The 72089-nt window shown below is 31.2% G+C and overlaps 1 protein-coding gene across 3 annotated transcripts; it reads left to right on the top strand.

Moving 5' to 3' along the window:
- The first annotated feature begins 2744 nt into the window (after positions 1 to 2744).
- Positions 2745 to 44351, top strand: LOC132714403 (serine/threonine-protein phosphatase 6 regulatory ankyrin repeat subunit B-like). Of its 3 annotated transcripts, none has more exons than XM_060697288.1 (30): positions 2745 to 3302; positions 15851 to 15952; positions 19628 to 19726; positions 20337 to 20450; positions 21525 to 21629; positions 23361 to 23459; positions 23945 to 24046; positions 24882 to 25082; positions 26133 to 26231; positions 26368 to 26469; positions 26973 to 27074; positions 27286 to 27384; positions 28048 to 28176; positions 28812 to 28940; positions 29260 to 29376; positions 29656 to 29754; positions 29928 to 30131; positions 30384 to 30482; positions 31242 to 31343; positions 35058 to 35162; positions 35723 to 35824; positions 36046 to 36144; positions 36428 to 36568; positions 37022 to 37075; positions 38673 to 38780; positions 39108 to 39305; positions 39805 to 40011; positions 40383 to 41751; positions 42181 to 42336; positions 43622 to 44351. In XM_060697288.1, exons 1-30 carry the CDS (start codon positions 3246 to 3248, stop codon positions 43813 to 43815), a joined length of 4893 nt encoding a protein of 1630 aa, XP_060553271.1. In that variant the 5' UTR covers positions 2745 to 3245; the 3' UTR covers positions 43816 to 44351. The 3 variants fall into 3 exon arrangements, with proteins under 3 accessions (XP_060553271.1, XP_060553270.1, XP_060553272.1); XM_060697287.1 differs by lacking the exon at positions 2745 to 3302 and adding an exon at positions 14972 to 15115; XM_060697289.1 differs by lacking the exons at positions 2745 to 3302; positions 37022 to 37075 and adding an exon at positions 14972 to 15115 and having other exon boundaries at positions 43622 to 44350.
- Positions 44352 to 72089: the final 27738 nt, after the last annotated feature.

A 72089-nucleotide genomic window follows, 5' to 3' on the forward strand; every position in this document is an offset into this window, starting at 1 on the left:
AAAAGGGCAATTTTGTTTGTTTTTTAAAGTTTTGGTTTTTTGTAATTTTGGGGTTTTAACCCCCCAAAGTGTTTGGTTTTTTTGGTGGGAGGTTTTTTTAACCTTTCCAAAATTGGGGGTTAAACCCATTAATTCCAAAAGAAGGGGCACAGTTCCCCACCGCCCCTTTCCCTTGGGCAGGGGTGTTTCCCAAAAGCAGTTTTCCCGTAAAAGTTGCCCCTTTCCCTTTTTCAAGGAACTGAAAAATTTGCAGAGCGAGACCCAAAAAGGGCAAATGGAACCCCCTAAGGAAATGTTTTTATATCAATCCAAACGGAAAAGTGAATGTCCGCCCCGGGGAATCCCAACCCCGAAAACGGCCGGCCCCGGAAATTCACCGGGGTCAACGGGCTGGGCCCACCCCATTTCATGGAAATTATTTTTTTATATTTTAACTTAAATGGGGAATTTTTTGGGGCCCTTTCCCCCTATTTAAAACCCCCAAGTTTCAAAATCGAAGAAAATGGGAAAATATGGGTACTGCCAAAATTATTAACATATTGGGAAAAAATGGAAATTTTTACATTAAATTAAAATTCATTTTTCCCAAATTTAAAAATTGAAATTTGAACCCCTTTCAGAAAAAATTAAAAATTTTTAAATTTCCCCCCTTTATTTACATGAAAAAGTTAAAAATTTAAAAGGTTAAAACCCCCTTTTACAAATAATTGGGTTTTTGGAACCCCATCTAATTTTTGGAAACATTTTTAAAATTTATTGATATCCCCAAAACCCCTTAAAAAATTTTGGGGGTTTTTAATAATTTTAGAAAGGTTGTTAGCCCCGTGGCCCTTTAAGGGGGTTTTATAATAATTTGGAATTTTTTAAAAACACAAAACCCCTTTTAAAGACGATTTTGCTGGATCAAAATTCCCCTTTTAAGGCCCCCCCAAAATTTTTTTAAATTTTTAAAAAATGGGGCCTTTTTTGGGTAGTTAAATTTTTCCTTCCCTAATACATAGTTATGCATTCTCCAGTGTTTATAAAGTTTTTACCCAAAATTTTTCCCGGAAATGGGGTTTCACGGAAAAGGCGATTTTTTCCCGGGTTTGGGTTAAAAAGCCCATGGTTTCGATGGTTTAAAAAAGCGATGGGCGATGGTGAAATCGGCCCGATGGTTTTCGATGGGTTGAAAATTTCGATTGCGTACGATGGTGAAATCGCCGATGGCACGATTTTTTGGGTATCATGATGGTGAAAAACCGCGCATGGATCTCATGTGCCGCATGTTCGATGGTGAAAAACGATTGGTTCGATGGTGAAAAATCACGATCGATTTTGGTGAAAAACGCGATGTAACATTGCGTTTCACCATCGTACTATCGCGCCCATTCGCGATTTCACCATCGTACCACGTGATTTCACCATCCGTACCTCGTGTTTTCCACCATTTCGTACCATCGCTGCCATCGCGTTTTTCACCATCGTACCATCGTGCATCGCGGGTACAGAATAAATAAAATGTCACGATTGTCCAAACGTGTCCAAACGGAACACCGTAGTATCACGACATAAATGTAATTTAATGTAAAGATAACATGTTTTATTATTTATAACTCATATTAAATATCAAGTATTCTAAACTTGTTTTTATTATCTACCGTAACAGAATCTGACATCTTTTTGTATGTGTACTCTATATATTACTGACCGAAAAGGCGATGGTACGATGGCGCGGATGGCACGATGGTGAAAACGCGATGGTACGATGGTGAAATCGCGATGGCACGATGGTGAAAACGCGATGGTACGATGGTGAAAACGCGATGGTACGATGGTGAAAGCACGATGGTACGATGGTGAAAGTGCGATGGTACGATGGTGAAAGCGCGATGTTACGATGGTGAAAGCGCGATGGTACGATGGTGAAAGCGCGATGGTACGATGGTGAAAACGCGATGGTACGATGGTGAAATCGCGATGGCACGATGGTGAAATCGCGATGGCACGATGGTGAAAGCCCGATGTTACGATGGTGAAAGCGCGATGTTACGATGGTGAAAGCGCGATGGTACGATGGTGAGATCACGATGGCGCGATGGTGAAAACGCGATGGCACGATGGTGAAATCACGATGGTACGATGGTGAAAACGCGATGTAACATCGCGTTTTCACCATCGTATTATCGCGCCATCGCGATTTCACCATCGTACCATCGCGTTTTCATCATCGTTCCATCGTGTTTTCACCATCGTACCATCGTGCCATCGCGTTTTCACCATCGTACCATCGTGCATCGCGGTAACAGACTAAATTAAAATTCACGACTGTCCAAACGGAACACCGTATATATCATATTGCAAAAATATTTATATAAAAAGTCAGCAAATACAAGAGATCTAAAACTATAACCTATTCCCTTGTGCCATAATTCGTATTGGGTTTTATTTTATTACGATCGCAAATACAATTACAAATGTACAATTATAATGCTTATCTATTGAAATTAATCTTCTTTGAAGCTGCACTCATTGTATGTTACGGGTATAAATTTTATGCCACCTAAATCATTTAATCAAAATATGGCACAGAACAATGGTCCTAAACATTGCTTTATAACAAAACCATTTGAAAACGTTCATTTGAGATAATAGATTAAAATTAAAATTTCATTTACAACTGACGTTGGCTTTACAAAGATGAACTAAAACTTTTATCAATAAAATCGTTGTTGAAAACATGGGGGATTATTGTCAGTAGTTGACAGCACTCGGAAGCAGAATACTTGTTCAAATATGTATGGAGTTGATTTTCAATGGGAGTTTTGTTGAGGAGTTTGGTCTGTTTAGCACACAGACACCATAAAATCTCGTTGTTGTCAATATCTGTGCAGATGCAGTTATAAACAATATCGTATACACATCTGACATGTTTTCAAAATGGATTTCAAGTGTTTAATATCCTGGGGTTTTCAATCCCCGTAATCTGGACTGATTTTTCTGTCTCGGCATTTGAAACAAATTCTAAAATGAATGGATCTACAGAAATCACATTGCTAACGAAGAGGAAATGTAAATAATCATTATGCATGCTCGATAGAAATCTGACAAATTATTATATAAGAACCTTTATTGACTCCGTTGAGTTACCATATATATGTATGACGTAAGCGATATAGAAGCGCAACATGGAAAGAACAATTTTGACTAGGGTGTATTAAAACAATATTTATGTACATGACTACAAACTAAAGAATCTGTCAATCATGTTTGAAGGCTACGTTTTTCTAGACGAGAATGAGGAGGAATATTATGACACCGAGGTTAGTTTAGAAACTTATATTCCAAACTGAAAATAAATATGTATTTTCTTGAGTGGGTTATTTATCATAGGTAATCCACTTTTCTTGAGTGTGTTATATATCATAGGTAATCCACTAAAGTATATTGACATACATGTAATGGGATCTGAATGTTTTTCCGAGATAATTTTTACCATTTGATGTAGGTCTATACGCTTGTTTCAATATTTTATATCATTCACGCGCTCCGTTTTTCCAGAATAATCACTTCCTTTGTGTAAAATGTCCTAAAATTGAAAAGCGTTTAAACCCCTTTAAACTTAGCTCAAAATCGCACTAAAATCTGTTTCAATTTAATAATCAGCATTTTCCTTTGTCATTCTTTTACAGACCGTCAGAGTGGAGTTTTGTATGAATTTAATGTATTGTGCCATTCGGGCCTCAGTGGATTCAAAACATTTATATGAACATTTGTATATTCTTTATCATCTGAGAATACGAACAGTGTATTTTTATCTCACAAGAGAATTATATACTCAATGCAAGCTAATGGCATACCAAAATCGTCAGTATGCTGACCGTTTCTTTCTATTTTAACACCATCTCAAAAACAACACATTCAATGAATAATTATCTATCATTGCAAATATTTTTAAAAAATGAAAAATAAGGCGATTGATTAACTTTCTGCAATAGGTTATTTAAAAACACTACTATTATTAAAGGTTCGTTTAAATAATTTTTGAGTGATTCTCTTTTTTAATTTCAATTTGTTAAAATATTTTTATGAAATCAAAGAACAATCTAAAATCTTCTGATTTTGTTCAAATTTGTTTTCATTTATAATTCCTAGGGTAAGATTTTCATTTTCGATAATGTTTGTTACACTGACATGTGACCATCAACCACTTGTGCATCCCATTAATTTCAATTTCAACGTTGCATATATTCATGTATGTACATACAAACTTAAGATTATTTATTTCATAAATGTAATTTAAAGTGTTATAATAATTTGTAAAAACAAGCATATCATTACTTTTAAGTTCCCGAACCCTATGACCAAAGAAACTCCAGTTAATGGTTAGATGAAGATTTCAACGAAGTGTCACACTGACCTTGACCTAATGACCTCAAAATCAAAAGGGGTCATCAACTTGCTACTGACTATATTTCTACCAAGTTTAACAAAATAAGGCTTTTTTTCAAATTATTGATCGGACTAGGAATTTCTGAAAGTGTCATTGTGACAGTGACATTTGACCTTATTACCTAAAATTCAGTTGATGTCATCTACCGCCCATGCGCAAATATCCCACCATGTAATATAAACTACAGGTTATTTCTACTTAAGTTCTTGAGGGGTCTTTTACTGATTACTGGCAATGTATCTACTAAGTTTAACACTTAGACTTATTACTTTGGATGTTATTGATCGGACAAGGAAATTACACATTGACCTTTGACATAATGACCTTAAAATCAATAGCGGTCATCTACTGGTCATGCGTAATGTGCCTTAAAAGTAAAATGAACCACGGTTTATTCATTTGCAAGATTTTATTGTACGAAATCTTTCAACAAACCAAATTGGATGTTTATGTGTTTATGTTTTTAGTTTCTAATATCAGCCTGAAATATTCTACAAATACTGGGAAATTATAATGATTTTTAATTGTATCTTAAGCTTGTAATAATGTTCTGCAACATTATACTAAAATAAAACTAAAAAAATAACTTATTCATCCCTCTTTGATACCGATCCCAGTGGAATTTATTTAACTGTTATTCAACAGTTTGATATTAATAATTGGGAATCCTGGGGATTCAACCCTTTAAAAAAATTTAAAGTTTAAACCCGAGTATATTTGTTTCCTTTTATTTTTGATTTTAATATTGATTTAAAAACTGTGATGGAGTTTCCCCGGGGGAAAAAAAAAAATTCAATTTTATCCAAATATTTAAAGAAATTGGGGTTTTAAACATTGGAAATCTAACCGGGTTCCCTAATGCATTTCGCTCTATTTTAAAAAAAAAATTTAATTTTAACAAAAAAAGTAAAACAAATTTTAATCAGGGCTGAAATGGTAAAAACTAGGTATTAATCTGCTTAAGTTTAAAATTTAAATAAAATGGACAATTATGAAATAAATTTTAGAACGATGTTAACAATATTTTCTTTCCATAAATTTAAAATTTAAAATACCCGGTTAAAATTTGATAGTTTTGGGAAATACAATGTATATTTTTCAAAATATTAATTGTAATTTTTCCCCAAATTCTTTTCTATAATTTGGGTCCAAAACGGGTTTTTCTCGTTTTTATTTTGGCAAAAGCTTATATGAGGGCCTTTAATTTTTATTTTTAACACCTGAAAATACCATTTGTAGTATCTAGCCACAAAGGAGATCTGTGCGCTAAATAAAATACTTAGCTACTTTCATGTAGATGCTGCTCAAAAAAAGAGTACCTATAAAAAATTATCAATAGAAGTTCAAAGTTTCAGATTACTTGAGCATTTTTGATATGCGAATGATTGAAGAATTATGCACCTGGTGTACTTGTGTAAATAAACTATTGACGTCACTAAAGTACAGACATTATTCCATGGCTGCTAAACGACAATAAAAATTTTGATCACATTAATTTTCCTGGACTGGAATATCAGAATAAAATAAGGGACTAGATAGGTGAATTATGGTCCTACAGATAAGAATTCCGAACCATCAATTTCATTTCCGAGCAAAATAAATTGAAGAAAATATAACAAGCATAAGCATTTCCAAAAAGAATAGAAGGAATCGGCGAATCGGTTATTCGAAAAATCTTTTCTTTGCGAAAAAGACTACTATTTACTGAACAATACATCTAATGTTCCTTCTTTTAAGAGAGATATTCCGAATATTGCTACAGCAGCTTACACACCGAGGCTTTCATAGATTAAAACGGTACTTCAATTTTATATTAAAAGGTACCCGCCTCACCTAAAAAAAGAAATAATAATAAAATAATAAAAATAAATAATTAAAAAAATAAATAGATAAAATAAATAATAAAAAGAATGAAGGATGACGTTCCCGTAGGCGGCCCTTTTTAGGTAGTTTGTCGTCCTTCATTTTCATGTGATGTTAAATTTTCTATTCTGATTGGCTAAGGACAGGCGGTGTACGGGTAGAAATTGTTATATCTTGTTATCTGTCACCGTCCAGAAACGTCGACAATAATCTACAATTGATGACATCACAAGCACTTGCTTCCAGAATTAAGATGATTTACGGATTTGCAAGGCGTGCTAAGTTTAAATTCAAGAATCCAGATCAATATTTGGATCAACATTAAAACATGCAAATCTTGTAAAGTATTTATGATCTTCCTTGTTAAATTTCTTTGACATTGGCCATTTCAACATCACTTAAAACGTTATATTGAATACTAGAATCAATAAGAATAAACAATGAAGAAATTGTTATATATATAAAAATTGATCTTTATCTTGTTCCCGATCATTAAATTCTTGCGAACAAGGAGAATATATTTAAAAGCATTTTAATATTATGGTTATTGTTAATTATTTCATATGACATGAATTATATCACGTATATTATATTTTCTTTACATATACTCTTTCTACATACAAGTTGGTTGACTTTCGAAGTTGATAGTCGTTATTTCTGTGCTCTGATTTAAACTGATTTATTGTGGATATTACAAGATTGTCGGACTTGAATGACTGTTCTAGACAAAATTTGGATTATTATCTGTGCTATAGTGTGTTTAGTTTGTTCTATAGTAGAGTAAATTTGAAGGATTTTGGATGTAAAAAATTGTGAGTGTATATTTTATTTGTGAAATTTCTTCGATAAACTGTCGCCATTGTTATACTTGATTGATTTTCGTTAATCCGCTAGTTCTCGGCTATTACAAGCCTGATTGACTATATATTAATACCTGTATTGAATAGCGGGGGTATAGATTGACTGCGCCAGTGATTTCGTCACGCTTGATTTGTGCGCTCATTATCGGTGTTATGGCTTGTCCTGGTATAACAAATACAGATATTGGGGAAGCGGCCGATTACGTTGACTCTATTATGTCGTCGCAAATCGTGACACGTGTATCAACACCAGTCACCAAGGGGCGTAAACGTAACGCTTCTGAACCTAGTATTGTCGATACTGACCATAAGAAAGCACGGGTTACGACCAAAGCGAAACGTTCTTTAATACCGTCAACAGTCATGACGTCATCAAATGCCAATTCCAGCTATTGTCCCGAGGAGGAACCATCTTTAATGCAGTTATTTGCACAATTGTCCGCGGATATAAACATGCAGTTTTGTGCAATGAATGAGCGAATGGACAAACTTGAATCAGGACTGGAGCAGCGTATCTCCAACAAAGTTGCTCAGCTTCTGGATAAACGTGTGAATTCTGAGATGACTAAAATTAGCAGAAAAGTGGAAGCTGACATTGTATCTTTGAGAGAAGATCTTAAGGCGGATCTTGCTGATGAATTGTCCGAAATGAACTGTAAGATTCAGAATATTTCCAGTGGCGGGCATTCAGTTTTAGTACAACCTGATTTGTCTTTGAATGTTGTGATCAAAGACCTTTCGGAATCCCCTAATGAAAACACAAAGTCCAAAGTTAACTCTCTGATACGTACAGGGCTTAAAATTGCTGATGTTTCTTGTGTGAAGGCTGAACGAAAGAAATCTTCTAATGTAAATAAACCAGGTTTAATTATTGCAACGTTCAGTTCACATGAGGACAAACGCAAGGTTATGGCAAATAAGACATCTTTATTATCATCTGGACAATTTAAAGACGTTTATATTAGTCATGATCAAACACACGCAGAACGTACGATGGCTAATAACTTCCGTGTCATTCTTGGGTCGCTGAAGCAACATGGTCTCGTTCTTAGAGGGTCTCGTATTGTTCGTAAGGATGACGTGAGATCACGTAACCAAAGGAATGAACGTGATTGTGATCGCCGCAGCCCACGAGGGAATGATCGACGTGACAACCGTGACGATGGAGTGCGTCTAGACAGCCGTCGAGATAACGACAACAACCGCCCTGTTAACCGTCGTGATAACAACATCGACCGTCGTGACAATCGTCGCGTCAACGGGAACGGAAGTGATGGCAGATACGGTGGGACACATGAACGAAATGACAGGCGCGTTAACGGTGGCGGTCGTCGTCATGGAGAGGGTTACAATCGTTGTTAGTATAAAGCCGGGTTTTGGAATGTTCGGGTCACAGTATAATTTTGAAAGTGATCATTTAATTTAACGCGAAACGTGTAATTTAAACAATGACTTTCACATTTTAGCCATTAGTTAGCTGAAACACATTTGACTGAGAACAAGTTTTTAAATATTACAGGGTATCAATGGTTCGGTCATAATCGTAAACATATCCATCGTAATGCGAGAACTGGGTCCGGTGGAGTTGGTTTTCTAATACGGAACTCTATCTGTGATAACTTTAATATAAATATACTAAGTGATACATGTGAAGGTATTTTATGGCTCAAAATGGTCCATAAATATGATGATTTTACCTTATTGCCATGTGTGTGTTATTTACCACCTGAAAATTCCTCAAGACAATTTGATGTTAACCGTTTTTATGAAAGTCTGTTAACTGATATTTACACTTTTCAAAATGAAGGTTTGGTATTTATCTGTGGAGATTTCAACAGCCGGTGTGGCGATTTAGAAGATTATATTGTAGGCGTTGATGATATACCTAGCCGAAATGTTATAGATTATAAGACTAATTTTTATGGTGAAATGTTTATTGACTTTTTGATTAATGCAAATTTTTGTATGCTTAACGGTAGAACTAACTCTTCAAATGAATTTACTTCTGTGTCCGTAAAAGGGTCCTCAGTGGTAGATTATTGTGTTGTTACACATGATAGTCTGTCAAAGTTTACTGATTTTTCTGTCAAATTAACATCTGATGTCATTAATAGTAGCTGTGATATCAATTCCTTAGCCCCAACCTGTTTACCAGACCATTCACTGTTGTCTTGGAATATTGTTTGTAACAGTGCAAATTTTATTGATGACATTTCTTGTGACAATGTTTCATACGATAAATTTAATTTGAATATGGTCCCTGGTGATTTTTTAACTGGTCAAGACATTATTGACCAGGTTAATAATGTAATTGAAAACCTTGAACAAGGACTTCAGTCGCAAAGTGACATCGATGGTCTTTATTCTGAATGGTGTAGTATTATTAAACACAATATGTATAAAGATGTGCCATACAAAACTGTATCGGGTGTTACTGTACATAAGAAATTTAAGCACGGTAAACCTTGGTGGTCACCTGATCTTACAAATCTATGGAATGTTATGTGTTTTGCCGAACGTAAATGGTTAAAATGTGTAGCAAGAAATGAAAAGTTGAAACTTAAATCTGAATTTGTACAAGCCCGGAGACATTTTGACCGTGAAGTGCAAAAAGCAAAACGTCTATACTGGTATACAATGCAAAATGAGCTCTTAGATGATTGTAATGTTGACCAGTCCAAATTTTGGCAATCTATAGGTAAAATTGGAATAGGCCATAGTAAAGGTACTAATATACCTATGCAAGTAGTTTTTGATAATGGTACTACCTCTTCGTCTGTTTCTGATATATTATCTAAATGGAAACATGATTTTAGTTCCGTATTTAACAATACCATTAACAATGTAAATAATGATCAGATTATTAATGATGATCAAATAAATGAGAGTGATGTTATACAAGAGTCATTTAATAACCAGATATCTATACTAGAGGTTAAAAAGGCGATAGACAAAGCTAAACTTAAAAAGGCGACTGGTTTTGATAAGATTCCTTCTGAGGTCTTAAAAAATGACACAACTGTTGTATTTTTACACGCTTTATTTAATGTCTGTTTCGATAAAGGTATAGTACCTTCTGTTTGGAACAAATGCCTAATCAATCCAATACCAAAGTCATCAACTGCAGATGGTAGGGATCCTTTATCATATAGGGGTATATCCTTGACATGTTCTATGTATAAGTTATATTGTAACATTTTAAATGATAGATTGAGTTCATGGTCTGAAGCCAATAACATTATTGTTGATGAACAGAACGGCTTCCGTAGGAAAAGAAGCACAACTGATCACATTTCATCTCTTGTTAACCTAATTGATACTAGGAAGAAAATGAAAAAAAGTACTTTTACAGCATTTATCGATTTTCGTAAAGCTTATGACCTAATCAATCGTTCTAAGTTGTGGAGTCGATTACAAGTTACTGGTGTTTGTGGCAAAATGTTACGAGCCATTAAGTCTTTATATTCATCTTTAGCATCATGTGTTAGAATTAACTCGTTCACTACTGACTGGTTTGACGTCCACTGTGGCTTACGTCAAGGCTGTGTTTTATCACCTTTACTTTTTAATCTTTATATCAATGATCTTGCGTTGTATTTAAAGTCTCTTAATATTGGTGTAACAATTGATGATGAAATTGTATGTATACTTTTGTATGCTGATGATATTGTGCTACTTGCAGAAACCGAGCGTGACTTACAATGTTTATTAAATGGTCTACACGATTGGTGTAGTATAAACGACATGTCAATAAATACAAGCAAGAGTAACATTGTTCATTTCCGCCCAGAATCCTGTACTAGATCAGATTTTGTCTTTAAATGTGGTCATGATACGTTAAGTTATGCTGATAAATACAAATATTTGGGAATCGTTTTGCATGAGCATGTCGATTTCAATGTTACAGCTAGGATGGTGGCACAAAGCGCTAGCCGTGCGTTAGGTTTACTGATAGCCAAGTGTAAGTTAGTTGGAGGGGTTCCTCATAGCGTTTTTACTAAATTGTATGACTCTGTTGTATGGCCTGTTATTGCGTATGGGGCTTCCTTAATTATGGGGTCATAAGTCATATTCTTGCATAAATGCTGTCCATAATCGAGCTATGAGATTCTTCCTTGGGGTGGGAAAATATACGCCCAATGCAGCAGTTTCAGGAGATATGGGTTGGGTCCCCCCTTTGGTCCGGCAATGGAAATCAGTGGCCATTTTTTGGGTGCGCCTTTCCCAAACAAATACTTGTAGACTAAATAAACGGATTGAACTTTGGTCGTTGACAAAAGGTGCTCCTCAATGTAAAAATTGGTTTTATCGTGTCCAAAAGCAATGGAATGAATTAAATCTTGGTATGTTTTGCGACTTGTCTTCACCCATTGCTAAAACTTCCTTTGTGCGCCAGGTTGAATCTTTGACTATGGAGGGATTTAAGGCTGAATGGATCCGTTCGGTTAATTGTACAGTGGGCCCGTCAGGTAGGGGTCTGAATAAGCTGAGAACCTATAGAACTTTTAAGCAGGAACATACGTCAGAAGAGTACTGTAAAATGATCTTACCCCCTAGGCATAGGTCAGCGTTTTGTAAATTTAGGTGTGGGTAGCCCCTATTCGTATCGAAACGGGTAGGTACGAGAATCTGAGATTAGATGAACGCCACTGTCCTTTTTGTAATGTACTTGAAGATGAACAGCATGTTATATTAGACTGCCCAGTATATGATGATTTTAGATCAGAATTAATCTCTAAGGCTGTGTTGCACGATTCTTCTTTTATTAATTTTAGCAAAGACAACCAACTTGCATTTTTGTTCTCTAGTCAACCATTAGTCAGAAAATGTGCCAAAACCTGTTTTAATATTCTTCAACGTCGTCAATCTTACTTATGTAAATAATATATTTTATATAGAACATGCTACTGTATTTTTTTTTATATATATATTTTTTATGTTTTGATGTATGTTTTTTTATTTATTTTTATTTTTTTTTTTCTTACTTTGAAATAATAAAAAATAGCGACTGTTTTTTTTTTTAATCATATAAATATATAAATGTATATTTCTTTCCATTAATTTATAGTTTTTGTACTGTGTAGTTAGTTATTATTTATAATTGGATGTAATTTTATGATTAGTATGATATTTTATCGTGTTATTATAAATGTTTTACTAGTCTCTTATAATTCAATGATTGAATGGTCATGTACTTTTTTGTGTTTTATGTTTGCTTATGAATTTTATTTGTGTATGTACATGAATGAGACTTAAATAAATAAATAAATAAATACAATGATTAAACAATATTTCTCTTTTTTTCAACCATGATGTATCGATAAAGTTAGAAGTCATTAGAAGGAATGAGTAAAACGTTATATCATTTTTTTGTATTGAAGTAAAATCATTAAACTTGCATGTCTAAATAAATAAATAAATAAATAAATATGAACTTTTCAATTTCCAATGTGTATGATATTGACAAAGCGGTGCAATGTTTCTATTTAAAATATCGAGACACTATTCTAATCTAAATTGATTTTTAAATGACCTCGAGACCTAAATCGACTGCTATAAATTAAACATATGTCTTATAGACTCTACAAACTTGCTATTCTTACTTTCTTATGTTAATTGATTGATTAATTAAAAAAATGCTACTATTATGTAATTTAAGTTCTTGTGCCAAATGAAAACTGGTGTGATCGTTCAATTTACAAATCATTTAGATCTGCAGTGAAAAAAAGTCTTATTCAAATATGTTTATCCACTAAATTGAAAAAAAAGTATTTTCATTTTATTTATCAACACACCACTCAATGAATTACCGTAAGATATATTTGTGTCATATTCTTAACTATTAATTTGTGGCAATCCACGAAAAGTGAAATTGATTTCGCTGAGACGCAAATGTCCTTTGAATGTATACTATAAAAGACGTCAAATAGAACAGAAAACACTTTGTGATTGTTTAATAATATAGAAATGTTTAAAAAATCTTAATTTTATTTGAGTTATGCCAAGGACAAATGAAACTAATTTTGGAATTAAGATGCCGGAGATGATTTTTGCAAAAAAAAAAAATAAATAAAATGATAAAGAATCCCTAAAGACTTCCAAAGCAGCAAATTTGAAAATGTTGCAGGCTTGGTTTGATTGGGTCTGTTCAGTAACAGTACTGCAAAGTTCAAGCTATCTCCCACGCCCCATAGCACCGGTTATAGCAGAACTCAACATTTAACAATAAAAAGTATTCTTTTATGAATTTAGAAACATCAGCTGATGTTTCAGGCCTTATAACTAGTTTTGATATACAGGTATGTATCGCATTTATATTGACTGAACATATACAATCGTGAAATTTTATCATTTATAGAAAAAAAATCACTTAATGATAATTATAATTATGATTTATTTATCGATGTTAAAACATTTTATAGAGTGACCTAAAAATTATGTTGAAACAAGTAGTGTTAGTCATACGTTTTTAAAATAAACAAATGATTCATTCAAATTAAATTCAAATAAAACTAATGGACATTTCTTTACATAACAACATGTTACTTTAGACACTCAGAAGTTTTATTTAGAGATATAAATCAAAATTCAAACTGATGAAATTTTGCCAATTCCCATTTGTGTCATAACAAACAATTTCATAATTGATTTCACTTTAGCTTCATGTATTAACAATGCAATTTTAGAAATGAGGCAGCTATCAGTTAAATTAAATCCTACCAGGCTAAATGATTAAAAATGTTTGCTTTTAGTAACACAAATAACCTTATTTATTTCAATTTCATAAATCATTTTATTAAATCAATCGTTCATTCTATATATAGTCATTCGCTTTTGTTTTCTAAACGGTCAGCGTTAAGTGCAGTAAAGAATATAGGAATTCTGATGCTATTGATGGCAGGAATGTAAGATTCGAAAGCTTTGGAAATGCATTGATTGTAATAAAAAATCAAATAAAGATTTTTTTCTATTTATTTAATTTCTGAGAAATGTTTTTTTTTCATCTCAACCATTTCTTTTATTTGGTAAAAGATAAAAAAGTAAAATAAAAGATGGATCCCCACGCTATTAGATGCCCAAAGTGGTTTCAATTTGTAGGTCTCACTATTTCCCTCCTTTTATAACTTCTAAATAAAACATAAAACTCGATTCTAAAATAGTTTTATTACCTTCGTTTCAATTTTATTCTATTTTGTGATGATGAGAATATTGAAATGAATCTGTATCTGTAACTTCAATCATTTATTTATACAAACATAAATATTCATTCTTAATTGAAGGATATTTCTGAGAAGAATAACAAGATAGAACTACTGGCTGTAGAGGCGACTGCGTTTTCGTAACTTTTGAAAGTCAATATTAAATACTTTATGAATCTAAAGGAAATTTGAAATAAAACATATATGTTAGAGATCCAAAAAGAGCTAAGAATGAGTTGTTATTTTATATTTTAGTAATACTTTTTGGTGTTGTCATTTTATTGCATTTAATACATGCTTAAACATCAAATACAATTACTCGTGTAGCTTTTAAGCATATATTATCAAATAATTATGATATATTAGCTTAAAAATCAACATTTGTTCAAAATAAACATTAAAACATAAGTTTTGATGGGCCAAGAATTTGAAACACAACGTTTTTTCCCCATATACATTTACTTCATATTGATGCCTGTATTGACACATGACTAAACGCAAATTATTTTAATAATGCATGCATTAAGTATCTACATTTCATCTTTTTAAAACATTAATTCCGTTCCATTTGATGAATGAGTGATGGAATAATTTCAATTAGCAAGAGTTTGATACGCTACAAGTATGACTGCGAGAAGGGATATACTTGTCTAGAAGTGATGCATAATGATAACACGAATTATAGTGTCCAGTTTGGATATGTAGATCTTGATTTGTTTTTTAAACATATTGAAAGATACGCTAAAAGAATTGGAGTAGAGGTAGGTTTAAGATAAGTAATGAAGTTTAAAGGAGGGAAGAGCCTTACAATAAATATTGAATGTTAAGGTTATACATTTTCTGGAGTGCAGTTTTATTCAGTTATAGTTTTGAATTGTAAAGAGATAGGAAATATATTTTTATTATTATAAACACTGTCTTTACTACTAACTTGCAGCCAAGCAATGCTAGACAACAATGAAATATTTATCTTGTATCATGTACAAATCTTTTGAAAATTTTCTATTGCAAATTAGCTTTAAATTAATTAATCAATAAGCAGCCAATAAGCGTTTTTCATAGCCACAAAAAAAATCACATTTTGTCATTTTATTGTCAAAACAAGGAATTTTGAGACATTAATTATAAAGGATGTATAGACGGATGTTACAAAATATAAATGAGAGTACTTATGAAGATGACTATTATATGTTTTATTTCATTTTAGAATGGTTAGTATATGTTTTTGGGTATATCTTGTAATATTATTGCTATTATGTCAATATCTGCTTATAAGCCTTATTTGATTAAAATTGCATGTCTCTCTAAATCGAGAAATGTAGACTCTTTCTCATAGTCCTGAAATATTTTTCTGGTGCATTTGTTACTAATGTTTCACAACAATTCGTGAGACAAGATGATAGAATAAATATTCCCTACCAGAGTTACAGTTAGTTAATGTGTCAGCGGTATAATTAATACAACTTAATTTATAAAACATGTACATTACATTTCAGGACAATGGATTAACTCCATTGATGATAGCAGTCAAAGAAAATAAACTGGTTATTGTTGAAAGACTGATAGATCTTGGCGTTAACCTTAATGATAGAGCCAAGGTAGGTAAAATGTTTTTAATATTGTTATTGTGTTAACAATATTTTCTTGTCAATTATCTCTACGCATTCTCATTATTTTTGAATTATTTAAATTTTGAAGAAAAAATTGATGAAAGGCATGTATCATTATTTTTAAAAACTGTCATAAACCAGGCAGGTATGTTGATGTTCAATATACTAACATATGTTTTAATATGGTAATAAAATATACAGTCAATTTGCTTCTTTATGAATGTGGTCGCTTTAGAGAGCATCAATAATTGATAATGAAAAAATTGTATAATACAATATAAAAACTACCTAAATTATAAAAAGCTGTCACACCCAACTGCGGATGTTTCATAATTCCAAATTTTACCATTTCATGTGAAATGTTTAATAATGCTTATGCCGGTGCTAGGGGGCTTTTCAATTTTGTCGTTTTGTGCGTCCTTTGGGGATTATTTCTCTCTATTAGAGCGTTATCAATATATTTTGAACAATAATTATAGAAATATTCGTTGATCACGTGAATTTATGTTGTTTTATATAAAAATATCAAACTGAACTCACTTACGGCAAAATGTCAAGTTATTTTTATTTCTACATTTTCAATGTCCATTTACACTTGAATGGACATAATGACACTTTAATCTTATCATGGTCAAGTATTCTCACAACATACCATTTATAATTGTAACTCGAGTTTATGCAACAACAAAACATATATGAGCCGTGTCATGACAAAACCAACATAATGCGTTTGCGACCAGCATGGATCCAGACCAGCCTGCGCATGCTGTTCGCTATCAGTTTTGGTACTTGTAATAGGGTTTATAAGCGAACAGCATGGATCCTGATCAGACTGCGCGGATGCACAGGCTGGTCTGGATCCATGCTGGTCGCAAACGCATTATGTTGGTTTTGTCGTGACACGGCTCATATGGTACAAATTAGCATCTTGCTTATCTAAAGCAATCCGCAGTTTAAAACAATTAGTATATCGTAATTTAGCCTCAATTTAGTTTGTATTAATTTTGCATCATCATGTCACAAACTTGTTATAATGTATCGATTAAATATGATCAAAGCCTTTGCTATGATGGATATGATAAAATTCTGACACATATTTTAATTGTATTGATATCACGGTGATACTAGACTTGTGATGATATTCTGGCATGGTTTGCATATCAAGATCACAATGAAACATTTATCTGTTAGCAGTTACAGTATTTTTGTACACATAACATTATCAGTTACATTTATATTTTTAATTTATATCTAACCAGTAATAGTATAGGTTTTATGGTTTGTTTTGCCAATTTTAGTATATTTTTAAGGTATATTTTGCAAGTTATAGTATTGCCTTTAACGTATATTTTGCCTGTTAGTATTTTAAGCTATGTACTGGTGCCTCATATTTCCGTGGTACTTAACTGTTTACCACAGACAACAAAAGTTAAGAGGATAAAATTCTGAAAAACACAGTTAATATTGTAGGATAGACACGTCAATTGCATCATAGTTTATTCCATTTAATGTTTGCATGTAAGCAATTATGTATATAACATTGTAATTAACACCCATCTGCTGCCTAGTGAGTAAATTTGTGTTCTCATATTTCCAAGGCAATTACATTTTAACAGTTTCAAAAGCAAAACCAATAGTAAACTCTATTTATTGGTACACCTTTACCTAGGCTCATCTGAAAGGGGCGATTTTCTCTTTGGCATTTATCAAATACCTCAATGGTTCTTTAACAAAGAAGATTTTCTTAAAAGGTATGAAATCTAAAAGAAAAATGGTGAAATATCAAAAAACTTTGCTCTTAATCTGAATAAAATATTTTTTTTAGTTCTATATATAACGTTTCGATAAAAATACAATAAAATAGTAAAAGTAAAACTACTGGCAGGTTCATTAAGTCTAGGAGGCACTTTAGACTGTTTAAGCCAGATACATTGGAAATAAGGGTACCACGGAAATATGAGGCACCAGTTATACAGGTATGATATATTCCGCAAGTTGTAGTATAGTTGTTATGCTATATTTCGTCAATTAAAGTACCGTTTCATAATATATTTCACCAGTTTTAGAATGTTTTTGCTTTTTTTTCTTTTTCTTTTTTTTGCATATTTTGCTTTCCTGAAACCATTACCACGCTTAATTTTTTTTTAAATAGATTTGATATTTTTTTCAATCTGAACGAAAACATTCCCCATATTTTAACGGAAAAATTCAAAAATATTTTACTGACTTAATAGCAAACAGTACATAACATGATCAGGCCACATGGATAGCCAGATGATTTTTGCCTGCCTTGGTCGAATTGGCAAAATCTGTAGCCACCAGCAGTCTTCAAAATAATATTCATTTTTATACAATCTCTTTAATCGAGTTTTGGCATTGATTCAATCGATTCGTACCAACTCTGCAAAAATTGGTCTCTTTCACACGTTGTTTAAATAATGCAATATAGTTGAAATCATTCTAAAAATCTATACCATTTGAAAACCATAAATTATTTATAATATTGTGAATATTTTTAGCCCAAGAAGGTCCTCTAAAGTTATTAATTTAAAATATTATAAATACTGAACATTTATGGTATTGGTTGTTTCTTTATTTTTATTCTCTTTATTGGCATTAAACTGTTAAAAGGTGTTTGTTTTTACATCAAAAATTCTTTTTAAAAAAAATTATGTTTGTTTGTTTGTTTGTTTGCAATCAAAAGCACCCCATATCTCTTGAACTCTATCAAATAAAGATAAAAGATTATGATGTGCTTTTAAATCTTGTTCAGACAGAGCCTTCATTGCTACTATAATGTCACCAGTATATGAATATTTTATCTACATATCCAAAGGGTCCATCATTAATCGTTATATTAATAAGTCTAATAGTTTAACACTTTTCAAAAACACAAACTTTAGTTTCAGCAATATTAATTTTCATACCTCATCTACATGAGTATCTTCAAATTGAGTTAATTTGAGTTTTTAGACTTGTAAACAAAAAATATAACCTGCAAGTAACAGAATGTATATAACATATAATAATTGAAAATCTACTGGTAGAATTTGCTCAATATAAATACACTGTTCATATCATTTATAATTAGAATAAAAAGCAAGGGTGATAATGGTTTCCCTTGTTATAAACCAATGGTAACATGAAAGAATATAGTCAATCTTATATCAACTTTAACATAAGATTTTACAGATGCATATGTTGACATTTGAATATTTCAAAATTCATCCATAGAAGAAAGTCTCTATTGACTGCATCAAATGCATTTTCGTAAATCATAAATATACAATATCATTTTTCATTTTCAAGACTTTTTATTAAAAGAATGTAGTATGAAAATTGCATCAGTGGTTGACCGTACCTGTCGAAAACCACATTGACTAATATTAAACACATTTTTTTATTCGCGTCAGCAATTAATTCAGTTTCTCAAAACTAACAAAAAGATTTTACTCATAATGATAACTAATGTCATAACCCTATAATTAGCAGGATCAAATTGATCACACCTTTTGTAAATCGATACTATGTCATATTTTTCGGGTTTTCGGATATATACCTGAATCTAGTATTAATTATATAAAGCTAAACTTAACAAAAAACTGAATACGGTTTACAATTCTGAGTAGCTAGAGGACAACTCAATGTTTCAATTATTTTCAGGATGGGAGAACTGTTATGCATTATGCGGCAGCTTATGCCAAAGATGACATTGTTAAAATATTGCTCAACAAGAAGGCTGATATTACCATCACTGGCGGGGTACGATTACATGCATTTATTATTCCTTACATTTGAATGAAAAGACAAAATGTATCAATAATTTTTTCTTAACAAGTTTAGATTGATTTAGTTCTGTTTTTCTATTGAATCACTTTAAATAATTTCCTGTTCATAATGACAGCATTAAAAAGCAAATCAACAGGGACATAATATTTCAGCCATCCGCTCCATTAAGCACAACAGCATATTTATGTCACAGAGTCAGGTATACTTTGTACTAGATTTAGGTCAGCACACTGTCGACAATTGGTTTTCACTCAAAACATACTTAAAAATTGGCAACTCCTACAGTCTATGAATGTATGACTTTACATTAAGCTGTATAGTACCTTATGTCTTTTAATTATCTAAACATTTGTTATATATTTAGTTTCATTATTACCATTAAATATATTATTTGTTCAATATAGTAGCTCTCGACATATGTAAGCACAATAATTAAGGGGGTACTGAGGTATTATTGACATGATATTCTTGTGCTTTGATTTTGCAAATACATTAGTATCATAGTATCAGCTATGTAAATATATCATATAAATGATGTCTATTTTGTGGTTCTCCTGTGTACAAGAATCTACTCACATTTTAGCCGAAAGACGAGCTTCCTTTACATCTTGCATGTGCAAGAACTAGTGGAGCTGTCACAGTTGTACAGGCTATATTGCGAGCTGCTGTCAAAGACCAGAGGTTATCTATGGACAAGGTATTGTTTGGCGTAGTTTTGATTTTATTATAAACTTAAGAAACTTAAAAAAGTAAGACAAGTTCAATAAAGGTATATTTTTGATAAATACAGTAAAACATAGAAAAGGAGTAATACGGACATCTACGAGTCTGTCTGTCAGTCTACCGATCCCGCTTACAAAACTTTATTTTTATTTTGTCCTCTGTAATACAGATCAATTATTATGAAATTAAAATCGTTTGTTGGAGCCACCATGGTGCAGATTAACTGTGAAAGGACGAACATCTTTATCTTATCGCAATCAAATGTGCAAACTTAAAGGCAACATTGTGCTCGAGCTGTCTCATTGAAAGGATTGCCTTATCACTTCTAATTCGACTTTGATTGACCACCTAAGAAGAATGTTTCACATTCACATTGTTGGCTGAAAATCCAACATGCCTCTATTTACCGGATATTTGAATCGATTAGTTAGAAATTATGTTGCATTGATTCAACGTCAAGGTATCTTATGTCATCTGCAAGTCCTGTTGCATAAATGTTTTTGTCTTTCATCTATGGTCGCATAATATATATAATGCTAGAACAGTGTTTCTTGTTGATTTAATGATAGTTCGAGTTGGATATGAGAACAATGACTGAACTCTTGAATTACGTTTAGGATGGATTATTTTAATATAGTTCATTACTTAAACAATTTATGGGTTTTTTAGTAATACACATATCAATGCGTACATGAAAATAACTTTATTAACAAAGAGTGATCCTCACAGTTATTGTGTCTGAAAATTGTTTTTCACATCGTTGCATATGTACATGTAATACGTTAAATATGGGTATGCAATTGTAAACGTTTGAACGAATACGGAGAAGAAGTGCTGCAACAATTTAGTTATGAGGAAAAATAATAAGGTAAAATATCATCCTGAATGTTGTGCATGTTAAAGTTACTAGCAGGTTACTGTATAATAAGATAATAAGAAAGTATAAGGAGGTATAACGAAACCGTTGTTGTTTTGCAATACATACCTGTTGCGTTCATATTGACAAAAAATACCGTGTATATTAAAGTGAAAATATTACTTTTTTCAGATTGGTTGTATACCATTGTTTTTGGCAGCTGAAGTTGGAAATGTTGCTGTATGCAAAGAATTGTTGTCATCGCATGCCGAACAGCAACTTAATATGCAGCGAAAGGTAAATGCTACTGTTTTGATGTCTCAAAAACATATTAAATGATTTATTGTAATAGTATTTTTCCAAATGCAAAATGTATGTCATTTGTATTTTTGCAATCTTCGTATGTGTAGAGTGTATGTGTAAAGATGTTTGTTATATTTAAATAACAAGTAATTGCAATTTTTGGAATTACTACTTAATTAAGGACATCTACAGCTTTGTCATTATTGCTTTTACTACATGTTGTTATAGGTTTGCAATGGTTTCATGTTGGGATACATTATCATTAATTGAAAGTGAGTTTGACTGCATTTAAAATATTCGTGGAAAATAGTTCGATTCTACATGTCATTTTAAGGTTTATGAACAGAAGTTAGATCTGTATCTAAAATTTTGAATAAGCTGCATGACGATATTTATAGGCATTGTAAAGAACGTTATAAACACTAATGGGTTTTGATTTTTAAATACAAACGGTAAGAATGTGAAAGAAAGTTATATCTTGAGTTGATACATTCGATGACATCTTTTATACTTAGACAAGTCTTTTTGAACACAGTTGAGGTACTCTTTTCATATTAACCGGCACAATTATCATTGAAAACACTTTTTTGTTTTACTTATAATGTGTGTAGAAAAATAAATGAGCCACGTCACGACAAAACCAACATAATGGGTTTGCGACCAGCATGGATCCAGACCAGCCTGCGCATCCGCGCAGTCTGATCAGGATCCATGCTGCTCGCTTACAAACCCTATAACAAGTTGAGAAACTGATAGCGAACAGCATGGATCCTGATCAGACTGCGCGGATGCGCAGGCTGGTCTGGATCCATGCTGGTCGCAAACCCATTATGTTGGTTTTGTCGTGACACGGCTCAAATATTAAAAGATGGGTAAAATGCTTTTAGAATCTATCAGTTTCATTCTTTTTATAAAATTATGTGTATATGATGGCTGCATACGGTTTTACGATATCTTAAAGATGCGTTCAGCAATTGTGTTCCATTTAGATGCATGTTCTGTAATACACTCATGAATTAATTTTTATATTTTTGATACGCTAAGTGCCCAATAATACGCCAAAACAGCATACATTATTTTCTAAAAAGGACTTGTTGTTCATAAAATATGCGGTCAGACTTCTATTAACCCAAAACCGGTCCCTAAAATTATCTATAATATTTTAACTCGATGCTTAAGAGTAAAAAATGCTTTTTAACTTTACAGATCTTATCATTACTTTTATGACATTAAATCATACCGAAGCCTAAAATAACAATCACTCTTCCGGAGGAAGTGTTATATTGGCCTCCGTAGACGGATATTATTAGAATGTAAAACATAATTTGGTAGATTTAACAAAGGCACGATCAACAATAGGTGTCAAGTGCCCTGTTGTATCCGTAAAAAGTTTCACCGTTCTTCACTCCAGTGTTGTTTAATTTTCTGGTCCTTTGGGAACATTGATTCCAGCACGTTAGTGTCGAAAATTGAATAACGCTTTAAAGCCGGTGCTATGGGGCGTGGGGAAGATGTTGCACTTATAAATTATCTCTCATGAACAGACTCAATCTTACCGACTTTCACATAATGTTGTTGTTTTATTGCTTTCAATTAATCAACCGCTTTTCCAGATTGTTTTACAGAAATTACGTATATCAGATACAATTCAAGTCATTAAATTATTTTAAATATATTGATTGAAAAGTACTTGTATAATATGAAACAATTCACTACATGCATCAGGACAATGGAGACACTGCACTACATGTTGCTTGTCGCAGAAGAGATATGGACCTTGCAAGACTTCTAGTGGATGCAGGGGCACCTGTTGACTTACAAAATGTAAGGTTTATATGTTTGAATTAGAATAAATTGATATTTGAAGTCACCTGTATTAGCTGGTTGTTTTAACAATTACATTTAACGGTTAAACGATAAGTGTCACGCAACAAAGACTTTGATATATTATTAAATGCAATAAAATCACATGTTCAAGTCCAGTAATCCATATTGATCGTGTTTGATCCTGTTCAATATAGATTTTACGGAAGAAACAAAGTATAAGTGTTTGTTTTACATCGGAATATTTTCAAATGCAATATTTTAACAGTTACTCATATTATGCTTGGTTACCGATGTGTCACGAGTCGGTTGGTACTCCTGTTTCCATTTTATCAATATTTGATGAAGTTAAATTCCTCATGGTACAGATTGTTATTTACATAATTTTAAAGTAAATATTATATTTGCCTCCGGTAAGAATAGCAAGTCTATATCAAGCATTTCTCGTCTTTTAAGACTCAAAATAATCTATCATTAATCTTCAGAATGAAGGCCAGTCAGCGTTACATATTGCAGCATTTGAAGGTGATGAAGCAATGTTGAAATTTCTTCTACTGAACAAAGCAAGTCCGTATCTTACAGACAAGGTGAGATTTATATCGTTCTACTGTAAACATTAAAAGATAAATGTTTATGAAAGATTACTTCATACAATGGATTGATTTCCTCAAAGTCTTGCAGGGTGTTTGTAAAAGTCCTAAATGAATATACATTCTTACGAAAGACACTATTATGTTAAGATAAAAATGAAATAGAAAAAAATGTATAATTTAACATTCATTTTTCCCAATTGTTGTAATGTATTCACACCTGTGGACTATTTAAATCCATTGGACTCTTACAGAAATATGCCATAAACTTGTTATTCAAGTTACCTTAATGGGTTTCAATAAAGACAATAAACACGCTATGATATTTTACTTACACTTTGTAATGCATTTATAAGACGTATTTTGAGTTCAGTAAAAATTATGTAAAAACAGTATTCAACCGACCTTCTCAAATCGATCGATCAATTTAGTTAGCATGGTCATTGATTTTTTTAATGAATTAAACAAATATCTAGGTTGATTCGGTGCATTTCAGTGAGGAATGGCATGAAATATATGCATATCACTTAAGAAACAATTAGCCAAGGTGCAAATTTTGCATTTCAAATATCAAATAAACATTGAGAAAACGTTATGATTGATTCTGCTCTGATTAATTTTTAACAATATTACTGAAGACATAAAGTTAACATTTTCACTCAGAGATAACTCAATGTAAATCCTACACATATACATTTTTTATGTTCTACACTGAAATAAATCTGAACTAGATTCATACAGATGCATGCATATTTAGTCTCGCTACATAAAGTTTATGATATTAATAAAGCAATGATTTGTTGTGATCATAATCTGAACTCACCTATTGCAGCATGACCGCAGTCCTGTGCATATAGCCGCTGAAAGAGGCCAAACACACATAGTGGACATGCTACTGGACAAATACCGGTCATCTCTGTCAGCAAGGACCAAGGACGGTAACACATTGATGCACATAGCCTCAACATTTGGTCATCCTGAAACTGCTTTAGCTTTTCTAAAGAAAGGTGTTCCCTTATATATGCCAAATAAGGTATGTCCATTTATCTTTATTGAAAAATGTGTAACATTACAGAATTACTAAAGGAATGACATTACATTATTTCAATGACATGAAAAATTATAGGTCTGAATTGAATAGACGCCTGTCAAAATGTTGGCCAATGCTGAATATTGTAAACGTTAAATTTAACTTGATTTTTTTACCTTATTTTTGATAATTAGAGCTTATGTTCGGTAAAATAAAACTATATGAGATCCCTCTGAGGGTTCAGTATATAAAAGCACACAGGTTTGTGGGTAATAGAAAAATATCATCTCGAATGACGTCTTTATGTTTACGAAAGGGTGATCTGTTTGCTTTTACCAACATACCTATGTGTTACTTATTTCTTTTATCTCTTGAAAATGTACCACATGACCAGATATTTGCTATGAACTATTTGCTAGAAACTGTTACGTCTATAGTACATGTAGTTAAAAGTCCCTAGTCGCGTGGTACACTTGCATAAACCATAAAGATAACTCTCATTTTGCGTATGGTTAATAAATATCACAAAAAAGTGTTGATTAATAATACATATTGTTATTTTTTGAAAATCATTGTCTACCTTTGCTTATGCCTCGGTAAACAATACCATGCTCGGTTAAACATGTTTGTTATATCACTCTCAGGCGAATATGGTTTTTATATGGTAACAACTCAGTAATTTATTATCACAAACACAATTATCGTGAAATATATTAATGTAGTAATTTGTACTGTCATCATAGACGTAAATAATCATTTAACTGGAAAGTTTCTGTTTGGTTCGAAGTTCTACGATATAGAAATATTAGATTTAGATGAAACACATGGCAATTTTGCCAAGTTCTAATGGAATTTGTAAATGTTCATAAATTAGACCTCTATTTTTCTCCAAAGTTAGAACCAATCGAGCAAAGTATTAAAAGAAACCTGCAACATATCGATTTAAAGTTAAGTATATGAAATCATTTCAAGATCGTAACATGTAAATGACTGTAAATACTGTAGGTATGTGTTGTATTTATCTTTCTTTTAACACATTGTGTTTTTATATAGTCAGGTGCACTTTGTCTCCATGCGGCTGCTATGAAAGGTCACGTGTCAGTCCTTAAAGCTCTTCTTCAAAAAGGGATTGCAGTTGACTCTAGAACAAAGGTATGTTCATATGTTGTATATTTCGTTTTGAAGCATATAAATCATGAATTATACAAATAGAAATATCAGCAATCATGTTATTTCACGTCTAATACAAGAACATTTTGACAGATATGTTTGATTTTTTTTATTTTAGGATGGTTACACAGCATTGCATTTGGCGGTAGAGTTTTGCAAACCACAATCTGTTCAACTATTACTTGGTTATGGGGCACAAGTTGAAGCCAAAGGTGGAAAGGTAAGTTAAACTCCGATCGGTGATTTAAAAAAAATGACCGTTATTATACTCTTGGACATCTTATTTATCTTAAGATCCAAATACTAGTACACGTGTATTAAAAATATGCAACTAACTATATATCTAATGGCATTTAAAAAAAGTTACCCCCACAATCACCCCAAAAAACACAACTTCTTATAATAAGTAATGTGAGTTTTATTTTCAATCTTAACCGACTAGTTTCAGCGATACTCTATATCAGATTTTAATTTTTTTTTACATTCTTGAAACAGTTTGCTAAGGGGTATCTTATATTTTATTTCAACAAATAGCGAATAAAAAGCTAGGCTGTAACATATGGAACAAGCTGAAAAGCAACTATTACAATTTTTGATGATGAGATTATCTTTCATATGTCAAGAGATTTGAGTTTGGAGCAAAAATTTTGACTTATTTCTTTCTTGACGATTTAGTAAACCTGTTAAACTGTAAATAATCTATTTATTATTCTATTTATATAGGGTAAAGAAACACCGTTACACATTGCCGCCCGTACAAAAGAAGGTGAAAAATGTGCCGATATGTTACTGAAGAGTGGGGCAGATGTAAATGCATTTAAAGAGGTAAACTAGTCCCTCCCCCCTCATAAACTAGTTGTTATCCCTTACATGTTTTTATATGATAATAATTCTTCCTTTTCACTTATTATAAATGCTTTATGCAGTAACTGGATTAAGATCATAATAGAGCATAAAATGGAAACGTTTTCTTTATTTTGAATTGACTTTTGTATTTTAAGCTAAAATATTCTTTTATTATATCAATTTGCTATAGAATGGTGAGACTGCAATGCATATTGCAGCAAGGAGCGGTCAGCAATCAATGATCTCAGCACTTCTAGAGGACGGTGCTGATCCGACAGCATTCTCAAAGGTATGGGCTATTATGATAAATGTTACATTCTATATTAAAAAGGTTTACACCATGATAAAGCACTCGCCATGACGTGTATTTATATCAGTAGACCTTTGTATATCCTAATTAAATAAATCAAATGTTATTAAGATAAGGTACTCAAGAATAAAAATATATATTGTCCATACCAAATTAAAATTTGAATAGAAATTGGAAAAAAATGTTATTACTGATACAAATGTTTCGAAATATTCTTATTTGTTTAGTCGTTGAATACACATGTGTTTATAAATAGTGCAATTGTTTTATAGCCTCAACTATTTTTTTTATATTTACATTTTATTTCTGTATACAATGTTTCAAAATGACATACACTTACTCTTAGTTATTATTTAGTTAAACCGGAATAAGAATTTTCTATTTATGGTTATAATGTCAATAGAAAGCTTGTGAAGAATGTGCATTTTCAATGCAAAAATACGTTTCCGACTGAAATAAATCTCGCATGATATTTAAAATCGATCTGACCTAAGGGTAATGAATATTATACGCATTTAATCAAGGGATATATATATACGAGTCTACCTCAAATGTGACAAAACTGTACATTTTATATATTGATACCATGCATTTTAAAAGTATTTCTTATACATTGGGGTTCATAGTCGTATCATTTTTCAGGCTGGAGAAACGCCTTTGCATATGGCGGTGAGACACTGCCATTTGGAAGTGGCCAGAGAGATCATTCAATATGTGACTCGGCACAAATCTCGTATAGATGCCATAATGCTTGTAAATCAACAAAATTATGTATGTTTCTTACTGTATAACCCATTATATAACAAGTTTATATCATATGTTGATCCGGTAATTTCACAGTATCAGGTTTATAGTTTCCGCTTCGTGATAGATTTATAACCATATTTTACGGAACATATAACGATGGGGTGATTAAGAAGTTGCGACTCAATGATATGTTGGTAGTAATGCAATTAAATACCTTTTGATGCCATAATTGTATCTTGTTGGCATTGGAATTTTAAGCATTAACTTTGAAGTTTGTTACGGTCTTTAACATTCGCATTTGCCAGTTTTGCAGCTTACAGCAATTGATTCCGAACGTTTCCTCGGTGCATTTCACTTTAGGTATTAATACATTTATTTGCACTCTGTGTTGTAAAAAAATACTTTGATGCCTTATTCATACATTCCATTTTGTCATTGCTTTCAAATATTTTCCAACCTTGCGGGAGACCATTTTATTTTGTAACGATTCGCACCGCCTGAACTAACTTTATTATATTATTGCGTTGTCTTCGTTTGTTGTTTGTTTTTTACATTAAACGAATAGCATCCTTATTTCTAATAACTGTGCACTTTTATCATCATGGACAAAATTTAATTTTTATATGGATAACTTAACAATACTAAAACTTTTTCTTTAGGAAGGTGAAACATCCGTGCATTATGCCGCCGGTCTAAGTAAAGCGTTGGCACATGACGAATTTGAGGATACCGATCTTATGAAACTTCTGCTTGAACATAATGGTGACACAAATATTCATTCCAAGATGGTAATATATGTTTCAAATACCATAAACATCTTCTATGTCCTATTTGTTTTTATTAATCGTTAAATTATTACACTTGATACTTTAGGAAAGATAGTTATGTTGTAATTAAGCAGAATGTTTGTAAGTTAAATCATTCCCAAATCATTGTTGACCTGATAATTCTGTTAAAAAACTAAACGACAATGTAGCATTGTATTGATAATTCATATTTCCTTATTGATTTTTATCTGTGATTGTCAGTTAAAATATGCAGATACAAGTTTTACATTATTATGATATAATGTGACATATTGATAATCTATTGTTATTTATCTTGTAGACATACGAGACGCCCTTACATTACGCTGCTAGATCGGGAAATGACGATGTAATGTTGGAAATGGTAAAGCATATTGGTGTTATCAACATTCAGAATGCGGTCAATAGGCAGGCAAAGGTATAATAAACAGTTACAATTTCATTTTTGTATGTGTTTCATGCTGCAGCCAAAATAATGATTTATGATGATCTGTGCAGGCAGAAAGAAATTTAAAAATATGTTGTTTCCTTTTTATCTTTTTTTACTCTTTTCCCTACTTTTTCTTCTTCTTTTTTTGAAATAGATCCTGTTTTAAGAGAAATATGATAAAACAACAAAAAAAAAGAACTGTTTCAACTTTGCCATTTCGTTATATTAAATAAATTTTATTTGCATTTGTATTCATTTCATTTTCAGAATGGCTGGTCACCATTGCTAGTTGCCAGTGAACAAGGTCATCTTGAGGTCGCTAAGATACTTCTTAATCACCATGCAAGAGTCGATGTATTTGACGAGGTAAATAGTGAATAGGGTCATAAACTTTTGTTCGAGGACATGCCTTAACCATTTCTGAACTTGACAGATAGTCGTAAATAAATTAGATTTAATTCCTCTCTTTAAGATGTATGCTTGGCACAGTGTATTTATGTACATTGGTAACATAATATAAAGTGTAACACTTATTCCAGGCACATGGTAAAGCTGCGTTGCATCTTGCAGCTGAAAATGGTCATGATCAAGTTGCTGACATGTTGTTGTGGAATAAAGCTTATGTAAATGCCAAATCTAAATCCGGTATTACGCCTCTACATTTAGCGGCACAGAATGGGTATAACACTCTGGTCAGACTTCTTATACAAACTCACAAAGCATCTATAGACGCACTTTCTCTCGTAAGTATTAATTAAAGTTCGGAAAATCGTACGTATAACATGCGTAATGGGTATTTAATTGAAATCATTTTTCGATTTATACATATATTGTTAATCAAATAATGAACAAATTGTTGCAATTATTTAAAAATTATTCATGAATTTCTTTTCGAAAGAACTTAAATAAAATTTAAATTCTAATGCTTCTTTATTTAAATAGGAACTCGTCCAATAAAATTCTTTCAATTAACAATTATTTTTAAACATACGCAGGCAAAGAAAACTCCTTTACATATGGCGGCACAGTACGGGCGGTTGGAAGTTTGCAATACATTACTCAAGTTTAATGCAGACGCAAATGCCGTTGACGAGGTAATAGTTTATACCTTTGAACTCAATTATGTTGCAACAGATGGTCTTAAAGCTCATTACGAAAATGTGCCTGGTGATATGTCTTCCTAATTGTTTGTGTTTGTTTTATAAATTACCTGAATTGTTAGCATTGTTCTTGACGACTGTTGACATAAACAATTCTTTGTTGAGGATACAAAAATTAAGGCTGGGTGTCTTTAAAGCATTTCAATTGATTATTTTATTTAATTGAAATTCTAAAGAGAATACAGGGATAAAATTATTCTATTTGCGATGCCAATAAATTATTTAAATCAAGAGCAGCAGCTTTTGAATAAATCTGTTTTATTCCAAAACGTTTATGAAACTCTTTACATGCTCCCTGGTTGGTCATTGTGCATTTGTGTTTGTGAGTTATTGAACTTGATTATGTTGAAGTAAATTATTTATATCTTGTAAAGTCGATTCAACAAACCAATTATTCCGGAGTCATTTATGTCTGTTTTGTATTTTCATAATGAGTTTTAAATATGTAAATTATTCTATTGATTATTCTACCTTCTTTTCTTCCTATATTGGCAAGTTAAAAAATGATTTTGAAATTATTTCTTGATAATCAAATATTCATCATAGTAAGACACTGTGTGGCTCAATACATATTTACTTTGGCCGTAAATTAGATTTCTAACTATCTTACAGTATGACTACATTGTATATATAGATAACTCAAATATTTTTCTATTCAAGACAAAAACTAAGCTTTGCAAGTATTATTCACAGCATGTACAGACACCGCTCCACCTAGCGGCAGAAAACGACCACTCAGATGTTGTTAAACTGTTTCTCAAACACAGACCAGAGCTTGTAACCATGGCAAATACGGTATGGATATTGACATTTTTTACATAATATGCATACGAGTTTTCTTGTCTTTTAAATACCATCGGGTTTTATACATCACGTGACTTTGTTATGTCGTTGATTAACAGAGATATAATAATGGAGCCTAAAGTTTATTAGTGCTGATATTATGTAATATATGTATGATTTTATATTTCTCTTTAACGTGGATTTCTCGATAGAAAGTTAATGCATGTAAACAATGTCTCATTCATAGCAAGGATGAAGATATTTTACTAACATCTTGACAAATCAATTTCTACTTAACAGATAAACCATACTTCCTTAATAATAATGTATTTTATCACTACAGTTATTATGTGTTTATAACATATTTATATGTTTTATTTTATAAGGACGAGGTAATGGCTAGTAGATAAATGTTTCCTATAGTGTCAGTACTCCTAGATAGATACTTGCATGGCTAGTAATCCGATGGTCTTTAAAAATCAAACACCCTAAGAAACAGATATAAAATATATTACCTATTTTCTTGGACACGCCATATATGTGATGCATAATTAGTTGTTGTTGTAAAACCTATGTACGTGCGTAGTATGTAGTGGTTACTTTGTCTTGTAAAGTACTAACTGTAGTTTCTTTGTACATGTCACGTTTTATTCTGTATATTATAACGTATTTTTGTAAAATTATCACCCTTCAAATATAGTATTAAACAAGATCTCAATTAACAAATTAGCAGCACAATAAATGAATTTCTATTGATTTGCATGTGTTTAAGAAACTGATGAATTTCCTTTAATATTCCACGTTTATTTGGATTATAAACAGTAATATTTCCTGTGCATATATAATATCGCTTATACTTAAAATTTATTATCAACATTAAGAACACTTCATATTCATGACACCGGGTACTGAATGAGTATCACCTTTGATATCTACTTTCATAAATTATATGAATGACTAAATGTGACATTGACATTGATCAGAAAAAGCACACACCTTGTATTTGCAAATCGTCTAAATATGATGTACATTTCTGCCAGTTAGTTTATATTTCCTTCCATTTATTTCAAAAGACACAGAGCGTTCACGAAATTGCAAACGGCAACCGTGTGCATAAAAATAAAACCGGCACTCGGTCATATGGAGCTAACAATTATTAGACGCTAGTAGATATGTATTTGTCCATACAGCAATAGGGACAATTTTAGACTTGATTTTTGTGTATTTTTTTTTTGTTTTAACAAAATCACACTGTTTTTAAATTTTCTAACAAAAATAACTTTTATGATGTACAACATGTCACAGAGCTTTAAGGGATTAGAATAAACGTTTAACTGAAGTGATAGTGCCATGTTTGAATATCATATTCTTTTTATCATTATCTAATTTTATCTACATAATAACGTGCCAATGAGCCAGTCTATAGTTGATCGTTCTAAAACTTAACCGTTGAGAGAGGTGACAACTGTCACTTACTTCATTTGCTTCACCTCTGTTGAAGTTCGGCTCCGCCTTAAATTGTCATATTTAATTTGATATAATGCTCCATATGCTAGCACTTAGTATTTGTTGACGGGGTAGAAGGGAACCAGGGCACCTTTGATCAATATCACTTGTCGAATCATTAAATTACAAGTTACAAAGCCTAAACCACGCCCACTATCAGAGAGGCGGTTCTCACTCAACCGTTAAGGAAGTACAACAAACCGGTTACGCTACGGCCTGTAAGGGGAGATCACTGCAGAACAGTTTGTCCTCAAAATCTTTCGAACATTATGCAATTCGTACCAATATTTAAATTGGTATATTCTCGGCACATATTGTCTTGAATTTATTTTAAGTATACCAATCATTTCAATTTTATTTATCCAATTTATTTTGATTCGACCAGACGTTTCAGTCTTTGTCGAAACAGACAAACATTTAAAGGGGCGTCCGTGGCCGAGTGGTTAAGGTCGTTGACTTCAAACCACTTGCCCCTCACCGCTGTGGGTTCGAATCCCGACAGGGACTTTGGATTCTTACATGTGAGGAAGCTATCCAGCTAGCTTACGGAACGTCGGTGGTTCTACTCAGGTACCCGTTCGTGCCTGAAATAATGCACGGAAGGGCACCTGAGGTCTTCCTCCATCAGTAAAGCTGGAACGTCGCGATATGACCTATACTTTGTCGATGTGACGTAAACCCCAAAACAAACAAAACAAAAACAAAAAAACCCCAAACATTTAAGTATTTCAGACCTGGCATTATTGTGTGAATTTAGGATTCGGTTCTACTTTTTCACAAAATATGCAACTTTATAACAAAACAACGAGCACATACCAAGAGCATGGAGATAAAATGATTTGTGCTTCGGATATTCAACTGTAATAGAGAACGATTCTCAATGCTGATTGACTGTTCACATCATTTGGCGGCGTCTTTGATGTGCAGCATCAACATTTAACTTGTCATTCTTAATTTACCAATTTCAGTATTTCACTGTATGAAGAAAACATTCGTTTATTCACAGTTCAAGAAATTTAACTTCATGATCTTGTACAACTTGTAACAAATTAAAGATAAGGTTTTTGTGTCGCCTTGAAAAAGGCGACATATAGGGGTTACTTTTGTCGGCGTCGGCGTCGTCGTTCGCGTCGTTGTCGTTGTCGTTGTCGGCGTCCCCTTAAGCTTGTCCGGAGCATAAGTCAGTCATTATAAGTTGGATTGACTTCAAACTTGGTATGCATGCTTCTTATAATGACCCGAAGTGCAGTGTACAAGAACCGGTACTCTGCACTTCTTATTTTTTGAGTTATTGCCCTTTGTTAATTTTCATACTTTTAATTTTTGTCCAGGCCATTCCTCCTTATGTATAAAGCTATGGACTTAAAACTTCATAAGATGATAGATCTCATTAAAAAGAAGTGCAATGCATAAGAACCGGTACTCTGCATTTCTTAATTTTTGAGTAATTGCCATTTGTTAATTTTCATACTTTATTTTTGTCCAGGCCATTTCTCTTCAAGTATAAAAGCTATTGACATGAAACTTCATAGGATGATAGATCTCATTGCCCTTTGTTAATTTTCATATTTCATTTTTGTCCTGGCCATTTCTCCTAAACTATATTGTTTACAAGGCGACACATCCGACTCGCGGAGTTCTAGTTTCACGGTAATTGACTTTCTTCTTAGCGATATAGAAATTTATAAGATAAGATTTAATTTATATGATAAGCCAGTAAGGAAGCAATAACATTTAATCCATTAAGCAATTAACTTCGGTATGTTTAAGGCACATTATGCCTCAGAAATTGATATTTTTAATTCTTTAGAAATGCAATCATGTACTTTACAATGTTTAATAATTGATTTAGAGCATATTAGATGTTTTAAAACGGAAGAAAGTTGCGCTGAATGTGTGAGATATATCGTTAAAGTAGTAGACTTCCATACAAAATACTCATTCACTATGATTATACCCATTGCCAACAGAGTAGCAGATAGTTCATCTATATGGCAAATGAATATTATTGTGGAAACTGTAGACACCAACATAAGAAATATTTTGAGAAATAAAAATGATAGCATATCTGAGGCATAATGGACCTTAAATGTGATCACTGTTAACGTGTTTATGGGCAGATTACAGAATACATTTCTGTTTTATATAGTTTATAAAATATAAAAAGCTGTCAATGAAATATTTTCATGATACTCTGTATTATATATTTCTGAAACACAGAATGGGATGACAATAGCACATATAGCTGCAGCAAAAGGAAGTGTCTGTGTGATCAAGGAATTGATGAAGTTTAATAAATCGGTTGTTACTTCTACAAGAAACAGGGTAAGTCTTCTAAAAGTTAACCTAAATTAATAAGTCATGGCATAGTGTGTCAAATTGTAGTACAGCAATACATTTTAAATAACATCGGTATTTGAAGGATAGTATATGACATTCTACGTATTAATGTGTATATGATTTGAACAACTCTGGAGAGGAGCAGAAACAAAAGCAAATTGTTTCAAATAGATTCAAATAAATAATTTTACAATAAGTACATTCTTTATCATGTTGTTTAAATTTGTGTTTTTTAATTACGGATTAGTGAAAATTGAGCAAACATCATTGAAGAAGGAATGAAAAATTTAAATCAAATGACATTAATTGATAAGATAGACATGCAGTTATTAGAAGATATACATGTGATTAATAATCATTAAAATTAAAAGTATGACTTTCTATCAATTCAAGCACAAATACGTAGAATAGCAACAATGTTTCTTCGTTTGCAATACGTGAAATTAATATACTAACTAGTATTTGAATTTATAATGATCTTTACTGATAGATGGTTACCATACCACTCATATTACACTTAAATATGTTATTATTTTAACTTTTAGACAAATGATTCAACAGCGTTGCATATGGCAGCAGAAGGGGGTTATACTGAAGTTGTTGGCGCGCTTCTTGAGGCTGGGGCCAATCCAAAGGAGGAAAATGGGGTAACCGTTCTGTTTTGTTTCCGGTTGAAATGTTACAAGATGCTATTTTATGTAATGTCATTTTAAAAAATATAAACATAGATTGTTTCAATAATGACAAGCGGATGTATCTATCCTAAAAATATGCTTTAGTAAACATTTTTACAGTTATTCGTATTTTGTTCATATATCTCCGTGTTTTATTATCTGTGGATTACATTACTTTATTGTTTGTCTTCTAGGATGGCAATACTGCATTGCATCTAGCTGCCAAACATGGTCATATCCAAATAATGGAAGCATTGAAAGGGAAATTGTCTCTTAGGACCCCTAGCAGAAAGGTAAAAAAAATGTGCATTCTTTATCAATTTTGATTATTTTCTTATACGACATATTAACTTGTAAGTTAAAATTGATAGCACAAAGCAAAAATGAGAAGTTTGTGTATTATATGCAAAGACCTGCCATGTTGTCTTGAAAAAAAAAATTCGGCGAAAGACTGAAAGGTCGATTTTTGTCATTTTGTCTGGTTAAGGTTTCTATCATTTCACTATTTTATTATTTCATGAAATTCCTACTTCAATAATAAATTTACACTTAATCATTATTCATATAATCTTTCAGACCGGGTTAACAGCGCTGCATGTAGCAGCCAGTTATGGCCAGGTCGACTTTATCCGTGAGATGTTAATTACTGTACCGGCTACAATTAAGTCCGATCCTCCTGGAGGCGGTGACACGGGGATTAAAGATCTGACTACTGAAGTGAGTTGTTTCAAACTTTACTTTTACAACTATCTTTATATTAGGATGTCCAGAAAAAAACAATGAAATTTGACATCTAAATTATTAGCTTAGAAAATATCACCTGTCATGTGGAAAAAAAATATCATATGAGCCGCGTCATGACAAAACCAACATAATGCGTTTGCGACCAGCATGGATCCAGACCAGCCTGTGCATCCGCGCAGTCTGATCAGGATCCATACTGTTCGCTATCAGTTTCTTTACTTGTAATAGGATCTGTAAGCGAACAGCATGGATCCTGATCAGACTGCGCGGATGCGCAGGCTGGTCTGGATCCATGCTGGTCGCAAACCCATTATGTTGGTTTTGTCGTGACACGGCTCAATATTATGTTTGTCTCTATCCCATTTTTCATTTGTTTACTGTTAATTGAATCATTTATTAACAAATGTTTATGAAATGAAAAATCAGGGAAAGAGAGGCTGGTTTGGTGTAAAGAAACGATTTATTGGGGCACTTGGAGAGGTACGGATGTGCACATATAGCTTATTAAGAAATGATATAAGGATTTACCACATTTTGCCGTTTGCAGTTTGCTTTTTCGCTCAGAACAATCACAAAGCAAATTTTAAATTATAAGAAAGATTAAATGCCTTGGGATGTTTGTACACTTTTTATATTGTGTGGTGTGCATTATTTTATTTTCGGGGATTTTATTGTTTTGATACCAGATTATTCGATGTGAATTTTTATTTCATAGATTATGTGCTTGAATTTCATTCGCAAATTTTATCTCCAAATATGTTGAAAGGGTGGAATTGAATTAAGCTATGCATATTTTTATTTGACAGTTTTGTTTTCTTTCTATTGAAGTTTACAACACATTATTTTTTGTATTAACATTAATTTTCAGTATCTTATTTCCTACGAATTTTGTTTAACAAAAGGTTGAAAGTTTGTTTTTTCCAAAATTTGAATGTGTTGCTTTCACATGAAATGTAGCACTTACATTACTAAGTTTTAATGTCATTGAGAAAGACTTGTTAGGAACTTAAGGCACTTTACATTAGAAGCAGATACTTTTAGAGTCCGATTAACTAAATTAACCATTTTAAACATTCATTTCCATTCTTCTTCAGAAAACATAGTTTATTTTTTCTTAGAAAATTTCAAGTAATTGATTTCCACATGTTTTTGATGACTTAAGTTATATTTCTGTTAATTTTATATGTTTGTATTTGCTTAACTAGAAATGATTTTTGAAGTTTATTCATTCGTTCACAAAAATATGTATTGCATTTTTATTATTAAATTGATTATATATGTATATGTTTAACACAACAATCAAAACTCTATAAAAACTAAAATATTAGCTTATTGTATACCTTGTTAAAGCTATCATTTTGAGGTCCAAGATTAACACTGTTTGGTAATCATCAATATGAATGAAATGTAAACATATAACTCACATTTAATACTTAAGTACATAATGTAATTTTGTAAATTATTTCTACATTTTAATTTGTGTCTTGTTTAAACTACCTTTACATAGTGAAACAACGTATTAGAAAGAAAATGCATTTCAAATATATTACTACTGTTTGCCATCAAAATTTGATTTAAAAAAGAGTTTTTCATGAATTTAAGGTGTATCATTTAAGACCTTTGCACCCATAAATACTGCATAATAATAAAAATAAAAGCCGGTGCTAGAGAGTGTGAGAGAAGTTGCAATTTTTTCCATTATCTCTTATGAATAGGCTCAGTCGAACTCAATCTGCAATTTTCATATAATATTGTTTTTTTATTCGATCTTTGTTATCGTGAATGTCAATTAAAGGCAATAATGTTTACCTTAGATTAGAATTAAATTTGAAACTCTACTGTAAAAATTACATGCTTCTTAAAAGACACACTTGAAAACCACCGTGTATGCCTCATACATCAAACTCGAAGGAAACGTTTTCTGTCTAGTTAAAAGTTTATTCCATATTTCATTTCTGTTGTTTTATTAATTAATTTTCAGTATCAAAGAAAATATTGTGATTTCAATAAATTTAACAAATGGGATATATTAGTATGATGTGTATATAACTAAGATGTTGCATGCTTGTTGTTACAGTATGGATTGGTGCCTTTACATCTTGCAGCGAAATCTGGCCACGAAGGTTTGGTACGCCTTCTTCTAAATTGTCCTGGTGTTCAGGCAGACACAGTAACAATGATACAGGTATAGTGTCGTTATATAAACTATGATTATATTATATTTAAGACAGATTTTTTACAACAATGACATAAGTCAGCTACAACATTAAATTAAAGAAATCACTTTTAAATAGTCGTAACTTGCAAAACAATGTAACTTGCAAAACATACATACGTTTAGATTTGGCCATTTTAACACATCCTATATCACTGGTATTTGAAAATAAATGTATTATTTGTTATTTATGAGCTGCCAACATTATTTTATGTCGTTTTTATCAGAAAGTATAGAATAAAATCTTTAGACCTCAAAATATATGTAGAGATATAAACATGGTGTCTTCTGTATCAGGGTTCTACATCCCTCCATCTGGCTGCACAGAGTGGACATGTTCACGTGGTTAGTCTGTTGTTGAGTAAATCTACAGCAATGATTCATGTAAAGGACAAACGGGGACGGACCGGCATTATGCTGGCCGCGGCCAATGGTCACCTAGACATGGTCACTTTATTAGTGGGACAGGGAGCTGACATAAATGCTTCTGATAAGGTATGGCTTATATAAGAAATAATTGTTATTCATTAATTATATAACTCATATACAAAACAAAGACATATTTGGGAAAAGCCTAATTTCTTATCATTATGCATTTGAAATGGTTTTACTTGTTGACGTGTAATTACCATATTGAATTATATGATCTGTAAATGGATCCCCTTTTAAATTTAAAAATTAAAAAAAAAAAGTTTGAAAAAAAACCTTCTTCAAATGCCCAATACTTGGACTATTTTTGCTATTACTGTGGTTATGTTACACGACGGCAAAATGCATGTGTGGCAATAGATTAATGTTTTAGATGCTGAAGAAAATGATTTAATTACGGAAGTGATAGATTCTGTCAAATTGCAATCATATTGTAAATAATAATCATAAAGAACTAAGCTATGCATATAAATGCGTCTTGAATACTTCAATCTTATTAAATTATGCTGCCGAATACCCAATTCCGATCACAAAATGACTTGTATTTGAATTTTTTCCCTTACAGAATGGATGGACAAGTTTGCACTTTGCAGCAAAAGCGGGATATCTTAATGTAGTGAAATACTTGGTAGAAAGCGGTGCTTCAACAAAGCATGAGACTAAGGATGGCAAAGTTCCCATATGTTATGCGGCATCATTCTCTCATTTTGATGTACTCAGTTATTTGATGCAGAAAGACCATAGTACTCAAAGACTTATGGACGATAAAAAGGTAAAATATAACACTTAACGTAATTAGGATTAGAAGTGGTGTATAAGTATTTCACGTCATTTTTTTCTTTTCTTTTTTCTTTTAAAAAACAACAACATTTTCTAAAATGTAAATGGATTCAAACTAATGGTATTGTGAAGCGCATACTACAGAACGTGTTGAACATGAAATAAATAACTTTGTTTTAAGTTCGATTATACTTTAGCCTTTTCATTGCTGGTCTTTTTTGTAGATTCCACTTTTTAAATATTAATGTCCCATTTCACCTTATCAACTAATTGATTACTCATACTGTTATGAATTATAGACACTTTAAGAAAAAATGTTTTCTAGCTACGTAATGCTTACGACATTTTAATGTACGATTACAGTTCGTGTTTGATTTGATGAGTTGTGGTAAGCAGAACAATGACAAATGTATTGAAGAATTTATCGTACTGTCTCCTGCCCCAGTGGATACTGCTGCCAAGCTGTCACAAAACTTTCGTGTTCTTGCTGGAAAAGAAAAAGAAAGAGCACGTGATTTAACTGCTGCGGGTGATTATTGTGAAAATATGGCAACCGATCTTCTTTCAACTGCTACAAGCACTAACAGTCCAGCAACGCTTCTGAAAGCAGTGGACTGTAATGGAACTCCATTTCTTGACGTCTTAATGGAAAATGAACAAAAACTTGTTGTTGCACATCCAGCTGTGCAGAAATATCTTTCAGATATTTGGATGGGCAATCTGAATTGGGCTACATGGAAAATACTTATGCTATTTTGTGGTTTCCTGTTCCTGCCAATGGTTTGGATATTGTTTTCTCTTCCATTAAGACAGCGTTTTAACAAAGTTCCGATTATAAAATTTATGTCATATTTAGTATCACACCTCTACCTGATGTTACTTATCTCAATAACAATAGTATATCCACTAGTGCCCATCTGGGAGTCAGGGTCGTTGATACCACACTGGTATGAATGGGTTTTACTAGCATGGTTGTCTGGATTGCTAGTTTCAGAATTGACGAATCCGGGTGATCGTGACGGACTTGGATATATTAAAGCAATTATTCTTATAATGAGTGCAGTGGCCATAGCCATACATGTTATTGCATTTGCATTCGAAGAGAATGACAGGCTTGTGGCCATATTCATTCGTAATCATATTTTTGCATGGGCTTTATTGTTATGTTTTGTACAATTGTTGGACTTCCTGTCATTCCATCACCTGTTCGGACCATGGGCAATCATTATTCGTGATTTGTTAAAGGATTTAACAAGATTTCTTGTCGTGTTAGTTATATTCATGACTGGATTTACGCTTCACCTGACATCAATCTATCAGCCTGTGTTTAAACCAACCGAACCTGATCCTGCTCTCGGTGACGGAGATGGAGCAGGTCTAGAAACTCCATATATAACTCCACTAGATGTTTTCGAACTGCTATTATTCTCATTGTTTGGATTGGTAGACCCGGATAATCTTCCATCACTATATCGCAGTCCTATATGGGTTGTTTCCCTTGTAAAGATAGTGTTCGGGACATACATGATGGTAACGTTGATTGTGCTGATAAATCTGTTAATTGCTATGATGTCAGACACTTACCAAAGGATTCAGCAACAGTCAGACACTGAGTGGAAATTCGGGAGAGCGAAACTTATCCGCAATATGAACAAAACATCGGCAACACCTTCGCCCTTAAACCTTTTTACAAAACTATTTCAGTATATCAGACTAGCGTACAGACATAAAGGTAAATAAAAGACATATTTATAAATAATACAGAAACAAACTATTTGTTTAAAAGTGTACTATATCATTTGTATCTAAATGCAGATTTTTTTCATTTTTCGAATAGAATAATACAGATACAAATTATGTTGCATATTCAGATTTACAGTCAATCAATCATAACAAACTATTCCGTAATTTCTTAAAATAAACATTCTCTTACCACACTTTGTTAGTTTTCATAATAAAATCACTTGATAACAAAATATTGTGCTTTATACGATTATATTTGCAAAAAAAAATCTCTCAAAACAAGCAATAAAGAATAATTATTTTAGATAGAATATAAATATATAAATATGAATGAATAAATATATATAGAAATAATAATTAGGATCACAGAGTTAAATAATATAATATTCATTGATATAACATATAATGATATTTACAGGTAAATTATGTAGTGCTCAAGCACAAGCCTACATCAACGAGGAGGATGATATTGATGCTCTGTCTGATACAAGATCGATGGACATTCTAGCGAATTCTTCTGCCGTCTGGCTCCAAACAATCCGAAGACGTCGCAGTGCAAAAATCACTCCAGATGGTATGATATCAGATATATCATCGTGTTGTTTTAATGTCGTTATTTATACTTTAGTCTCATTGAGACTGAATTAGTATTATCTCCTATCTCTTACAAATGATTCGATTAATTTAGTTATTATTATTGATATATGAATGTGAAACACGTTCACAAGAGCTGACAATGTTATTGTAATTTTACTAACGTGAACAATCACGTATAATCTAATTGATTATCATATATCATAACATGACGAAATTTCACCTAGTAACAGAAGAATGAATGTGGCAAACCTTTTTTCTTTTTTGATGTTCTGTTATACGCCGCTGAGCCATTTTTTCTTCACTTGCGTTCTAATAATTAGAACAGTTATTGTGATTCAATATTTTGTATGGGAGTCTAAATACCACTTTTATTACATTTAGCTACATTTATTAGAAATTATTTCACATTTGGCACTGTTGACTAAGCATCTATAATGTTCTAAATCCATAATCAAAACGTCATAGAAAATTCATGTTTGCCCTTTCTTCAGAAAGATAAAATATACATGTATTTATTTGATTTCTAAGGATTAATGTTCCTTTAAATAGAAAAAATCAATACAAGCACATTTTATGCTTTTCATTTATAAGTCAACAAACAGTACTTCTTGTATTTTGTGCTTGAATATAACTACAAAAGAAATACCAAGAAATTACAACATTTGTAATCATTATAAAGTATGTAGAGAAATTTTAGATAAAATGGTCTCTGACACGTGATATTAATGATGACGATACTATCCAAAATTTGTAGATGTGGTGTCATTTTTGTATAAAATTCCCATTATGATGTAAGTCACGCATGAGAGCGCCGAATATTTATCTTATAGGAAAAGAAAAAGTGGCACAACGATGTCATAAATATTCTCAAATAACAGAAAATCAATGTTACATCATATATCGTTATGGTGGAATTTCTTCGGAAATTATCTTGATGTTAAATATACTTTTAATTATTAGGTTTTCTTGCGAAACTGTTACTTTTGTGCAAAATTGTTTAGCGCAAAAATAAAGGTGTTTTTTTCGCAAAGAATTTTATCTTCAATGGGCCACAATCTGCAATATTTTTTTTCGTTAAACTAAAGACATGCCTAATATAATATTTGCAAAGAAAACTTAATGAAATACACGAAAAGGATTTTCTACATTTCTGATTATGCACCTTTTTACGGATAACTTAAAAAGACGGATATCTTAAATAGACGTCATAGTCTAAAATCGCTCCCTTTTTAAAATCATTACAAGACACCATATCATTTCAGGTGTAGCCGGAATGGTACGGAGTCATCATGGACCTCAGAGGTTAGAAGACGCAATTGATTGGAAAGCCGTGGTGAAACGGTACTACAAAATGCAAGGCGTTGACGAATCATCAGATGATGATGACGAGAAAAATGGGATTCTAAATCATTCAAATAATAACCATATAGATGCTCTTAATGATATGCAGGGTTAAGTTTTTAATTCATAGGATGAATATGGGAATTAAACAAATTATATTATGAAAATGATCGTTATAACAAACACATATCAATACATGAAGGTAACGAGTGCTTATTTGACAAGGTATATTGAATTAAGTAAACGCAATGACATATTCAACAGTTAATATGTGTTAAATAACACCATAGAAAAACTAGAATACTTGCATTAAAGGTTATAAAGCCGTTACAGCACTGGATATTTCAAATAAACATGCTTGACTAAAACATTTAACATTTTAGGCAGAATTTCAGAATAGCGAACAGTGACACAGATAAACTGATCTTGGTCTGCAGGGATCGCATGGGTTAACCAGGCTAAGGATTAATGATCATTTTTACCTAATCATGGCATTTTAATTTGTTAGTGTGTTTCTATGTACACCTCATTTCCCCATAATGCACAATCATAATTCTTCTTTATATATTTAAGTGAGTGTATAGGTGTAAATTAAACTATAATATTATGTATAATGACATTGATAACATACATGAACGTGTTGATAAAATAGTAAAATCTGCAATATTTACCAAAGATTTACATTGTTTTTCACCCTAGTTATATTCTGTGTTCCAAAACTGTTTATAAAATATTTAGCTGACTTGCGCCTCATCACTGTGGAACTTTCATGAGAGGAACTTTTCAGCTAGCTTACAGAACGTCGGTGGTTCTCTTCTCAGATGCCCGCTCGGAGCTCCTGAGGTCTTCTGCCACCAGTAAAGTCAGAAAGTCGTCATAGCGAAGTAAAACCCAATAAAAATATACATATTGATCGCTTTTTTCAGTGCCAAGACGCTGATAAAGATGATGCAATTTACTAACGAAAACGTTTTTAACTAATTACTTTTATGTTAATTATTTCACCAAAATTTAATTGGCGTCCCTTGTGTTTATCATCTAGCATGGAATTCAAAAAGCACAAAATAGCATTTTCTGACTAAGTTTTTTAATCAAATGCGTGTTATTTAAACAAATATAGAACGGTAATGGTGATGTCGTGATTTCTTCTAAATGCTTGATATTTCTTACTTAGTCATTTATTACTTATTTAAGTAATCATTTCCTTGTAAAAAATGATTTCTCAGAAGTTTTTGTCATTATATAACATCACATATGAATTGTGCTGCTAAAATAACTTAACTGATTTATCTTAAGCTTATGTTAAAAGAACAATTAGAATACATTTATGAATATTAACGAGTTAGTTTCACTTCCTGTGACATTTTCAATTTCCCTCATGTTGAGAACGTCATATCAGCTGATAATTAGACAGTTACCATTTTATGATTATGCACGTTTTCGTTTTGTGTTCTTGAAACACGTATCTTATCAACACAGACCAGACAAAATTTAGTACAACTGAACCATTTTTTCAAACCTTCATATACTATAATATTTAATTATAGCGTATTGTTAATATTCGCTTGAAAAAAAAACTTCTCTTTAAAGAGAAAAAATAAGTATCATATTACATGTTGTTTCGAATAGAATTCGAGGATATTCCATTTTTCTTGCTTTGTTACGTAACAAGAAAAATATATCATATTTTCGTATGTAATATAGGTACGATTGCATACTTACTTCTGTGAAGACTTTTTATGCTTGCTGCATGAAATGTGTAATGTAAAATGAACAAACATGTCATCAGAGTTTATAGTTTTAAACATGTTCATGGAATTTGATAAATGTATCATTATATTAAAGTTGCATGCCTTCAGATGAGACAAATGATTTCAAGGAAATCAAATATGAAAAAAAACAATGCACGACCAATTTACTGCCTAAAACATAAACACAAAAAAGATATACATCTTCCACTGAACAGAACATATGAAAATCGTGCAAACCCACAGAAATAGAAATATCAACAATAAAAACATAGCTTACACGGACACTATCGTTTTTTGTTTGTTTGTTTTTTTTTTGTTTCGTTTATTATTATTATTAATAATATTATTATCTTGAAGAGCATTAAAAACCTTTCTTAAACATTAAAGGTAATCATAGTCACAGATTAAAAAAAATATTTTTTATTTACAAAAATAAATCATCTTTTTTTGTTATTGATTGACCCAATAAAATCCAAAAGATACGCTTTGTAAATATTTATTACAAAAAGATATAAAAATGTATTTCCTGTTTTATGCGACGCGCCCAGGTTACCTATATTTATAATTTCCGCGCTAAGTCGCGGTGGTGCTTTGGATAATCACGTGACGATACGAAAATGCCTGGCCGTTCTTCTACCAAAAATATAATATGAAATCAAAATTCCAATTCAAAGTTTATTGGCTATATCATGAGAATTAACTGCCCGGCTATGTAGATGTTTTTCCATTGGCTGAAACAATCACGTGATCAATTGAACTAATTTCATATGGTCATTAAAATTACGCCTTTAATCGGTAATATAGCAATTTTATTTACAAATAATTTAAGAAAACAATCCCAGAAGCATTTAAAATAATAAAAATCATTGCAAAATTATAAATGCATATAAATTGTAATTTGTGTATGACAACTCATCCCCTAAAAACATAATAGACTCAACTAAAACAAGCGTCTGCTTCTTTACCTAACTATGTAGTTGCATGACCATGATTTACAAACCAAATGTAAGAGATAAACCTATTGTAAAAATAATACTATGACCACAGCAAATTTCGTACAGAAAAAACGAGAATAATGATCAACAAGGCAAAGGCACCGTCGTTCACAGGACGCTGCCCCGACACACCCGGGCTTCCACAGCAGGGCACCTAGAAGGTACCCAACCAAAACCTGAAGTGTGCATAAGGGCGGCGAAAGGAGGAGAGGGACACGTTATTGGTGAAATAAAAAAAAATTTAAACGCACTCATATGGGGATTAAAAGGAAAAGGGCTATAAGGAGGAAAAGGGGAGTCAACCATGACACGAAAGTTACAGTGTATATTTCTATCACGTTTTGTGTCAACATGATTTTAAAGATAATTATATAGACCTGAAAGTAATTACAAAAGGTGAGTGGTTAAAATTCATATAATTCATATAGTATAGTTAGGAAAAATTAAAGTTCTTGAAACGTTCCAGCTCAAAACGACAATATTTAAATAAACTGAGGTTTGTAATTAAAAAGCTAAATATGTTGTTATGATTGGGATAGTTTTGTGAAGCTGTACAACAGCTTTATGTGAGATAAGAATATCTAATAAGTGAACTTTATAACATAGATGGATGTGATATACATATACATTACGTCGTGGAAATACTTGATTTATACAAGGATCAAAGAGTTCTGATTACATAAATCTTATTTTTATTCTTTCTTCTTTGAAATGTGAACTATAGATATTCTCTGATTCAACTTAATGAACATATTTTTCAAATTAATGTTTCCGTCCACTTTCATGGATTTATTTTATTTACAAGAGTGAACTTTTTTTACTCGAAAATATGAAATGCCATATACAAGTAAGAAATGATAACATACCGCTAAGTCTATTAATGATGAGGCTTGCATTCTTTAAATGAAGGAAAAGATTGTCAAGTGCAAACTACCGTCCAAAACATCCATTTTTTCTAAGGTTTTCCTTGGTAATTAATGTGTCTTCCATTGACGTTGTTTACATGATATAAATATTTTTCCTTCCATTCCGTTTAAATGGCTGATTAAGTATATTAAAGTCAACAAATAGAATGATACAACAAATCATAATTTTAAAACATTTTTTTCTAAAGCCGATGTGACTTCAATTGGAGCACACTAGACATTCCAATGACCTATTTGGCTTATTAATAGAAATACAAAGGGCCGATTTGACTCATTTTCTAGCCGATTCTTCTTCTAAGGGCCAATATTCTTGAAATTTTTTTAGATGTCTTCTAAGGTTATAAGAGACACTAACTGAAATTAATCATGCCTCAACAAACCGAAATGATTCTTTATAGGATAAAAAATAGGAAGTGACACCATTCAGCAATAATTTTACTCAAATAAGAAAAATCAAGAAAACATAATTTTTCTGATGGAATTCAGAAACCGCCATGACTATCAGAGCAAAAATGTTTATCTGATAGCTTGTTCGTATTTTTTAAATGGGTCTACGATTAACAAAAGTAATATCATCGAATCGGGTTAGCTGGTGTTGTACAAATTCAAATTTGTAATTTACAATTCGAAAATTCTATTTCAATTTCGGAAAACATGTAGCAAACACTGACACAATATGTTTGTGTTTTGAATCTATCTTATTGTTTTCCCTGATTATTTATTCTTGGCTCAAACATTTAACATGACTTAATTAAAAAGGGCTTTAAAATATACATAAAAATGATTTATAATTCCAAATTTTCCCGTTCATATTAAATGTTGAATACTGCTTAAGCTGGTGCTATGTGGCGTTGACGGTAACTCGCATATTCCATTAACGTCCATGAACTGGCTCAATCAAACCTAGCCTGCAACATTTTCAATTTTGTCGTTTTATACGTTCTTTTAGGATTCTTTATTTCTCCTTATTTTATACCTTTCACAAACAAATACGTTATTATAACAAAATAGAACAAACTTCCTCAGTTTGTATTTCTCAACAATTATGAATAAAACTTTAAAGTTAAGACTTATATGTTTCTTTTTTTTTTAAGAAAATCTGAGAATACTTATCGGCTTTACTGAACATGTACCGACACAAAATATATCAACTATGCTTCTTAATTATAACGTCAATTCAGCTAAGATAAAAATCATTTTAAATTCATAAAAATGACTTCGTTCTACTTCCTGTGAATATTACATTTATTTTTGTGACTAACTTTTAGTCAATAATAGAACAATAATCATGCCATAAAAATCTTTTTTTCTCTCTTCTTATAGAAGCTTACAATATATGCATCATTAGGACAGACCTCAGTACAACATATAATTATTCTTCAAAGCGTCGTATTATCATGGTTTTTTTTACAATATACATTTTATGGGATTATAAAAATGAACACAAATGCTGTTTTTTATTATCATTATTCAATGTTCTTTTTGTTAAAATCTGTATCATTTAACAATGAACAAGATGAATCTATGCGAAACTTATAATATCTTACAGGTAAGCCTATACTAGGCTTGAAACTAAGCATTGAACATTAAATATTCTATATAGGAAAGATTTATCTTGTTTCAATTGGCAAACATAGTTATAAACTTAATTGGAAAATTGTTTATTAAAAACATCTGGTATTTTTCATTCCTTGCGTATAAGCAAGCATAAATATATAAAATGGTGCAATGCCTTGAACTTTATTACCAGAAAACAGGTGTAAAATTAAATACCAAATGGTTTCCGTATACAAACATTACAAGTACGAGTAGTTTGATGTAGCAATGTTATTTAAAATGATTATATTGCAATCGAGTGAAAGTAGATTTACACTAAGAAACGAAAGAAATGTGACCATATGTATATTTCTTTTTTGATAAGATGCTGCTCATCCTAATAAACACCCCTTTTTCTCATCGTACATATTTCATAGTTCATTTTTGCTTTTATTTTCACAAAATTTATTCTGAGTAGCTATCCCGTAAGAAGCAAACAAACGCTACGCCCCTCGTACAAATCAGATAGCCTCGTGTTTCGATGCTCTTTCTATTACTTAATTACTCCTTGTTATAAGGTGTTTATATATTCGTACATAATTCAAAGTAATAGTTATGTATGATTGTATATAAAACCATGATGTTGGCAAACATTACAAAACTATAAGATCAAGACAGTTTGCATAATAATCATAAAATGCACATGTTCACGTAAAAATAATGTTTATTCAAATAGTTTCTTTTATTGACAGGTACTTAATAGACTCTTATACAGGTTCTAATTCTTTGAAAAAGTGTAACAATTATAAAATATCAGATTAAGAAAGCATAGATAACAAATGTGCTTCTTTACAGTTATTTTTGAAAGATAATTAGACAGTTACATCATATTGATGAAAACCTACGAAAAGTTTACTATATTAATTGATGTGTATCATTATCATTGGGTACATATTTTTTCTATTAAGAATGAGAATAAAAACGTTTGGTGTTTCAAGAATAAAGCAACATTGTGATTCGTATTAGTTAAAGTTAAAGCAATCAGTTATTTTAAAGATCAAGAAAAACAAGCAAACCCTCATTAGATTTCCCTTGGCATTTCAAAGAAGAAATCTGATTTGTTAGTTATAGGGACACCGATGCGTTTTTCTCGGAAATTAAGATAAAATTTGATGCAATATAAACAATAGAAATTATTTTTTAAATGGTTACCAACAGCGCATCTTTATCTTAGAGAGACAGCAATAAAAGACAAAGACCCTTACAATTGAGAGATTCTATCAATAAATTACTTGACATTTGCATGAAGTATAACTGTGTTACTTCAAAATAAGCATAACATCATAACAAAAGTATAAATTGTTTGATAATAACTTTTAGCCGATGGATTATAACGAAATATTGAATCGAAAAGTTTTATCATAACGTAATAGCTGAACCAATAAAACCTGTCAGTATCATGATGATAGTACTTTTTTTTATTACATATGCAATGAAAGTCTTATAGATCATGTCTACAAACCAATTTAAGTAAACATATCAATAAAGCTATGTCAGAATGTTGATGTGTGATCTATGTTTCATTTTGATTGCTATAAGGAGTTCCGTCTTGGAGAGTTTTGCATGTTTTACACAAAAAGGAAAATTTTCTTTCCATTTCTCAAATATTTGTCAGCATGTAAAACGATGAATTTTTTCAGCATCAAGAAGAAATGATATATGTCGAATACTGTAGAATCTAACATAATTTTTGGTCATTATCGGATTAATGCCCGTAACAGTTGCCAAAGATACGCAACGACGTCATGTTCAAAAGGGGCTTTGGCAATCAACTTTGACTTCGTGTCTTAATCCATTGGTTTATAATAAGCGGAATCTAATCCGAAATATTATCAACTTTTACATGCCAATTTTAAAGGGTCGAAAAGTGTCGAGCTCTACCTTATTTGGAATTTAAAGAGCAAACTGGGTTTTTAGAAAGCAATAAATAAGAACTTTTCGTTTGTTCTAACCATTAAATTTCTAAAAACACCGGTTCTACTTTTTATCAATTTAAAACATATGTATGCAATTTTATAATGTGTACAGTACGGTTTAAAATAATAGAGGTCATCTCGTAACTACACACATCCAAACATATTAAAGTTACTGAATGTTGTGCAAGTAGTCAATGCAGTTACTCGAAAGATCAAGCAAAGCAACGGCATGATTTGAAGTTTCCTTATATCATCAATGGAGATTACATTAATTTGCTGCCACACATCATATCAGTTTTTTACTTATATCACGTAGTATGGGATTTGATACTGCATTTGCATGAAAAGACACGTGATGAATATGGACTGTATCAGCAATAAATCCTAATGTAATGTTTTTATGGTATATCAACTTATTAAAATGCGTGCGCATCAGCGCAATGGGAAATTTACGTAAAGGAATATTGGCTACAAATACTTTACAAAAGAATAAATCAAATAAAACTATTGTATCTTGTAAGTAAAATATACTATAAAGACTTAATTTATATCAATTGCATTTACGTATGGAATACTTAAGATTTTAACTCAGATCTATTAAATGTAAGCATAAAATGTTTTTTCTTTTAAAGATAGTGTACAAGAAAAGACTTTATCTCCGTCATAAAACGACATAAACGATGTATTATTATTTAGGTTTGTGAAGGGTCGTCAAGGGAGAAACAAAATATTGAAGAAGCTTTTGTCTCGAAGCATGCGTCTGTTCTGTGTAATGTAAAATTGGGAGAATTATTGCGTCTCAGAATGATTGAAGTTTGGCATGCTTTACACAAAAAGGAAAATTTTCTTTCCATTTCTCAAATATTTGTCGGCATGTAAAATGATAATTTTTTTCAGCATTAAGAAGCAAATGATATATGTCGAATACTGCAGAATCTAAGATAATTTTTGGTCATTGTCGGATTAGTGCCCGTAACAGTTGCCAAAGATACGCAACGTGGTCATGTTCAAAAGGGGCTTTGGCGATCAACTTTGACTTCGTGTCTTAAAATAAACGGAATCTAATCTGAAATATCATCAAATTTTAAAGGTTCGAAAAGTGTCGAGTTCTACCTTAATGAGAATTTAAAGAGCAAACTGAGTTTTTAGAAAGCAATAAATAAGAACTTTTCGTTTGTTCAAGACATTAAATTTCTAAATACACGGGTTCTATTTTTTCATCAATTTAAAACATATGTATGCAATTTGATAATGTGTACAGTACAGTTTAAAATAATAGTGGTCATCGCGAAACTACACACATTCAACCATATAAAAGTTACTGAATGCTGTACAAGTAGTCAATGCAGTTACTCGAAAGATCAAGCTAAGCAAACGGCATAATTTGAGGTTTCCCTCTATCATCAATAGAGATTACATTAATCTGCTGCCACACATAATATCAGCATTTATATCATAGCATGTAGCATGGGATTTGACGCTACATTTGCATGAAAAGACACGTGATGAATATGGACTGTATCAGCAATAAATCCTGATGTAAAGTTTTTATGGTCTATCAACTTATTTAGATGCTTACGCATCAACTCAATGGGAAATTTACGTCAAGGAAAAATGGCTACAAATGCAATACAAAAAATAAATCAAATAAAACTTTTGTATCTTTTAAGTAAAAAATTCTGTATAGATTTAATTATATCAACCGCATTAACGTATGTAAAACTTACGATTTTAACCCAGATCTATTAAATGTAAGCCTAAAATGTTTTTTTTTTCTTTTAAACTAATTGTACAGGGAAACGACATAAACGATGTATTATTATTTAGCTTTGTAAAGGGACATCAGGGTAAATATTGAAGAAGGTTTTGTCCCGAAATCTGCGTATTATCTGTCTAAGGTGAAATTTGAAGAATAAATGTGTTTCAGAATGATAACAACAAAAAACAAGATGTATCTATAAATAAAAACAACATTGGCCTAGGTTTACGTAGTTTATCAAGCTAGGTTGTTACTTTTTGTTTTTGTAAACTTGAAGAACCGTTAGCAATGACAAAAATTACTTGTAGTTATTTTGTAGACTTAAAAATCGCGTCATAAAACATAACATTAATATATCTTCGAAGTAGAACTACTTTCCTGTTATAGTGTTTTTGCTTTGTGCTTGTTATTTGTTTTTACATAATTATGATTTTACAAGTAATATGCGTATGTTGGCAGTTATATTAATAAAACAGGTATAATATCTTTTAAATACGGATTCAATATTGATGGATTGTATAGAAAAAAGAAACACTTTATAAACTTGTTATCGTTCTTCTAATGCGAACAGGTACGTAGGACTCTCAGTAGGTTCTGAGTCTCACAAGTCAACGACTCTTTAAGTCAGAAGTTGTATTTTTCATGGATTCATGTGAATGTATCTTCATGTTGCTTTGTTTTTGTTATTTACATTTTAAAAAACATCATGTTTTACCTTTTAAAAAATCTTAACTGACGGAGAAATGGATATTTCGTTGTTAAGATATTGATAATTTGCTTTTTGTTCGTTTGCTTTGAACACAGTCCTGTGTACCGAAGAACAAAGAAGCAATCACGAAAAAACATAACAACAGAAAAATCTAATTTGAACTCAGTATTTTCGAGTGAAATAATTTTTACCCTCATGTTCATTGTTTTAAAATAAAGATGTCATGTTAGACCTAAACAAAATTAATAAAAAATTTGTATATAAATAACGTTTTGTCGATATTCTAAGGGCATCAAGATAAAAACAAATGGTTTTCATAAACCAGAAAAAATAATTATCAATCAGACCAACTTCATTATGTACTTGTATTTAGGGGGTTTTTTTAATGAGTGAATTTTTTTAATGTCTTTTCGGGCGAAGATAAAGAATTGTTTTGATGCATAAATGTATATCTATCCGACCAAAAGAGCTATCAGTTTACAAGCTTTCATTCGAAATACATTAATAGGCACTTAGATGATGCTGATGATGCTAAAATTTGTATAATTTTCAAATGAGTACTAAATTGATTGGATTCCGTGTAAGTCAAATTGTGTTTACCTGAAATTTAAAACCAACATTTAAACAGGATAGAAATGACGGTGCGGTAGTAGTTAAGATTGTGAACTTCTGTGTAATATTTATCTGCAATTATTTTATTAACTTGTAATTAGACATTATTTGTATCTTTAAAAATAGCTCAGGGAAAAAATGTTTTCGATTATGCACATTTTTTTTTAAATTTCAGTAATCTTTTTAATGTTTTTTTTTATATCGACAATTAAGTAATTTTGGTCTTCAACATTTTTTCTATAGTAAGACATTTGTTATTGACCTAAACGGTTATGATAGAATTCACAAAAAAACCTTTGGTATCGTATCTAAACTATATTCTTGTTAAGACATTAAATTTGGAAAAGGGGAGATTCCTTGGAACCATAAAAAACAACAAAATTAATTAAAAAGAATGCAAACTTCGTTTGATTGAGTCTGTTCATTAGGGATAATGGGAAAGTGGAACATCCCTCATGCCCTACCCCTAGCAACGGGTTAAGCGGTATTCAAAATAACACAAAATATGCTTGAATCAATGACCCTAAAGGACCGGAAAATATCACAAGAACTTTCGATCTATTCTTGTTAAAGTGAAACGATCCAAAAAGTTTAAACGAGATTATAAATGATTATTGATGAAATAACACGTACAAGTTTAAAAAATCGTCAGATTTATCACAGGTATATCATTCTTAATAAGCAAAAATGCGTTAGTTTCGGTATCAATGACAACTATAGTTTATATTTCCTTTGAAAACATCTGATTGGTAGATAACGAGGCAATTTCATTTTCATGAAATATCACATTCTGCAGCCCTCAGCACCCCCTTTCAATTAAGCATGAGATGCGATGGAAGAAAACATATGGAACCCATCAGCATATATCAGTAAGACTTTAACTCATCTAATCTTTACATTAATCCCCCAAGTAATGCTGATCTGATTTTATGTTTTTTTTCTTATCATATCCCAGGAAAGTAAAATGTATATAATATAAAAAATGACATTGCAGAAATCAAATACTAGTTAACTAGGGATTATGCTTGTAATAGTTTCAAGTGAAGCATGACTTGTCCCTAAGAAGTGAGTGCCTTTAACTTGTCTGTTTCTCTTACATTTTTATATCAATAAGGGAGAACTATGTTTGTGAACGCAGCCCCACAACATCTTGTCGGACATGACACCAATCAGGATTCTTTGAAGAGTATGATTAGCAGATGAAACTATTTGAGAGTCTTATTTCAGTCTACTAGTATTGAAATCACACTTCTGTTAGTAAAGCATTAAATTCAAGAATTTTCATCTCAAAAAGTGAGTGTTTATGGACTGCATTTAAATATTATATAACATAATTTCTTTGTAAGCGTGATTACTAAAAGACCAAAGCCTACTTTTAGCTCTTCTACAAAGAAGTATAGATTATACGATGATTTTTAGTTCGTTACAGAAAGATGCAAAATTGCAACTGAAAAGATCCCGTCTTCAATCGATTCGATCAACTTACAAGTAAAATTAACAAAGGACTAGACGACTGTGCTAAAGAATGACAAGAGACTGTACTGTTATGAACGTAGATGTGCATTCAACTTAATTCATTTTACAAACATTTTAGAAAATAAAAGTTACCACTGAACTCTTAGTTAAGGCAGCATACCTCCGGATTTATGCTTATTTTCATGATTTTTTTAATAGTTTTAAAAAGTAAAATATTGTAAAGTGAACAAAGAAAGTAGTTTTCAAGTTGCAAACAGCACATAAAATCTACCAAAATTACCCAAAGAAAATGGCCAGAATATACAAAACATAGCCCGAAATACGTTAGTGTCGCCATAAAAATATGGTGATTAATACTCGTACCGCAAAGTCAGTCATTAATCACAATTAACATATAAATTATTTCTGGAACTTACAATGTTTTTACTTTTCTTAAAATCTTAGTACATTTTTCTCAATGTTGATTTTATTGAAATATTTTGCTTCATCTGGAGGCATGCAGCTTTAATCATATGTGCTTATTTGTAACAGTTTCAAAGAGTATTTTATTCGCAAGTTCAGACTTATAGTTCAACAGTTGATAACTGAAATACTTTTGCTCTAAGAATGCAAACAGAACATTCCAAAGATTCTCAATCTGGTCAGTTTGTCCATTTGATACAATCTGAAAGAAGTCAAAATATGTGCTATAATGTACACATGTTCTATGCTGAAAGAAAAGATAGTATCCTTTGATAAAATAAAGATAAAGGAAGTCTTATTAATTGCAGACCTCACAACATGAGGAAAACATTCGTCAGGTTTCCATTTCAAATTTACGTTTAAAAAACATCCCTTAACGAATTGTTTATATCTATTTCTCATTAAAGAAGACTCCAAATCTGTGTTTGCCAAAAGCCATATTTCCTAGTATTTTTCCTTGGTAATTCATGTATGTGTATTTGATATGTTATCTAGCGTTAAACTATTGCTTAAAAGTTTTTTTTTAATAAATACCTATGTGAAATCCTAACATTCTGTAGAAACCTTAAATTAACACATCTAAGTTTTTTTTTAAATAAGTTTCATGCTTTTATTAATGTTCATTATCTATTTTTTTATACCTGTTTCACGTTATTATACGATATTTTCTTACAATAATTGGTGATTTCTTTCACTATTAGCGCGTCTTAGGTTTTATTGACAGGTAATTTGTTAGATCGCCTGTATCTCTGTTTGAATTATTTGATCCAATTTTTCACTGATGTTTATCTTCAATGATGTATAGCAATTATATACTTGAATTAGAAGATACAGCTGTGTTAAGTTCAAAGCAATGGCCATTGTTATAATAACTTTCTTTCTTTAATATGATAGACATACTAGAAATCATTTTAGCTACTTAATGTCATGGCATTGCATATTGTAGGATAGAAGAGTTATTTAATTCCGGGTTCGTAACAGTTGAATATTTTAATCATAAATTAATTTCTAAAACATCTTTATGATAGCATTAATATAAATTTGTACACTCCTAGCTGCCTATTTTAGTGAGTTTAAATATATCACATTAGATTCTTATACGATGCAGTTTTAACATCTGATATATACAAGGTTTTTTATGTTTACATTCTAATATTTACATATTAATATCATTATACAATAGATATCATTGTTTAAACAATTATTTCTGGCGCCAATGCTATTTGCTATTCATATTTTTTATCCAATAAGACATTTTATTGTATGGTCCTTAATATTTCATGAATTCTTGAACTACTAATTAACAAAGGTAGTTCATATAAAAATATTTCTTAATAAACATCATATTTTAAAGAATTTATACCCCATTTCTAACCCTAAATCCGCCCGATATTTAGTAATGGATTTGACCTGATTACAATTTGAAACAGTTAATTCAAAGTTTAAGGGATTTCAAAATTAAAGTACTTAATTTGAGCTACTAACACAATCTGCACGGATGTACAGTCAGTCCTGGTTCTTTACATGTACCAAAGGCTAATCATTTTCAGTTCATGCATGTTTAGGACTAATATATACTTAAAAGCAAATGTTGTCACATATTTAAAAAGGCATACATTAAAACCATATATCATGAGCAATAAGTTAGAGGTCAATGTTTTATCAAGAGTTTTTTGTAGTAATTTGCAAGGTATTAAAATAATATATACTTGTACCAAAATATGAGGTTTTTTTCTTCAAACAATTTTTTCACACACTAACAGTAAAAATGATATTGAAAGAAAGCATTTGTGAATTATTTAACTCATCGCGAAATTCCTTCTCTTTCAACGTAGATTACGGAACAATTTGATAATACGGTGAGCACCTTCTATACATGTATTTAATCGGGGTGATGGGAAAGTGTATGCATCATTAGGACAGACCATAGTACAACATATAATTATTCTTCAAAGCGTCATATTATTATGATTTTTTACAATTTATACTTTTAAGGGATAAAAATAATGAACACAAATGCTGTTTTTTATTATCATTATTCAATGTTTTTTTGTTAAAATCTGTATCATTTGACAATGAACAAGATGAATCTATGCGAAGCTTATAATATCTTACAGGTAAGCCTATACTAGGCTTGAAACTAAGCATTAAACATTTAATATTCTATTTCGGAAAGATTTAGTTTGTTTAAATTGGCAAACATAATTACAAACTTAATTGGAAAATTGTCTATTAAAAACATCTGGTATTTTTTATTCCTTGCGTAAAAGCAAGCATAAATATATAAAATGGTGCAATGCCTTGAACGTTATTACCAGAAAACAGGTGTAAAATAAAATACCAAATGGTTTCCGTATACAAACATTACAAGTAGTTTGATGTAGCAATGTTATTCAAAATGATTATATTGCAATCAAGTGAAATTAGATTTACATGTGATCATATGTATCTATATTTTTTTTTGATAAGATGATGCTTATCCAAATAAACACCCCTTTTTCTCATCGTACAGATTTCAAATTCCACTTAATCTAACATTTTTGCTTTTATTTTCACAAAATTTATTCTCACAAAATATTGTATGAGTAGCTTTCTCGTAAGAAGCAAACAAACGCTACGCCCCCTCGTACAAATCAGATAGCCTCGTGTTTCGATGCTCTTTCTATTACTTAATTTATATATTCGTATATAATTCAAAGTAATAGTTATGTATGATTGTATATAAAACCATGATGTTGGCAAATATTACAAAACTATAAGATCAAGACAGTTTGCATAATAATCATAAAATGCACGTGTTCACGTAAAAATAATTCAATATTCAATTATATTTTTTTATTGACAGGTACTTAATAGACTCTTATACAGGTTCTAATTCTTTGAAAGTGTTACAATTATAAAATATCAGATTAAGAAAGCATAGATAACAAATGTGCTTCTTCACAGCTATTGTTGAAAGATAATTAGACAGTTACATCATATTGATGTAAATTTTCAAAAAGTTTAATTGACATGTATCATTATCATTGGGCACATATTTTTTGTATACAGAATGAGAATAAAAACGTTTGGTGTTTTGAGAATAAAGCAACATTATGATTCGTATTAATTAAAGTTAAAGCAATCAGTTATTTTAAAGATAAAGAAAAACAAGCAAACCCTCATTAGATTTCCCTTGGCATTTCAAAGAAGAATTTTGATTTGTTAGTTATATGGACACCTATGCGTTATGACTATTCTCGGAAATTAAGATAAAATTTAATGCCATATAAACAATAGAATTTTTTTTAAATGGTTACCAACAACGCATCTTTATCTTAGAGAGACTGCAATAAAAGACAAAGACCCTTACAATTGAGAGATTATATCAATAAATTACTTGACATTTGCATGAAGTATAACTTCTGTGTTACTTCAAAATAAGCATAACATCATAACAAAAGTATAAATTGTTTGATAATAACTCTTAACAGATGAATTATGACGAAATATGGAATCGAAAAGTTTTATTATAACGTAATAGCTGAACCAATAAAACCTTTCAGTATCATGATGATAGTACTTTTTTATTACATATGCAATGATAGTCTTATAGATCATGTCTACAAACCAATTAAAGTAGACATATCAATAAAGCTTTGTCAGAATCTTGATGCATGATCTATGTTTCTTTTTGATTGCTATAAGGACGAACGCGAGCTTCGTCTTTAAGTTTGGCATGTTTTACACAAAAATGAAAATTTTCTTTCCATTTCTCAAATGCTTGTCAGCATGTAAAACGATAATTTTTTTCATCATCAAGAAGAAATGATATATGTCGAATACTGTAGAATCTAATGAAATTTTTGGTCATTATCGGATTAGTGCCCGTAACAGTTGCCAAAGATACGCAACGACGTCATGTTCAAAAGGGGCTTTGGCGATCAACTTTGACTTCGTGTCTTAAACCATTGGTTTAAAATAAACGGAATCTAATCTGAAATATCATCAAATTTTAAAGGTTCGAAAAGTGTCGAGAGAATTCAAAGAGCAAATTGAGTTTTTAGAAAGCAATAAATAAGAACTTTTCGTTTGTTCAAATCATTACATTTCTAAATACACGGGTTCTATTTTTTTTATCAATTTAAAACATATGTATGCAATTTGATAATGTGTACAGTTTAAAATAATAGTGGTCATCTCGTAATTACACACATTCTACCATATAAAAGTTACTGAATGCTGTACAATTAGTCAATGCAGTTACTCTAAAGATCAAGCAAAGCAAACGGCATGATTTGAAGTTTCCCTATATCATCAATAGAGATTACATTAATTTGCTGCCACACATAATATAAGTTTTTTACATATATCAAGTAGTATGGGATTTGACACTGCATTTGCATGAAAAGCCACGTGATGAATATGGACTGTGTTAGCAATAAATCCTGATGTAAAGTTTTTATGGTCTGTCAACTTATTTAGATGCTTACGTATCAACGCAATGGGAAATTTACGTAAAGGAATAATGGCTACAAATACTATACAAAAATAAATCAAATAAAACTATTGTATCTTGTAATTAAATTTTACTATATAGACTTAATTTATATCAATCGCATTTACGTATGAAATACATAAGATTTTAACTCAGATCTATTAAATGTAAGCCTAAAATGCTTTTTCTTTTAAAATTATTGCACAAGGAAAGACGTTACCTCTGTCATAAACGATTTATTATTATTTAGGTTTGTGAAGGGTCGTCAGGGGAGAAAAAAAATATTGAAGAAGCTTTTGTCTCGAAGCATGCGTCTGATCTGTGTAATGTAAAATTGGAAGAATTAATGCGTCTCAGAATGATGACAACAAAAAACAAGATGTATCTTTAAGTTAAATCAAAATTGGTCGACGATTACCTAGTTTAACAAGCTAGGTTGTTTTATTTGTTTGTTGTTTTTTTTGTAAACTTTAATAGAGCCGTTAGCAATGACAAAAATTTCCTACAGTTATTTTGTACACTTGGAAATCGCGTCCTAAAACATTACATTAATATATCTTCGAAGTAGAACTACATTCCTGTTATAGTGTTTTTGCTTTGTGCTTGTTACTTGTTTTTACATAATTATGATTTTACAAGTAATATGCGTATGTTGGCAGTTATATTAATAAAACAGGTATTATATCTTTTAAATACGGATAAAATATTAATGGGTTGTATAGATAAAAGAAACACTTTATAAACTTGTTATCGTTTCTCTAGTGAGAACAGGTACGTAGGATTCTCAGTAGGTTCTGAGTCTCACAAGTCAATGACTCTTTAAGTCAGAAGTTGTATTTTTCATGTATTTATGTGAATATTTTTTTCATGCTGCTTTGTTTTTGTTATTTACATTTTAAATACTATCTTGATTTACCTTTTAAAAAATCTTAACTGTCGGAGTAATGGATATTTCGTTGTTAAAATTTTGATTATTTGCTTTTTGTTCGTTTGCTTTGAACACAGTCCTGTGTACCGAAGAACAAAGAAGCAATCACGAAAAAGCAAAACAACAGAAAAATCTAATTTGAACTCATTATTTTCGAGTCAAATAATTTTTACCCTCATGTTCATTGTTTTAAAATAAAGATGTCATGTTAGACCTAAACAAAATTAATATAGAAGTAGTATATAAATAACGTTTTGTCGATATTCTAAGGGCATCAAGATAAAAACAAATGCTTTTCATAACTTTTAATACAGAAACCAGAAAAAATAATTATCAATCAGACCAACTTCATTATGTACTTGTATTTAGGGGTTTTTTTAATGAGTGAATTTTTTTAATGTCTTTTCGAGCGAAGATAAAGAATTGTTTTAATGCATAAATGTATATCTATCCGACCAAACAAGCTATCAGTTTACAAGCTTTCATTTGAAATACATTAATAGGCACTTAGATGCTGCTTAAATTTGTATAATTTTTAAAATGAGTACTAAATTGATTGGATTTCGTGTAGTCAAATTGTGTTTACTTGAAATTTAAAAGCAACATTTAAACACGATAGAACTGACGGTGCGGTAGTAGTAAAGTTTGTGAACTTCTATGTAATATTCATCTGCAATTATTTTTATTAACTTGTAATTAGACATTATTTGTATCTTTAAAAATAGCTCAGGGAAAAAATGTTTTCGATTATGCACATTTTTTTTAAATTTCAGTAATCTTTTTAATGTTTTTTTTATATCGACAATTAAGTAATTTTGGTCTTCAACAGTTCTCTATAGTAATGACATTTGTTATTGACCTAAACGGTTATGTTAGAATTCACAAAAAAAACTTTGGTATCGTATCTAAACTATATTCTTGTTAAGACATTAAATTTGGAAAAGGGGAGATTCCTTGGAACCATAAAAACAACAAAATTAATTAAAAAGAATGCAGACTTCGTTTGATTGAGTCTGTTCATTAGGGATAATGGGAAAGTGGAACATCCCACATGCCCTACCCCTAGCAACGGGTTAAGCGGTATTCAAAATAACACAAAATATGCTTGAATCAAAGACCCTAAAGGACCGGAAAATATCACAAGAACTTTCAATCTATTCTATAGTGAAAAAATCGTCAGGCTTATCACAGATATATCATTCTTAATAAGCAAAAATGCGTAAGTTTCGGTATCAATGACAACTATAGTTTATATTTCCTTTGAAAACATCTGATTGGTAGATAACGAGGCAATTTCATTTTCATGAAATATCACATTCTGCAGCCCCCAGCACCCCCTTTCAATTAAGCATGAGATGAGATGGAAGAAAACATATGGAACCCATCAGCATATATCAATAAGACTTTAACTCATCTAATCTTTACATTAATCCCCCAAGTAATGCTGATCTGATTTTTTTTCTTATCATATCCCAGGAAAGTAAAATGTATATAATTAAAAAAAATGACATTGCAGAAATGAAATACTAGTTAACTAGGGATTATGCTTGTAATAGTTTCAAGTGAAGCATGACTTGTTCCTAAAAAGTGAGTGCCTTTAACTCGTCTGTTTCTCTTACATTTTTATATCAATAAGGGAGATCTATGTTTGTGAACGCAGCCCCACAACATCTTGTCAGACATGGCACCAATCAGGATTCTTCGAAGAGTATGATTGGAAGATGAGTCTTATTTCAGTCTACTAGTATAGAAATCACACTTCTGTTAGTAAAGCATTAAATTCAAGGAATTTCATCTCACAAAGTAAGTGAAGTGTTTATGGACTGCATTTAAATATTATATAACATAATTTCTTTGTAAGCGTGATTTCTAAAATACCAAAGCGTACTTTTATGTGCATTAAACTAAACTCATTTTACTCACATTTTAGAAAATAAAAGTTACCACTGAACTCTTAGTTAAAGCAGCTTTAATAAGTTAAATAAGCTTTATGCTTATTTTCATGATTTTTTAATAGTTTTAAAAAGTAAAATATTGTAAAGTGACAAAGAAAGTAGTTCTCAAGTTGCAAACAGCACATAAAATTTACCAAAATTACCCAAAGAAAATGGCCAGAATATACAAAACATAGCCCGAAATACGTTAGTCACGCCATAAAAATATGGTGATTAATACTCAATAGTCATTAATCGCATTTAACATGTTTATTATTTCTGGAACTTACAATGTTTTTACTTTTCTTCAAATCTTAGTACATTTTTCTCAATGTTGATTTTCTTGAAATATTTTGCTACATTTGGAGGCATGCAGCTTTAATCATATGTGCTTATTTGTAACAGTTACAAAGAGTTTGATCCTCGCAAGTTCAGACCTATAGTTCAGCTATTAATAACTGACATCCTGTTGGTCTCAGAATGCAAACAGAAAATTCAAAAGATTCTCAATACGGTCAGTTTGTCCATTTGATACAATGTGAAAGAAATCAAAATATGTGCTATAATGTACACATGTTCTATGCTGAAAGAAAAGATAGTATCCGTAGATACAATAAAGATAAAGTAAGTGTTATTAATTGCAGACCTCACAACAAGAGGAAGACATTCGTCAAGTTTTCATTTCTTATTTACGTTTAAAATACATTATTTAACGAATTGTTTATATCTTTTTCTCATTAAAAGTAGCCTCGAACTCTGTTTTTGCCAAAATGCCATATTTCTTAGTATTTTTCCTTGGTATTTCATGTATGTGTTTTTGTAAACACAGATATGTTATCTAGCGCTAAACTATTGTTTAAAACTAAGTTAAACGTTGGTAAATAACTAAATGTTTAACTATGTGAAACCAAAACATTTTGTAAACACCTTACATGAACACATCTAAGTTATTGTTTTAACAATTTCATTTTTTATCTATGTTCACGATCTAGTTATTTATTTCTGTTTCAAGTTATTATATGTAGTTTTCTTTCACTATAAATGCGTCTTAAGTTTTATTTTTTATTGACAGGTAGGTGAATTATTTGTAAGATCGTCTGTATCTCTGTGTTATTTATTTCGACTGATCCAATTTTTCTCTGATGTTTATCTTCGATGATGTCAAGCAATTATGTTCATGAATTAGATGTTACAGCTGTAATAAATTCTAAGCAATAACTATTGTTAAAATAACTTTCTTTCCTTAAAATGATAGACAAACTGGGGATAAATGCAGTTAATTAATGTAATTGCGTTATATATTGTAGGATATAAGAGTTATCTAATTCCGGGTTGGGGGGGTCGTAATGATTGAATATTTGAATCATTTGCCTGAAAACCATAAACATATTTATGATAGCAGTAATATATATTTGTACACACCTAGATGCCTATTTTTGTGAGTTAAAATGTATCGCATTAGTTTCTTATCCGGTGCAGCTTTAACATCTGACATATATATACAAGTTTTTTTGTTGTTTCATCTCTAATATTTATATAATATTATTATATAATATATATAATTAGATTAGTAATTAATTCTGGCGCCAATGCTATTTGCCATTCATATAAATTATCCAATAAGAAATTGTATTGTCCTTAATATTCCATGAATTCTTGAACTACATAACAATGTTAGTAAAGATAATGAAATATCTTCAGTAACAACACATTTAAAAGAAATCATATCTCATTTCCAACCTTATACCTGCCGATCTTTCGTAATTGATTTTCCCTGATTTGAATTCGAAATTTAAAGGGATTTCAAAATAAAAATATTAAAATTGAACTATAACCTGATCAAGCTGCACGGATATATAGCAAGGCGGTTACAAATGCTTATCATTCCCTGTTCAAGCACGTTACTGACTTGTATACATGTTTTAATATATTCTAGTTCAAGTTATTTTTCAATGTTATTCATGTTTTGTTATTCATGTTTTTCCAGGCACATATATAACACTATATAATGAGCATTTAGTAAGAGTTTAATGTTTTGTCAAGAGTACTAAGTATTTTGTAATGGCTTGAAAAGTATTATAGTAATATATACCAAACTTTTAGGGTATTCCGTCAAAATAATTTTTCACACAATAACAGTAAAAATAGATATGATATTGAGAGAAAGAATTTGTGAATCAATTATCTCATTTATTTTTCTTTCAATAATAATTACGGAACAATCTGATGATACGGTGGTTAAATTTTAAAAAGTATTTCAGTGGGGCAATAGGTAAGTTGTAGGTGTTTCTTTCTTTTTTTTAACTCTGAGATTGCACAAGTTGGTTACAGGTTACGAACTCTAGAGTAGTTGTTCAAATAAGTACAAGCTTTCTTCACAATCGCAAATAAATAAATAATATGTACACTAATATTATAATATACAAAAGAGCTTTATTCAAAAAAGAACTTAATCGTCATTATTTTGAAAATGATTCATTGTAGCATGAAATTATATAACTGAAATAATAAATATACACAGACAAATAAACACTGATATAATTTCATTCTATTTACTTGTAAACAACAATATAATAATGTAAAATGTAACGAGAGTCGGAAAATAATAATATCATTGAATGCTTAAACCAAGTCATACGAGTTTCGCGCATACAGACAGATACGTTCAATTTGCAGTTATCACACAAAAAAATAGTGGGAACAATTGGTATCGTCATTCATCAAACAACAATCTCCTAGATAGATAAAAAGAAAAATACAGTACATTTTTAAATCCTTGAGTGTTCTTTAACTTTAATCTGTGAATTGCCTGCATTTCATCCATTATATCATGTAAGAATAAACAAAAGGAATGATTAAAATTCCTAGTGTCTGGAAATTCTCGCTGGTAGGCTTGTCGTTTTGGTATTTATAACAGAATTGCCATCCTCATGCTTCACCGTTCCGTTACAACTTTCGTACGCGTGCTGTTTCTGATAGGTCAGACCGGAATCTGAATATCTTGAACGCTTCCGCTCTTGATTTTCATATCTCTTCACTACTCGAACTGCTCGTATCTAAACACGAGCTGCGCTTATCAAGTTCTTTCACATGATACACGATTGATCAATTGCCCTAAGTTTATGACCTTCTCTGTCATCACGATCATGTAAAGAACCTTTCTGGATTTGATTCTGGCTATAGTTTGTTATATACCGGCTGCTTTTCTTAGGTGAGAAGTTGTTTTCTTTCGAAAAAATGTTTTTAATGAATCTGATAGCTTTGACGATTACGGACTTTCTGAGAAGAATGTAAAGCCATGGGTCAAGTATGATATTTATACTGGCCAGACGAACTGCGATAAGGTCAGCAGGATAGTTGATTCTCCCAGTTACCAGTTTTATGAGGATGTGAATCTAAATTTATATATACCATTATCTCTTATTTATAGTCTGAGTTATTCATTTAATGCATTATTATTACCTTTACTTTTTATTTAACCAAACTGCAGCAACCTACTTACAAAATACTGATACAATCTTCAGAATTAACGGTAACATTCATAGCATATAAACTACCAAGTTGCCTTGTTTTATGAGATTTCACATTAAAACATAATTTTAATATGAGGTAGAAATGATTAAAAGCAACATTGCTATCTGTAATGAACTGCAATTAAAGGCACAAATCCTGATATTTCAATGATTTATTGAATCAAATACTTGGAATTTATATAAACAATTACTTCTGTTTTATTTAATTTTGACATTTCAATGATTTATTCCATCAAATACTTGAAATTTATATAAACAATTACTTCTGTTTTATTTAATTATAATAAAAACACGTTTTAAAGTTTTTTCATTACTTTAGGTAATAATGATTAGATGAAGGCAGATTAATGAACCACATGCTCCATCGACCAGAGCTTTATCATAACAAAATTGCTAAATCAATAAAAACTGTTATTCACGATATTGAATTTATCTTTTTAATGACGACACTGATAAGCTTCATGACTTGATAAAAGATAATGTATCCCAGCAAACACATGGCGTTAAAATAACGTCGGATTAACGTTAGATTTTGGTCACGACGTCGGCGACCAAAATACGACGTAAATCTGACGTTAAAAAACCGATGTCTATCAGACGTTTCTTTTTGACATCGTACTAACGTCAGGTTCTGGTCGGTGTCCTGACGGTAGCTAAAAAAATAACATAAAATAATCCTTATTCGCTGTTGTAATCATTTAAACTTTCTTTTCAAATGATATTTGGATAACAAATTAAATGTTCTTATATATATACAGACCAAGATCGCGGCGCTGCAGCCTAATTAAACATATAGGTGGCAAGTTACATGTGTTATTGTTATGAAATCTATTTATAGCCACAGATCTGTTTACGATATCCTCCGGACAGACGAGGGGTGGTGAAAGAAGGTCATATCTTAAAGCATCTCACCTCAAAATTCGTGCTAATTCTCATGGATATTTAAAAGTATAACTTTGTGAAGTAACTAAAAGGCAGTAATTTATACCTTACTGACAAATTTTAAAAAGTATTTCAGTGGGGCAATAGGTAAGTTGTAGGTGTTTCTTTCTTTTTTTTAACTCTGAGATTGCACAAGTTGGTTACAGGTTACGAACTCTAGAGTAGTTGTTCAAATAAGTACAAGCTTTCTTCACAATCGCAAATAAATAAATAATATGTACACTAATATTATAATATACAAAAGAGCTTTATTCAAAAAAGAACTTAATCGTCATTATTTTGAAAATGATTCATTGTAGCATGAAATTATATAACTGAAATAATAAATATACACATACAAATAAACACTGATATAATTTCATTCTATTTACTTGTAAACAACAATATAATAATGTAAAATGTAACGAGAGTCGGAAAATAATAATATCATTGAATGCTTAAACCAAGTCATACGAGTTTCTACACTATTTTCGCGCATACAGACAGATACGTACAATTTGCAGTTATCACACAAAAACATAGTGGGAACAATTGGTATCGTCATTCATCAAACAACAATCTCCTAGATAGATAAAAAGAAAAATACAGTACATTTTTAAATCCTTGAGTGTTCTTTAACTTTAATCTGTGAATTGCCTGCATTTCATCCATTATATCATGTAAGAATAAACAAAAGGAATGATTAAAATTCCTAGTGTCTGGAAATTCTCGCTGGTAGGCTTGTCGTTTTGGTGTTTATAACAGAATTGCCATCCTCATGCTTCACCGTTCCGTTACAACTTTCGTACGCGTGCTGTTTCTGATAGGTCAGACCGGAATCTGAATTTCTTGAACGCTTCCGCTCTTGATTTTCATATCTCTTCACTACTCGAACTGCTCGTATCTTAACACGAGCTGCGCTTATCAAGTTCTTTCACATGATACACGATTGATCAATTGCCCTAAGTTTATGACCTTCTCTGTCATCACGATCATGTAAAGAACCTTTCTGGATTTGATTCTGGCTATTGTTTGTTATATACCGGCTGCTTTTCTTAGGTGAGAAGTTGTTTTCTTTCGAAAAAATGTATTGTATGAATCTGATAGCTTTGACGATTACGGACTTTCTGAGAAGAATGTAAAGCCATGGGTCAAGTATGACATTTATACTGGCCAGACGAACTGCGATAAGGTCAGCAGGATAGTTGATTCTCCCAGTTACTAGATTTATGAGGATGTGAATCTAAATTTATATATACCATTATCTCTTATTTATAGTCTGAGTTATTCATTTAATGCATTATTATTACCTTTACTTTTTATTTAACCAAACTGCAGCAACCTTCTTCCAAAATACTGATACAATCTTCAGAATTAACGGTAACATTCATAGCATATAAACTACCAAGTTGCCTTGTTTATGAGATTTCACATTAAAACATAATTTTAATATGAGGTAGAAATGATTAAAAGCAACATTCCTATCTGTAATGAACTGCAATTAAAGGCACAAATCCTGATATTTCAATGATTTATTGAATCAAATACTTGGAATTTATATAAACAATTACTTCTGTTTTATTTAATTTTGACATTTCAATGATTTATTCCATCAAATACTTGAAATTTATATAAACAATTACTTCTGTTTTATTTAATTATAATAAAAGCACGTTTTAAAGTTTTTTCATTACTTTAGGTAATAATGATTAGATGAAGGCAGATTAATGAACCACATGCTCCATCGACCAGAGCTTTATCATAACAAAATTGCTAAATCAATAAAAACTGTCATTCACGATATTGAATTTATCTTTTTAATGACGACACTGATAAGCTTCATGACTTTAAAAAAGATAATGTATCCCAGCAAACACATGGCGTTAAAATAACGTCGGATTAACGTTAGATTTTGGTCACGACGTCGGCGACCAAAATACGACGTAAATCTGACGTTAAAAAACCGATGTCTATTTGACGTTTCTTTTTGACATCGTACTAACGTCAGGTTCTGGTCGGTGTCCTGACGGTAGGTAAAAAATAACATAAAATAATCCTTATTCGCTGTTGTAATCATTTAAACTTTCTTTTCAAATGATATTTGGATAACAAATTAAATGTTCTTATATATATATACAGACCAAGATCGCGGCGCTGCAGCCTAATAAAACATATAGGTGGCAAGTTACATGTGTTATTGTTATGAAATCTATTTATAGCCACAGATCTGTTTACGATATCCTCCGGACAGACGAGGGGTGGTGAAAGAAGGTCATATCTTAAAGCATCTCACCTCCAAATTCGTGCTAATTCTCATGGATATTTAAAAGTATAACTTTGTGAAGTAACTAAAAGGCAGTAATTTATACCTTACTGACAAATTTTAAAAAGTATTTCAGTGGGGCAATAGGTAAGTTGTAGGTGTTTCTTTCTTTTTTTTTAACTCTGAGATTGCACAAGTTGGTTACAGGTTACGAACTCTAGAGTAGTTGTTCAAATAAGTACAAGCTTTCTTCACAATCGCAAATAAATAAATAATATGTACACTAATATTATAATATACAAAAGAGCTTTATTCAAAAAAGAACTTAATCGTCATTATTTTGAAAATGATTCATTGTAGCATGAAATTATATAACTGAAATAATAAATATACACAGACAAATAAACACTGATATAATTTCATTCTATTTACTTGTAAACAACAATATAATAATGTAAAATGTAACGAGAGTCGGAAAATAATAATATCATTGAATGCTTAAACCAAGTCATACGAGTTTCGCGCATACAGACAGATACGTTCAATTTGCAGTTATCACACAAAAAAATAGTGGGAACAATTGGTATCGTCATTCATCAAACAACAATCTCCTAGATAGATAAAAAGAAAAATACAGTACATTTTTAAAATCCTTGAGTGTTCTTTAACTTTAATCTGTGAATTGCCTGCATTTCATCCATTATATCATGTAAGAATAAACAAAAGGAATGATTAAAATTCCTAGTGTCTGGAAATTCTCGCTGGTAGGCTTGTCGTTTTGGTGTTTATAACAGAATTGCCATCCTCATGCTTCACCGTTCCGTTACAACTTTCGTACGCGTGCTGTTTCTGATAGGTCAGACCGGAATCTGAATATCTTGAACGCTTCCGCTCTTGATTTTCATATCTCTTCTCTACTCGAACTGCTCGTATCTAAACACGAGCTGCGCTTATCAAGTTCTTTAACATGATACACGATTGATCAATTGCCCTAAGTTTATGACCTTCTCTGTCATCACGATCATGTAAAGAACCTTTCTGGATTTGATTCTGGCTATAGTTTGTTATATACCGGCTTCTTTTCTTAGGTGAGAAGTTGTTTTCTTTCGAAAAAATGTTTTTAATGAATCTGATAGCTTTGACGATTACGGACTTTCTGAGAAGAATGTAAAGCCATGGGTCAAGTATGACATTTATACTGGCCAGACGAACTGCGATAAGGTCAGCAGGATAGTTGCTTCTCCCAGTTACCAGATTTATGAGGATGTGAATCTAAATTTATATATACCATTATCTCTTATTTATAGTCTGAGTTATTCATTTAATGCATTATTATTACCTTTACTTTTTATTTAACCAAACTGCTGCAACCTACTTACAAAATACTGATACAATCTTCAGAATTAACGGTAACATTCATAGCATATAAACTACCAAGTTGCCTTGTTTTATGAGATTTCACATTAAAACATAATTTTAATATGAGGTAAAAATGATTAAAAGCAACATTCCTATCTGTAATGAACTGCAATTAAAGGCACAAATCCTGATATTTCAATGATTTATTGAATCAAATACTTGGAATTTATATAAACAATTAATTCTGTTTTATTTAATTTTGACATTTCAATGATTTATTCCATCAAATACTTGAAATTTATATAAACAATTACTTCTGTTTTATTTAATTATAATAAAAGCACGTTTTAAAGTTTTTTCATTACTTTAGGTAATAATGATTAGATGAAGGCAGATTAATGAACCACATGCTCCATCGACCAGAGCTTTATCATAACAAAATTGCTAAATCAATAAAAACTGTCATTCACGATATTGAATTTATCTTTTTAATGACGACACTGATAAGCTTCATGACTTGAAAAAAGATAATGTATATGCCAATCGAAGGAATAAGAAATAAACTTCCAATAAGTATTGATAACATACATGAAACATGGAGAAGGACCAAAGCCTGGACCAACAACTGCAAGTCTACATTTAATCAATGATGTTATATTTTCGATCCTTGAAGATCGTTCAGCACGACATTATTGTTGTGCTTGTGGTATTTTTAGTTTCAACTTTTCGGCATTTTCTAGTTGGGTGGTTCCAATATTCCTACTTGAATAAT

The sequence above is a fragment of the Ruditapes philippinarum genome, unplaced genomic scaffold (assembly GCF_026571515.1).
Source record: "Ruditapes philippinarum isolate M1 unplaced genomic scaffold, ASM2657151v2 ctg5231_1_1_1_1, whole genome shotgun sequence".
Taxonomy (NCBI): Eukaryota; Metazoa; Mollusca; class Bivalvia; order Venerida; family Veneridae; genus Ruditapes; species Ruditapes philippinarum.

What these genes read in the sequence shown, in the direction of transcription:
- LOC132714403 (XM_060697287.1), top strand. Translation starts at nt 15,014, where the DNA reads ATGCATAATGATAACACGAATTATAGTGTCCAGTTTGGATATGTAGAT. An exon ending in ACCTTAATGATAGAGCCAAG is followed by an intron (nt 15,953 to 19,627) that starts GTAGGTAAAATG and finishes AATTATTTTCAG; the next exon opens with GATGGGAGAACTGTTATGCA. An exon ending in CAGTTGACTCTAGAACAAAG is followed by an intron (nt 26,232 to 26,367) that starts GTATGTTCATAT and finishes TTTTTATTTTAG; the next exon opens with GATGGTTACACAGCATTGCA.